The following is a 72,089-nucleotide window of genomic DNA, read 5'->3' as shown; positions in this document are numbered from 1 at the left end:
AATCTAGTATGAACACGAGTTCATACGAGAGTATATGATACATTTAAATTATTATTCAAAATCCTAACAAATTAATGAGAAAATTTATTTACGTAAGCTATAGAATTCTCTAAAAATATCTTTCAAGTTCACCAGCATATAGAACTTTAAACACATCACGTGTTTCAGATTCAATTTTAGCAAACTTTTTTTTTTTTAATCCGAGGGCAGCACCTCATATTGAGATGAATCTCACGGACCAAAACAGACAAAAAATGCTAATATACAGTAAAGCACCGGTTATACGTTTCTCTTTTATATACGTTTTAATTAATTATACGTTTTGAAATTGGTCCCTGCAGAGACTAATACACATTAACGTAAACGTATTATACGTTCTTTCATTTATACGCTTTCTTTATACACTCCCTTCAAAAAAAGTGTAAACGGTGCTCCACTGTATTTGAATTTTTTCATCTGTATGACATGGAAAACACAAGAAAGGAAGGAAAATTAGAAATCAGGAATTATAGTCATCATTACCAGATGATTATTATAGCAGTAAGAAGTTTCCATCTATATTCAAGGCACCAATTTCTGAACATTTGGCTCCAAATTAGCAACATTCTTTCTTAAAAATATTCGATGGTTGATTGGATGTTTTGGAAATTCCAACACATAGCTTTCGATTCGAAACATTAAGCAAAACAACGGCCCTCATGGATCAAGTACACGGACCACACATGGCTCGCTTGCCGTAGGTTGGGAAGCTCTGCCATAAGACCTTCAAAATCATTTTACTGGAATAGAAGCTAAATTTAAATTTAAAACAAAGTTTTGGGCAACTATAAACAATTGAGGCAGTCAGAAGAAAAGGATTAAAAGTGCCAAAATTAAACAAACTTGGAGATATCAACTACCATTAGTTAGAGAGTCTCTCCTTTGTTTTGGAGCAACACGGAGTATTAGTAGCAGTTCTGTTGTTGCTAAACAATGTTTGGTGCAACTCAGTATGGTTTTTTTTTGTTGGGGGGGGGGGGGGAAGACTCACCAAAAGAAAAGGCGTTTTTAAATAAATTACATACATTTTCGCTATTTTTACGATAAAAAAAGCAAGTATTTCGGTGAACGGCGTACCCTCCCCCCCCCCCTCCGAACAACAGCACTGAGTAGTAGTACTGGTATATCGCATCGAAAGCTTGATTTAGAAAAACTTATACTTAATGCTTTCCTAGGGTTTGAACTTTAAACGCGTTCAACTCAAAACTTTTTAACGCCCACTTGGTTTGAACTTTAAACGCGTTCAACTTAAAACTTTTTAACACCCACTTATATCCTTTTGCTTTACTGTGCTTATTTTTTGAGCACTCTTAAAACCATTATGTCGTCATTTTTTAATGAAAACAAATTGCAGAAGAATGGGTGCAAAATACTTTTTTAAAGAATATTACTGCATTTTAAAGTTAACTTTTTTTTAAATAGCCTTAGCCGCACCACATTAATGGAAACAAATGAGGGAGTACAATGCAGTTGGAGAAAATTACTTTCTTCTAATCGAAAAATATGTTATTTTGAAATTGCTTTTTTCGCTTCAAATCATCAATTAAGATGAATCTATTTAATGATGACAGATGATTGGCAAAAGAAATTTAAAAATATCGCAAAAATGTACAAATACATCATGAGTTATAGTACATTAAAACAGGGCTCGTTTATTTTAATAAACTTTAACACATTTGTTATCTTTTCAATAATTCGAATTTTAAGTTACAATGGATATATCTTTTACGAAATTCTTTATTATTTAATTGTATTTAATTATTTAACGACATTATACTCAAGATGATTGCAAGGAGTATAAGAAAAATACCAAACTAGAATGTACGGATTTTAAAAGTTAATATTTTCGAAACTATTTATAAATTACTTCACAAAATTAAAAGAAAATACACTTTTTTTTTCAGTTACAAATGACCAATGTGTGAGCCTTTGGTCGCACAGCAATACTGCCGTGCTAAGCACAGATGTGGTATCTGCAGTAGAGCTCAAAATGAGAAATTGACGATTAAAGTTTTACAACTCGTTTCTTTGATTTATGACTTAATTAAATGCTCAACTTGCAGTAGTTGTTTCGTAAATAACTTATCTAAAAACCGTAAGAGCGTATTTTTGTAAAAATCTTAATTTAAAATTGATAAATGTAGTTACGACACATTTTCTTTTCAAAACCTTTTCATATACTAAGCTATTTTCACCGTAACTGACAATTACTAAGCATTTTTAGGGGTATCTGCACAGATACGACAAAAATAGCTTAGTCAAACGTGCTCAATGTATCATTAAATAATACTGAAAACATCTGTTTTCTTTACACTTAACTTTTTCGCTTTATTTTGTTAATATAAATCTAACAAAATCTACCTTCTGAAAGATACCATTTTCAAAACTCTGGACACTGTAATCCATAACAATTTTCTGTTTTTTATATTCAAAGAATGTGTTTTTTATAATGTTTTATTTTCTAGATTCATTTTTACCGAGCATGAAAATAATTTTGACAGCAGACGATACTTAAATAAAAATATTACTGGCCGTAGAATGAAATGCGTTTTTTTTTTTTTTTTTTTTTTTTTTGCATGAAAGAATTAGATATGAATATTTTACATGCATTTCCTTTTTAGAATTCGCATTTTAAATAAACATTTAAATAGAAAAAGCTGAATATTTACTTTAACAGTTATGCAAAGTTGTATTAGTTTTTATTATCAACCTGTATCAACTATTCAACGGCAAACTAAATTTAATATTCTGTACTACAATAAACTGCTACATTATTAAATATGCTGCTTTACTAAGGTATAAAAGTCGTGTCTACAAAAATACTAAGGGAAAAAGTGGTAACTGCGCAGATACCACTTTAAAGGCTTAGTATTTGTCACTTACGTTCAAATTGCCTTAGCAAACTCCGCAAACTGTGCAGTTACGACTTTTTTCATAAAGCTTTTTTTAATGTTTCGCGTTCACAAATCGTCAAAAAACTTGACATTTAGGTTAATTAAATTACTAACGACTACCTGGTGACAATAACTCAATTTTGATAAAATGTGCAGATACCACATCTGTGCTTAGCACGGCAGAATAGCGGTACTGCGGTGCTATGCGCAGACTTCGTCTCTGTTTTTTCTATCAAAATTGGGTTATTTAACATATTTTACCTAAATACAATTTTTTACAGCTGTTAAAGAATGGGAAATATTTTTAAAGAAATAATGAATCAAATGTATCGAGGCGTAAAACTTTAAAAAGCTATTTCTCATTTTGAGCTCTACTGCAGATAGGGTAGACCGGGGAACGTTTAAGCAGTGCCCTTTTTTCAAAACTAATTAAAACTGGAGAGCTAACAGTCATAACATATTGATGCTGCTCCTTGCAAATATCTTCACAAGTTTTTGAGCATCAGTCGAGCTTTGGTCTAGCATGCAGAAAGACTAATTTGTTTTCTACCAGGTCGAGTAAATTTTGAGTTGAACGTTCTGAAGCTCATTGTGAATAAATAATACTTAGTCAAAGAAAAAAATATGTATAAAAATTAGCAGAATTTTGTCCTTTTCTGAGAAATGTCTTTATACGAACTGAAATGTTATTAAATATTTTTGAACAATAAAAATAAATCCAAACTTGGCAATGGGGCAAGTTTACGCGTTGACGTCTGAGCACCTTTACGCACGTTCTTACTGTGTCCTGCTTCTAAACGTGCCCTGACGCCTTTTTCGTTCCGAACTGTCTCAAAACCTTTTTAGTATTTTCAGGCCATTTAGTTTTGAAAAGCACCATTTAATTTTTAATTGAATTTGCACATTCGTATCTTATAGCTTACAATCATGCAGTGCCGTCTTCACGTCCGTTCAGCTTTTACTTTATACACTATTCAGTCTGTAATGAATGTGCTTTATTTTAACGATTGTGAGACATTATGTTCCAAACACTAACAGAACCACGTAAGGTGTCAAAATAAATATGCGTAAACGTGTCCCGTGTCCGGTGCAAGTTTACGCAACCGACTTGGACACAAAAATAATTTTTTTAACTGTTAAAAAACACAAACTGAGCAACAACTGAATATAGCAATTTCGACTCCATTAACTGCTTCATAAAACCGCAATGTTTAAAATGTCTTAAGTTAAAACATAAAAATTTAGAAAATTCATTGCAAAAAAGCCGCGTAAACGTGCCCCAGTCCACCCTACTACTTTAATACTTATCACGACACACAATTTGTAGTATCACACTGAAAAAAAAACCTTTCAGTATTTTTCTTTAATTCTGCATCACACATATTTAAATACGTTTAATATTAGTTTCTAAAACTCTAATTTCAAAAATTTGGTTTTATTTTGTTCTAAACCTACCAATTAAAATAGATATTATAATAGACCATATGTTGCTCGTGATATATATAAATTACTCGTGAAATGTAATTACTGTCCCTTATCCTAAACACATTTCTCAGCGTCATAAAACGTTTACTACACAGGGCCATTACACGGAAACGGTTTGTGTCACAAGTGACGCCTTATATTTTTCATTGAAAATAATAATTTAAAAGGGTAATGATAAAAATTTTATTGCTTAACAAATTACAAACGAATGTGTCATTCCTTAAGCAAAATATTTCGCCATTACTTTAAGTAATTAGGGTAGGTGGGGGTAAAGCCCCGCGTGGGGTAAAAACCCGTACCGAGTTTTTTGACTGACCTCAATCGAGTAAAAAGTTGACCATCGGGTGATAGTTTTGTCTCATTGAAACTAATTGTTCCATGAAAGTTTGACCCGGTGAGTCACTCTCGAGGTGAGAAAATGAGGAAAGTCAGTTTTCTACTACTTACATGTAACTTTTCTGAGACATTATTTAAGCAGTAAAAAACTGCTGGATTTGAGGAAAAGAATTAGCGAATTCCTTGATGGTACTGCTGAATGTAAGCTTTATTTTCGGGTTAAAATAATTTCTTAGGCGGGCTTTTTAAAACAACATGGCGCGTTTTTCCAGAAAGTGGCTAAATGGGGTAAATCACCGCAGGAGTTTTGGGGTAAATCCCCGCAGCTCCAAAAGTGCGGGGATTTGCCCTACTTGACCCAAAATTGACAGTTTTCACTATTTCATTATTATTATTATTATTTTAGAATGTGTTTGAGCAATTGTTTTTATTTTTAAAAAATATTCGGTTGTTTGCATTTGCTCACAAATTTGAATTTGAGTAAGATTATATGGGTATTTTTTTATTTTAAAAGAAATTTCACGCTCATTTCAGTTAAAACATATTTTTAATTTTTGCAATTTACTCCAGGACGTACAAAATAAAAAGAAGATTTGAGAGCAATAACGGAGCTTTAACTCAATGAAGCGCTTAGATTAATAGAAGAATGCTCATCAATTTGCATGGCAGCCGTTAAAATTGGTTTAAAATCTGGGGATCGACAAAAGAAACGGGGAGGTGAGAAACTTTGAAGATTTATATCAACCTTTACTTTACCTTTTAGAACAAGAAAAAAAGATTTGGTAATTTTTTTGTATTCTTCTCCATCCGAGATTTTTTGGTCTTACTCTAAAATCTCTAAGGTTTCTTCTTCATAAATATGCATAGGAAAACAAAATAAAATCATCAATTTTGTGTTCAATCCCAACTTGCTGGTAGGGATTTTGCAAGTGAGTTCATGAAGAGAAATAGGCTGTCTCTGCGAGTTCAAAGCAAAACCAGCGTAGTTAGAGCCATGGGTTTCAAATAGAGCTTAGCTCTCACAATATTTTGACAGCTTGGAATCCGCGTTAAAAAAAGTATAAGTTGAGCTCCAACCAAATGTTTAACATGGACGAAATTGGTGTTCAGACGGACACCAAACAAACTTTCTCTACACGTTGCTCCTAAAGGAAAAGAGAAATATTTCCGAAACTGTTGCAACTGAGTACTGCTGCGTATGCTATGAATCCACTTGAGCACTACATCCCACCGTAATTTATTTATGCAAGAAAAAGAAAGAATCGCCAAATTCTTCGAGGCGGTCCAGTAGGTTGAATAGAAAAGTCATGGAAAAAGAACAGCTTGCTATGGGAAAGGAGAGGAAAGCCGTGCGAAAAACAGAAAAGAGCATGATATGGAGTCAAAACGACATAAGTTAACTTTTTCACAATACCAATGTCAAAAAAAAAAAAAAAAAGAAGAAGAAGAAAAGAAAACAGACCAAAAAGCCAATAAATTCAAAAATAGAAAAAAAGAAAAGAAAAAAAGAATGAGACTTTTCACTTCATTCGATAACTTAAATACAGGTACGGAATTACAACTAAAAAAATCCAAACCAGTAAATAATGTTATAAAGAGTTATTATCAGGTGTTTTTTTATACAGTCATCCTTTTTTATCCAGTATTATCTTGACTGGGGTAAGGATCCGCATTGCGGTTCTTTACCCCTACAATGCGGGACTTTACCCCATTTTGTGGGGTAAAACACCGCAATTATTTTTTTCGGTTCATTTGTAAATTTCTCCGTAATTAATGATCAGACTGAGCTGGAATTAGGAGAGGCAATAGCTAATAAACCATTCTACGGTTTTAATTTGAAATAGTGAGAAATTCTTCTCTTTATTAACCACAATGTTACATAAACTAAAAACTGCGGGGCTTTACCCTCACCTACCCTACTGTTGAATGAAATACATAAACCGACACGTGCGAGGGACAAAGTGATTTCCTTTTTATGGAACGACCCAATACATAGTATTTTTTAATGGTTTAAACTATTGTTTCACAACAATGAGATATGTTTCCTTTACATTAGAATATTTGCTCTCAAAATTTACGATTTATATTAAAATTAATATATTAATAGAGCAAAAATATATTAACTAGTTTTTAAGCAAGTTACAAGAGGTTGATTTTGAATGTACCGCATGAGACGCCTGCAAATACATTAAATTTTAAATAACAAAATTGTTATACTTCTTTCTGTGTCTGAAATAGTAAATAGCATAGCGCTTTGTAAATAATAGTACATTTTATGTTTATTTATTATCCTACATACAAAGGATGCACAAATTCAAATACAATTGACATTGATGTCGATTGAAACAACTTATAGCAAATAAAGTACATCTCTCTCGATGTTATAGCAAGATTAAATTGCTGAATCATTTCTCCTATTGTCTGCGGAAATAATTTCATCTTGAAAACTCTGTGCGTGATTTCATTAAATGTAATTTTATCTCCCTAATGATCTTTCGAGATATTGCAGGTTAACCAAATCGTTTCGGTTTTTACTAATGAACATAAATAACCAAAGATAATTAATAAAAGTTTTAAAAACGTGCTACGCTACGGTTATTTTGTAATTACTCTCACTCGTATGCTTCCAAAGTTCCTAAATTAACCAATTTTTCTGAGGAATATCATTCAACTGTTGCTTTATGTTTCTGATGTTGCTCTTCTTATTTTGATCAGTTTTGAAAAGTGTAAAGCAACTCATGAGTATTAAACGTACATTCAAGCCAAGAGGGACAAGATTTTTTCAAAACAAATCTTTTTCAATTTAAATAGTTTAAAACATTTTTATCTTCAAGGAAAGTAACATTGTCGATAAAATTAGTGACTTTGTTTTTAAGTAATATATTAAAGGATACATCTTTGCTGTTTTTCAACGTTAAAATATTTATAATGGTTAAAAATTAAAAGAAAATTTGCCGAAAAAATATTTTTAAATGTACTTGGGTAATATTGGCCCATCTTGCAAACATATAAAATGCGGAATGAGCCAACTAGCCCCATACTGCCACTTTCCTCTTCAGAAATATGCAAAACTATTCTGAAAACATTTTAATAAGAAAACAGATCCGAAAAATAACTAGGGAAAGTTATATTTATGAATATTATTATTCAAAATAGATAAGGCTATTTTTGTATAAATAAAAAAAAAATTAAAAGAAAATAAAATTTACTCACCCAAGCTAAAATTCAAAAATTCTAGTTAATCATTTAATAAACGTTGCTTTTTCAATGATTTTTATGTGAAAAAAAGAGGTGTAACCACGCACGTTTGGTTAAACGGACAGCACAATTTAATGGATAAATCTCAAAATATTGCTACAAGGCCAACTTGCTCAGTAGTATTTAATTACGGTGATATACACGCAATCTACCCTATTAACATTGCACTGCTGCTCAAAAAAGAGAAATCTAGTATTCCATTTTATAAGTTGACTGTGACTAACATTTGAAAAGATTCTTTTTGGAAATGGAATGCTCTACAAACTACTCACAGAAAACGCTTCACTAAAAACGTGGGGAGGGAGGGGAGAGAGAGTAGATCACCCAGTTTCAATTAGAATAAGCACTGTGCAGTGAACTATTTTTGCAAAATAATCGTAGAAAACGATTGTCACACTTCAAAGTAACTTTTATTACAGTTGAAGAAAAATGCAGTGAAGGTTTCTAGTATTCCGTTTTATAAGTTGACTGTGACTAGCATTTGAAAAGAAATTTTTAGAAATGGAATGCTCTACAAACTACTCACAGGAAACGCTTCACTGAAAACGTGGGAAGGAGGGGAGAGGGAAAAGATCACCCAGTTTCAATTAGAATAAGCACTGTGCAGTGAATTCCAAGATTACTTTTTAAATTTATTATTAGTATTTCCACAATTTAAAACTGTTTGCAATAGTAGGTTGATTTTTGCAAAATAATCGTAGAAAGCAACTATCGCACTTTGAATTAACTTTTATTACAGTTTAATAAAAATGCAGTGAAGGTTTCTAGTATTCCATTTTATGAGTTGACTGTGACTAACATTTGAAAAGTTTTTTTTAGAAATGGAATTCTCTACAAACTCTTCACAGAAAACGCTTCACTGAAAACGCGGGGAGGGAGGGGAGAGGGAGTAGATTACCCAGTTTCAATTAGAAAAAGCACTGTGCAGTGAATTATTTTTGCAAAATAATCGTAGAAAACTGCTATTGCACTTCAAAGTAACTTTTATTACAGTTCAAGAAAAATGTAGTGAAGGTTTTTCAAGCTTAGATTTTTACCTTAAATTTCTATTGAGTAAGGTTGTAATCATATAAAAGGAGATGCTTCTCTTCGGACTTACTTTCAGTCTTAGATGAATCAATAAGTTTTTCTAATCAAAAAAGTTTCATCTTTGAAATGGAAAATTTTCACCGACCGATTTATTTTGAAGCTGCGCTTAGAGGAAGATTATTTCATTTTTCAAACAGAAAGCCAGGAATCCATCATTTTTAAATAAATAAAAAATGATATTCAAGAAATGAAATTTTCTGCTTCTGATAGCTGGTTTTTTTTCTCAGGCCAAGATAAATTGCAATTTAAGTATGAATGTTCTTGCAAAAACTGCCAGCAAAACGCATAGAAAAAATGATTTGTTTTGCACATAAAATAGTAACATTGGCTTTTATATATATATCTATACACACACACACACACACACACATATATATATGTATATGTATATATATATATATATATATATATATATATATATATATATATATATATATATTATATATATATATTGAGGTGAGGATAGTATAGAATAGAAGGTTTAAACCAGTGAAAAACTTTGAAAGTTCAGTTACTTTTTTCATACAGATATCGTTTTATTAGCAGGAAGATGAGTTTTGCTATCTTTATTTGACTTCTTTTTTAGTATACACTGTATGCATACTGTAAATATACTTTTTTTCAACAAAGCAAACTTCCACATATTTCTCAAATCTTTTGATCTTCAGAGGGTTTAAAGCTTGTTTTAACCACCAGTCAATAGAATCCCTCAAGACTACTACTATAATATTTGTAGAAATAGTGTTACAAAAATTACTGATTGGCATCGTGGATGCCTTTACACAGAATGGACTGAGACAATCGTCTTTCAAATGGCATCCATTTCTAGGCAGCTGATTATGCCATCACCACGTCTATGTTGCCAGTAACTATTACCGTAAAAATCAAATGTTACTGTAAAATTTTGCGGTTTCCTCGGTAGGCCACAGCAACCAATTGGACCTGGGATCGCTTATTTTTCCGGTATAAATTACCGTAAAAATCAGTAATGCTGTAAGTCCGCCATTTTACAGTAACAATTACCAGAAAATGTTCCTGAATTTTTAACAGTGCAGTTTTCTACGAAAGGTGACAGTGTGAGTAGTCAAAAAATGATCTCAAATGCAGTATCAAAAGGGTATACATATATGAGTGTCTTTAAAATGTTTTTGGTAGTATATTATTCAAAAAAGTATGCTTCAAAGTGTTTAAAAAAGTTTACTAGTGTTAGTCCTCAAAAAGTGTTTTAGGATTTGCTGTGTAATTTTTCTGTTCTAGATACCAAGTCAAACACTCATACATATATATTGCACACTAATCTTACTAAAATGTACATTATATTTATTATAATATGTTATGGGAAAAAATAATTTTGAAAACAAATAGAACCGACTTCAAAATTGCTCTAAAAAGGGAAAAATAATTTTATTCTTTGAGCACCATCAATAATACTTTTAAATGTAGTTTTTGACGTTGGCGCAAAAACAAAAAGTAAAATTATGTGTAACCATAATTCGTTCATAGTTTTTAAGAAAATCATCTTAAATTAGGAGCGAAACATGTAGACTGTTCCTCACCAATGTTGTCACCAATGCATAATGTATGCAGTGGTATTAAAGAAACTGGGCCCGATAAAATTTATAGTTCTACTAGTTGTTATAGTTGAATTATGGCTACTAATAATTTTATCTATAGTTTTGCGCCAACTTCAAAAATTACGTTTAAAAGCATTATCGTAATGTTCAAAGAATAAAATTATTTTTTACTTTTTAAGCAATTTTGTAGTAAGTTCTTTTTTTTTTCAAGATTATTTTATTTCACTCTTTTTAGTGCAAATGTATCTCAGAAATAGTACGAAGTTACTATCCCGAAACTTCACATTGCTTTTTTTATAAAAATGCTCCATATACAAAAAAAAAAAAACTATAAACACGCCTTAAACTTTACGCGATTGGCACTAAAAATTTGCCCTTGTTCCTCTCTGTTATTCATTTGTATGATAATTCAATTATAACCATTTAAATATAAGCCGCTTCCCAAACTAATTTATATTTCATACCATACAAGTCGCCTGTGATGCGATCCCATTTCTCCTTACTTATCCTCAACATCTATTATTGGCATAGGTGATTCTCCTCCAGGTCAAGTTTGCCCCCACCATAGAGCAATGACGGGGAATAAACTTATTGCATGTTTCAGAGAAGCCTTCCACTCAACATTCTCATAACAACCACTATTAATATAACTGTTATATGGTAACAAAATTTTGCAACAATGGGTTTTTATTATGGAGGGGAGGGGGGGGCGGATCTACGAAGCGGAAATTAGAAGAACGTTCCCTTTCCAAAATCCTAGATGATTCTGAGGGTTTTGTCTCAGATGACTGTGTAATTGATGTCACAACTAAACCACCCTATCAAAGACGGTTCAGTAAATGAACAAAGAATGTGAATTATCACTGCCGAGGAAATCTTAACACAAAAATACTCCAAAATACCTTGAGTCTGACCACTGCTGCGTCTGGAGTAAACCAGGCAAGGACCCTTGCTTCGAGTGGCAAATTAAAGTGTATCGATAGAGCCCAAGCGAGGTACCAAGAGGGTGTCATGATCTCTTTAAGAGACCAAAGAAAGCCTGAAGCTTCACTTTTTGTTCTTTTGCTCTGCAAAATTTCTGAGAGAAAACCCCGATTCCCACCCCCTTTCCTAATATCACCACGAATAACTTTAAAAATGCATTGTTGCAGAGAATACATTTCCAAAAGAGAGTCACTTTTCCCCCTGCATTCTTTCTACCAACTTAGCCCTCGACTCCATAACGTCACCAGTGACTTCCATTTTCAAAAAAATTTCAACAGAAAATCACTGCTCCCTGTCTTCCATTACGCTACCAAAAAAACACTAGGCCTAAATTGCGATTCTTGACGGAAGTTTTGGAGTTTTCTCAAGGAATGTCTTTTCTTCAGACCACCGTATTTATTGTAAAATCTGTACAAGAGTTTTTCATTTAACGAAAGAAAAAAGCGAACATTTGTCGTATTATAGCTATGTTATTGCTAGCGTAATTTAAAATTGTATTAATGTAACGACAAAAATGTTTTTTAAGAAAATTTGATCCGGACGAACAAGGGCCGGATAAACGAGATTCAACTGTAATTTCAAAAACATAATACATTTCAAATACCCTCGATGAACATAATTTCTAAAAAGGTTTCCTTCCCAAATCCATAGTCTGGTTCCGAATAGAGAAATTAAATGAAATTGACTGTTTTTTACCCATAACTTTTTTCTAACTAACAAATATCGTCAAACAAAGTAATGGGACCTAAGTTGAACCATCCCCTATCCATTGAAAAAAGAATCATCAAAATCGGTTTTTTAGGTAAGACGCTGTGAGTAGACAAACAAAATAAACCAAAAAAAAAAAAAAAAAAGAAACTGCTTGAAATTGACTGTTTTTTACCCATAACTTTTTTTTAATGAACAAATATCGTCAAAGTAATGGGACCTAAATTGAACCATCCCCTATCCCTTAAAAAAAGAATCATCACAATCGGTTCACTAGGTGAGACGCAGTGAGTGGGAAAAAAAAACATATTCATACGGTATGAACTGATAACCGCCTCCTTTTTGAAGTCGGTCAATAAAAGAAGGCAACAAAGAGAAAAATATATACTATTTCTTTGCTGCTAAATCTATGGTGCCCAAGTCCACGGATCCGTGAAATCATTCGTTAAACAAGCCCACCATAATCATCTTCACGATGAATTTAATTGAAAAAAATACTATTAAACTCATTTCAAGATATGTATGCTTGTTCGTCTCTCAATCGACATACGTCATACTAGTACATACACAGCAAATTCCCAGTACACAGTAAAAACTCGTTTGGAACACTTTATGCGGAAAAAGTGTCCCATGTGCTCGTTGGTATTCTAAAATATGTTGAGAATGTGCTTCATAAAAAAAAGGTACTGAATTGTGCGCCGAATCTGTCCCGTTCAGGATATCTGTTAAATTAAAGAATGGGAACACATTTGAAAACTGATTGAGGACTTGCTTTAGGACAGATTAGGAACTCATTTGGGTACACTAGTGAAACAATCGATTTGTTTCTTACTAATGTAGTTTCAACAGCTTTCATTAAGTATCTATCAAATTTCTCAAGAGGATCATAATAGAATTCTTTTTTACAATGAATTACCATCAGTTGGTGTGTCAAATGCTGTCGATGGCCTTTCTTGGTCGAAGATTGTACATTGTCCGGCAGCGATTAACAGCTGCGACGAGAGATTATTATAATATTAACGAGAAGTACTGGTAAATCAAATTAGTGTACAACGTGTCCAAAACAGTGTGTTACAGAGAGTTCTAAAAGAATAGACGTGTGTCGGTGTTCAAAAAAAAGTTCTCAAATGTGTTGCCAAATGTGTTAAAGAATCGTGCTGAACCAATTAAGTGTTCTGAAGAGTGTTGTCAGAAGTGTTTTAAACACTGTTTCAAAAAGTGCTTCGAATGGTTCTAAAAAAATAGACCAGTTTCTGGTTCAAAAAGAGTGAAAAATGCAGGTCTTTTGTTTCCCACACATCGGCTTACTTCTTTATCCATAAACTATATCCAACAATACTTTTCTACTTGTTAACTTTCACTATGGTCATAAACCTACATTTACGTAAAAATTAGCTGTTAATTTGTTTAATGCTGTGATACTAATACATATGCTTAAAGCATAAACATTTTGTTTTGTAATAAAAATAACACAAGCAACAGTTTCAGTAGGATATTCCAACGCATGCTTTTCAGCAATCAACTAAAAATTTCCTTCATAATGGATATGTGAAAAAAGGTCTAATTACATGTCCATGCACAAACATTAGTGTAATAAACAACACTTTGCTGTTATCGACTTTCACCGTGACGCAGTTTACAAAATAAACATAGGTATCGTTAAAAACTCTTATGCTTCGAGTCAGGTTTAATTACTTCGCTCTACGAAGCTTAATTAATGAGATTTTAATGCTTCATCAAATTTTAAGAGTGATTTCTAATCTTCGGATAAAACGAGACTACCGCCAGCATTCTAACAAACGAAAAATTAAGTCACTAACTTCCGTTTAAACACATGAAACAACTTGCTTTGAAGGTACTTAGATTACATGCTTGATGTAAAAATTTTTAATTAATCTCGTGAGTATTTTAAGGTTATACATTATTTTGTTTCCCTAGAATTTATTTGTTAATAAAATTTATTTGTTATCAACTTTATATGAAATCGTGCCTGAATCATGCCGAAACATAAAATTCTGCATGTAAATTTTGTCAAAAGCATAGCTGCTTGTTTAACACGCATCCACACACAAAAGCTTTTGAACAAAAGGCTTTAGCTTAAATATTTTGATAGAAACAAATGTTATTGAAACTGCTTTTACGGGAGAAAAGGAAAATATTTTGAATTTAACACTAGGGATAACAAATGTTCATAAGCTTCTTTTAACATGTAATGCGCAAGCGTTGTGTCCATTTGAACTTAAGGAATATGTAACAAAAAGCCGTATAAACTTCAGGACCTGGGTTTAAAACCGGAACTGAAGTGAATATCGGGAAAGACTCCTATTTTGATCGGAACGAAAACCGGAACTGTACCGAAAACGAATGGCTTATTTCTTCGTTTGGTTTCATATATAATAATCAGTCATTTCGTTACTGTAACCAATTTCTCAATATTTTCGAATTTAACTTAACCAAGTGCATTGCTGCATTTTTGATAGAGTTACTTACGTATTCCTTCATTAATTAATTACTTTAAATTTCTTCCTCTATTTTTTCATCTCCTAATTCACTAATTTTCTTATTCATTCGCTATTTCATTAACTCATTTATGTTTGGTTTTCATATATTAATTAATTTGCTTATTTTTTCATTCCTGAATGAAAGAATAATTTCATTATTTTTTTATTTAATCATTTTTTCATTTATTTGTTCATTCATCTACAGAAAAATATTTTTTTCTAAGCAAATAGAATTTTTTTCTTTAGTTATTTGTTAACTTATTTTAACAAAATTTTAAAACTTACTGTCAAAAATATAAAATAATGTATAGTGAAAGATATAAAAAATACATAGTTAATACATATCAATTTTAAACGCGTAGAATATTAATTGCTTCACTTTGTTTCACAATCCTTTACATGTATGTAACACATTAATATACTGGGAGTACCAATCCCAGCTTTCATGTATATACGTGTACTGCTGTAAACCAAGGGTTCTGGATGGGTTTAACCTCTCGTTGCACGTTCGGCGTATGTTAGTGCGCTCATTTGTATTGGGATAACTTTTCATTACTACGGAGTTCATGGCTTTTAAAAACTGGATCACTTATATCTAGATTTGATTTTCAAATTTGGTGCGTAAATGTCTTAATCCAAACGTAAGAATATATCATTTTGATAATCTATGACGTGATTTAAAACTTTTGAAAATCGAATTCTTGTTCTAAAATTTTTATCAGTTTGAAAAAAAAATCACCTATTTTATTTTGAAGTCTGTTTTTATTTAGTATAACATATTGCAAAATATTTTTATTTCTTTAATATTATATAGTTATAATTTTTGCACCTCACAGCCAGACTGATGTAAGTCCGAAAATTGCGATTTTTCGTTTATTAATGCATTATTAGAAGCCTATTCCGCATCGAGCCATGTGAACGTAATACTTAAAAAAAAAAAAAAGCTTTTCAATTTTTTACCAGGGTTAAAAGATCGCGTCCCATCCTTTGCATGTGTCAAAAAAAAAAAAAAAAAAAAAAAGTTTTTCCCCTCGCCGGTAAAATTATTATAATGTGACTTATGTCCTTCTGGCTCTAAGGTACAGATTTTTTATCCTTTGCATTGCTGCAAATAAAAGTGAGAAACCATTATACAAGGCATTTCAAAATGAATAGCGGGGTTTTAACATGTTATAATATTTATTACACCAAACTTACAGCCACAAGTGATATATCAAATGAAAGAGAAACTCAAACAATTTTGTTTGTTGGCATCAGTGCGCATGCGCGTGGAATGTTTCTACTGCAATCCGCTAGAAAGCGCTTGTAGCAAAGATGGCGACTAAAGAACAGAAAGCGTTTTGTGTTTTACAGAAAACTTCATCTTTCAGCAAGATGGTGCGCCGCCTCACTAGCATAATGAGGTACGCGATTGGCTTAACCTAACTGTACCCGACAGCTGGATTGGCCGTAAGGGGCCTAATGACAGGGCTTGTTTCCCATGGCTTCCATGGTCACCCGACCTAACGCCGTGTGATTTCTATCTTTGGGGGCTTATTAAGGACCGTGTGTATGTGCCTCCACTGCCAGCGACCTTCCCGAATTAAGGAACAGGATTGAAACAGCTGTTGCAGCAATTACTAATGAGACACTCATCAAAGTTTGGGAAGAACTCGCATATCGTCTTGACGTGTGCCGAGTGACGAATGGTGCTCACATTGAACACTTCTAGGCTATTACGTAAAACTGTTTGAGTTTCTCTTTCATTTGATATATCACTTGTGGCTGTAAGTTTGGTGCAATAAATATTATAACATGTTAAAACCCCGCTATTCATTTTGAAACACCCTGTATTTTAAGTCATTGCTCATGAAGCTACTGAAAAATAGGTTGGCGACCCTAGCTATCTTATGCTGCCGTGGGCAAGTAAACGGCAGTATCTGCAGAAATGAGTTTTCGTGATATTTGAAGAAAGGTGTGTTGGATTCAATCATAACAATAGGGAATATTGGAATTAGACGTTTTTTGGCGCCTTTTTTTCTGCGGAAACCAAATAAGCAAGCTTGTACAATAAAGATAACGTACAATAGATGACAAAAATGCAAAAAAAAATAAAAAAAAAAAATTGCAGTTACTGCCCCTTACCTGCCCACGGCAGTATGCTTCTATAAACTTTTTACTAGGACTCTTCCAGTTGTAGCTTCGCTATTATTCCTTTATGGTAAGCATTGTAAAATTTTGTGAATGGTGATAGTTTGTTTCGAAAACTCTCTGCATAAATTATATTTACGTAAAACATATTTACACTTCTAAAGTAGAAATTATTCCACTTTTGCTGTTCATATCACATGTCATTGTTTTTCAAGTATTCTGCTGAAAAATCGTTTGTATTAAACCTCCGGGGCAACACCTAACATACTCAGGCTGGTCTATGGAGTTTAAAATAGAATTATCGAAGTCTTTCCGACAAGATGATTAAGTATGCGTTTTATGTCGGGTAATATAAAGGTATGCAAAATCGAAGGTGAAGAAGATATACTCAGGTATACTTCTTGTGACCAATACCAAAAGCTAAATTTAGTTAAATAGTAGGGTATCATCATTTTTCGCTTTCCAATTCCACATCACAAATAATATTAAAATTCAAAAAACTGAAGAAGCACAAAACTAGGTTCACGTTTGCTCAACCACTTAATGTATTTTCCCGTGCCTGACACGGGCGTTCCCGCATCTAGTGGAATTTTCCTTTTAATGCCAGTCTGAGTTCCGTCCTTAAGAAAATAGATAAGCTAGATTATTATTTAATTTATTTATTATAGATGACACAATTATGCAGCATTTTTCTATAGTAAACCCGTTTTCTTCTGTAAAGTGGTTCTTTGATGTGGAAAAGGTAAAATACAGGGAATCACCGTTTATACGTTTTTGAAGGGAGTGAAAAAAACGTGTAAATGAAAAAAAAAAAACGTATGATAGGTATACGTTAATAAGTATTAGACGTATAATCGATAAAAACGTATGAAAGAGAAACGCATAAACGTTGCTTCACTGCATATCCAGTTTTATTGCCAAACTGAATTCTTAGCATTTCTTATGCTCGTAAGTTTGACAATTTGATTTTCATATTTTGAAATTCCAAAATTGCAAATAAATATGTGCTAATATATATGCAAATAAATATGCAAAGAAATCGTTTACATTTTGAAAAGTTATTATTATATAACTTTCACCTCCCCCCATTCTCTACTTATCCCCCTCCCGCAATTGAAATTGTAAAAAAAGAAGAAGTATCTATAATATTCATTTTCTGATGTCAAACAAATTGATCATTTTTCGTAAAGTCTTTCATAAAAACACTCATGCTGTAAGGGCTTAAAGCATTTGTTGAAAAGTTTTACTAAGTAGAGAAAAAGCAATTGAGAAATTACTTTTTAAAATAATGTGTAAAAAGTAAGTAATGTATCGTTAAGCGTAGGGGTAGGTCTGCAATGACTCAAACGTTACAACATGAAAAATGACCCTCGGGATATTCTTTTGGGAATATTCTACAGTAAATGTTGAATTGTAACTTGTCTGAGTCCATTGTGCACTTTCTACTTTTACACGTTAGACCTTTTATCTGAATTAACTTCTGATTTGCAGCCATTTAACTAATTTCTTTTAACTAAAATTGAGAATATGTTAGCAAATAGAGTTTATTACAATAATCAAACTCGGAACACTGAATGAATGAGTCATGAAGAAATAAGCTTTCACTTTATTCTTGAAGTTCGTTCAATGTTTAAATTATGTAATGCTGATAGAGATTGCAGACTGAAATAAAAAATGAGCGTTGATTTTTTTTTTTCCTCTTCAAAGATTCCGTCAACCTTCTTGATTTTTTTTATTTTTCTGCTGTTAATAACATAAGAAATGTTTCCTTTGTGGATAGTTTTGCTACCCCTTGTAGATACTTCTTTTTGTTATGAGAGATATTATTTTGTAATGATTTATTTTTGATGTATATCTAGCAAATGTAGATTGAAGCATTTTCCTCTTTGTTTCATTTATTTACTTAATAAAAATTGAGTTATTTGCGTACATGTGCTTTCAACTTTTTTTTTCTACAGTTTATAAAAAATCTGTAAGACTGCCATTTTACCATTTTAGCTTCATTAATCACGTTTCGATACAAGCTGCTTACTCTGCATAATCGTTATTTACAAAAAAAAGTTATTTCATTTCACATTTTGGATAGTAAAATTGATTTCTTTTCTTTAATTGTCATTGATTGGCTGATAATTTCTAAAGTATGAATTATACACAACGTTTATTAACGGTTGTTTGAAAGATAACTCATTTAACCATGGTTATTTTTCGGATAGTATATTTTACTGATGAAATAATTGTAAACTGTGAAGAAAACCAGCTAACATTGCCCCGAACAACGGAAATAATTAAACGTCATCTCTTGTCCACTAACAGCTGCGCCGTAGTTTAAAATGAATAACCTTTGACTATTAGGAGTAATGTTGTGTTTTTATGGCAAAAAACAAAGTACTAAACGCTGAATCTGTCTTTATGATGTGGTCATAGTCTAAAACTTTCTCATCGTACGTATAATGTTGTTAGAGCAATTTAGGAAAAGCATAAAAAGGTATGCACCAAATTTCTTTAAAAGTGACAATGAAATGTATTAGAAACTAAAAATGAATTTCAATGGATAGAATAAACAATGCTTTTTGCATACTTTTGAATTATAAGATGTTCATGTATACTAATCTATTGAAATTGCTGTTTTCAAGCTTAATATCATACTAGCGTCCATTGTCCAGAATGATATGCACCAAATTTCTTTAAAAGTGACAATGAAATGTATTAGAAACTAAAAATGAATTTCAATGGATAGAATAAACAATACTTTTTGCATACTTTTGAATTATAAGATGTTCATGTATACTAATCTATTGAAATTGCTATTTTCAAGCTTAATATCATACTTGCGTTCATTGTCCAGAATGATATGCACCAAATTTCTTTAAAAGTGACAATGAAATGTATTAGAAACTAAAAATGAATTTCAATGGATAGAATAAACAATGCTTTTGCATACTTTTGAATTATAAGATGTTCATGTATACTAATCTATTGAAATTGCTGTTTTCAAGCTTAATATCATACTAGTGTCCATTGTCCAGAATGCCAAATATGGATTTTAACGCGATACATATATTCACTAGTTTCATTTACTTTTCTGATATTCAATAATTCGGTTAACCAATATTTTGGTTTCTCGGATAAACGATGACCTACTATACTACTTTTCGTTTAAGGACAAGAAAAGACTGAAAATTGGACGTGTGCTAAAAAACCAAGAAGATACAGTAGTTAGATCTGCAGTTATTTAACACTAAAAGTACTTTGAATTTTACACCTTAGTACACTTCTGTATTCTTACGCCAGATACAAGTTCAAAACTATTATTCATTCCTTGACTTTCAAATGGTAGAAACATATTTGGTTTTAAATTTATTATTAGGACGATCGTAGAAAATGTTTCCCAGTATCTGTCAATAACTCTTCAAATTAAAAATGATCTATTATTTAACTTATTCTTCGAAAAAAAAAAACAGCGTGATGTGTTTTAAATACATTTAAAAAACTCGTTTTTTTTTTCTCTTCAACATACAGCGGCCGCCGTTTATGTGAATCACGTTTGTTCGAAACAGTTTTGATTCCATGAAGCGGCTGATTCAATAAAGTGGCTAATTCAATAAAGCTGGATTTTGTTCTGCTTTTGACAATTTCATTCATTAAAGCGGTTGGGTCAATTAACCACTGATTCAATTAACCGGAGTCCACTGTAATGCCTTAAAATTTTGCTTAGCTTACACCACAGGAAATCTACATTTTTGAATGTATGGAATAATTTCAATAAGATTCTTATTTTTTTTTGTTTTCAAAAACTTTTCACGAGAATTAATAGCGATTTGTAGAGCATTTTTCACTTGAAGACGCATGAAGTTGTCACTTTAACTAATTGAAAAATTTTTAGGTATCAGTAATAACCAATTATCCCACGGGCCCAATTTTCATGTCATACTAGTTTCAATTGAGTACATTTAAACTTTTCTTTCAATGCTTCATTTTCTTCGAAAGTATAATATTTATTGTTGCTTAAGAACAGTTGATATAACTTTGAGACAGTATCTGCTTCATTTACGTGGGTTGTAAACAAAGAAAAATTGATTTTTACTTCCTTTTACAAAAAAGGAAGCATTGTATTCGCGAAAAAATTTTCACTCAAAAATCAGCCTTAATTTCTATTTTTCTCACCCCCGAATGAATGCTGAGTTTTTTTTCGACTCGATCACTCGTGGGTATATGTCTAGGAACATACAGACACACGAAATATCCATTTTAAAGACCCCTGAGTAAATTACAACGAATTTTCTCGTGACGTCCGTATGTACGTATGTATGTGTGTATGTATCTTGCCTAGCTCAAAAACGGTATGTCCTAGAAAGTTTTGTCTCTAACTTGGCGACTTTTTTTTAAAAATCTGGTTTCAATTTGGCCACTGTTGGTGATATTTAGAGAGTAAACAATTGAATCACATTAAAATTGCCTTAAATGGGGAAATGACATTAAATCGGAGTAAAAGGAAGTCATGTGATGTACACATCAGGTCGTTCAACTTGAAAAATCAACATATGAGGCCGTGAGAAGCAAAGGAATGTAAGTGAATATTTTCAAGTTTTGAGTAAAACGCGCTTAAATATAACGTCATAGGTAGGCTTTCATTGAAAAGTTTTTTAAATCATGCTGTATAACAGCACCTACCACGGCTACTAGCACTATCTCTTGCGCCAAGACAGATGAGAGTTTCACCTACCATGTGTACTGGTTATCTCCAAGTTTTTAATTTTGCTACGTACTTCCCTTCGCTTCTCACTGCCTCATATGTGCCAGCTGTTATCTGAATTTATTTCAGAAAAAAATATTGAAAACAAATTGATGTCTATGAAATAGATTAATTACTTCAGTTATTGTTTCACATCATTATTACAAGTTCCGCAAAGTTGAAGTTTTACAAATGGAGAATACGAAATGGGTTTGTGGAAAAATGTATAGGGGAAAAGGGGGCATATGTGAACATAGTATGTTTTACTAGGATAGCGTCAAGCAAGAAATCTTGAAAAATTCTCAAGTAATGGCAGTACCAGTCCTATTTCTTGACCAAACTGTTAGAGCAATGTGTCAATTTATGTTCCTGTGGCGACAACTTCTTTGTTTTAGCAGATGTTGATGTAATTTTATCACTGTCTTCTTCACGTAAAAACACATTTTAAACTAACTAAAAAGCTAAACTTAAATATTGCAAACCATCATACGTACATTCAAGTAAATTTATGACAATGTTTAAATTTTAAAACTAAATAAAGAATTCTTCGTTTTTGAAAATTAGTTCTATGGTATTTGACGGGGCATTTGTAAACACAACAAGTTGGGGCACATGTGAACAGTTCCCAAATCCTTTCCGTAATATAAATATTAGTGTAGGGTTATTATAAGTGTTAAAAAGGTGTAAAGATTCATAATTTCTATTTTGCTACAATCTGTTAGCAAATTTTAATTTGAAATCTTATTAAACATTATTATTAACTAATTACACTGCTCGACATTGAAAATGCAACACCAAGAAGAAGTTTGCAGAAATTTATGCAAATTTTAGAGTAGACGTACATCACTGAATTATGTTAATGATGTGAAATGCGCAGCTCTCCGACGCACGCGAAGTAAGATATAAGGGAAGGAGCTTGCAGAATGGGCAATATTCGTGTCGTTATTTCTGACTGGAGAATTATCGAAGAAATTTTGTTTTTTTCTTGGAGGATACGTGTAATACGAGAGAATGCCAGGCCACCTTCAACGAAGGCACTTCCAGCAGATTTTACGAGGGTTATTGTAATTGGACTGAGAAGGAGAGGTTGGTCCGTAAGTCAAATCGCAGCTGATACCCACATGGATGCGAGCACGGTGCATCGACTGTGCTGAAGATGGTTGGAACAATGAAATGTGGTAAGATACAGGGGTGCAGGGACAGCCAGAGTGACGCCAGAACGCGTGGATCCACGCATCCACCGACAAGCTGTAGCAGACCCACAAATCACTTGTTCCTCGATTCTGCAGCAGGTGCAAAATACCCTGAATGTTCCCGTGTCAACTAGAACCATTTCCCGTCGTTCGGTCGCACGTGGTCTGCAATCACGGCTTCCGATAAGAAGACTGCCATTGACCCCACAACATAAACAGCAACGTTTAGTATGGTGCCGGACTAGAGCAACGTGGATGACAGAATGGCGAAATGTCGTGTTCTCAGATGAATCCCACTTCTGTTTATCCAGTGATAGCCGCATACGTGTATGGCGTCGACGTGGAGACAGATCTAATCCGGCAGTAACTGTGGAACGTCTCACCACACGACAACGTGGCATAATGATTTGGGACGCAATTGCGTACAATTCCATATCACTTCTAGTTCGTATTCAGGGCACTATGACGGCCCAACGATTCTTGGATAATCTGCTGCGGCCGGTGGCAATCTCTTATCTTCAGGGGCTACCTAATGCAGTTTTTCAGCAGGATAACGCTCGACCACACAGTGCTTGCATCTGCGAACATGCTTTCCAAGGCACACAGATGCTTTCCTGGCCACCGTACTCTCCTGACCTGTCACCAACTGAACATGTGTGGGATGTGATTGGACGCCGTTTGCAGACTCTGTCCCTGCCTCGTTCAGAAGACGAACTGTGGCAAATGGTTGAAAGGGAATGGACAGCGATCCCTCTGGACACCATCCGTACCCTTATTGACTCTATGCCTAGACGTGTTTCTTCGTGTATCGCTGTCCGCGGTGGTCCTACATCCTACTCAGCCGACGCCGTTCTCGCTCTGTATTCTGCCTATCATTTTGAAGCTAAGATAATTTATTATTCCTTGCTGTATCTGTCTTTTTTCCAAATTTCATCACTTTTTGACGATTACTTCTTGGTGTTGCATTTTCAGTGTCGAGCAGTGTATTTATTATTTTAATTATTTTTTACTTTTAAAATTATTTTGCTATTAAATAGCGGACCAACAATTTAGTGTTGCATAATATTTACAAGAAAAAGAGAGACAAAAAGTATTTTCTTGTAACTAAAAACTTAAGTTTAAAATAATTTTAAAATTCATCATCATATATGTATGAAATTTAAACGCACTATATATCAAGAATAAACTTATTACTTAATAAAATATTCTTAGTAAATTTTAGTCTTATAAATTTTCTTCTTGTCGATCCAGTAATTGAGACATGCTACGTAACTTTAAAATTTGACATTTTGAACAATGTTACGCAGTTTGAAAAAATATTTTCTAATTGAGTTACTGTACAGTTTAAACTGACATAGTATAGGTTACATACCCTTCAAAGTATTTGGTACATAATCATATGTTTTATATTAAAGGGTTTTTTATTGAAATATGATGCATGTCCTGCATTTTTCAATCGTGTTCATATGTGCCTCAGGCTTGTTCACATGTACCGCCCTATAAGGGCACATGCGAACAATGGAAGACATTTTTAAAAAAGTTCATAACGTTAAGAAATAATTTTTTGAAAAATCTGTCCAAAATCTATTGAATCATGGAGACACATTTTCCTCGAAAAATTGATAATAATTTCTGAGAAATTAAGAAAATAAAAAAAAGTTTACATGTGCCCCGTTTTCCCCTACATTGTCTTTTGTTATATTTTGGACGTCAAAGGAATTTACACTTTAACTTGAAAATAAGTTCTCCAAATTTGGATAATTATGCTTAACAGTAAAGTAATAGTTTCTTATATAATTTTAAAAGTTTGCAATCGTAGTACAAAATTGATTTGGCTTTCATACACACATATACTATCACATTTCAACGAGAAGAATTTTTCTTAAAATCACCCTAATACTATCCTTCTAGGTTTACAAGGTTATGGTTGAACTTTGATTCCCCCCCCTCCTTTTTTCGCCCAGGTGGATCCAGTTTAGTAGTCATTTCCTAAGTCTTTCATTTATTTAATAGAAAATTAAAGCCATGGTCAACATCATTTTCTAAGTTAACCCGTAGGAGAAATCTATTTGATTATAACGTCATCTTAAAAATTTAAATCACCTGGATAAATTGTAATTCATAGAAAAAAGCTATATTTCTAAAATGAGCTAAAACTACTGAACGACAAACATTCTCCTTTCTTAGCTTATTTGAAATCCTGTAAAATCTTTAGCAGTGAAAGTTCTTCAAGTTTCAATTTTAAATAAATACCGTGGGGGGGGGGGGGGGAGAGGATTAGGGTGGTTCAAAAAACCTTTTTTTCAGCTAGAGATAAGGACACCCCCTATTTTTTTACACTTACTAACAGTATTATGTTGTAAAAGATTCAGCTTCTTACTCAAATTTTAGGAGCGTGCTCAATGACCTCTTAGTTTAACATTAGATATAGCTTAGAAAATGCCAAAAATTTAGAAAAATTTTGATTTCACCAGCTGTTATTTTGTAAATGATTATTTTATTCCAATGTATATGCACATTATTAGTGTATATTATAATATGTAGCATTTTTTTTCAGTTCAATGTATTTTTTTAACCTCCCTCCCCATACGTGGGAGGTTTGGGGGAGGGGGTTGAGTACCCTCTTTCACTTGAAATAGGAAGCTAAAATTCTTCCAGTATATTACTATCCACAAGTGTAAAAATATTGAGGGGTGTCCTGGTATCTAGGAGAAACTTTTTTTTTTACATGTATTTTTGAACCATCCTAGGGAGCATATTGCTGGATCAGGGGTTTCTCTGTTTCTACCTAAGATTAAGCTGTTTTCAAGGCCCTAACCAACCGGTATACCACCTCTTGAAAAAAACCTCTGTAGTAGGCACGAGTTACCAGATGGCGTCAAGTTTATTTGTGTCCACATCCTGAATAAATTCTTTTTGAGAAAGACGTCACATTTTGTTGCTGCAAGAATCAACAGACTAGTGTTCTGTCGACACAACACTGAATGTCAGTATTAGAGCATGTTTTTTTTATGTTATCTAGATTAGAATTATATATACAAGTTTGAAGTTGTGTCACTATAAGTGTTACAAAATCTGTAAAAACTTGAAACTTTGAGATCAGATTGAAGTGGCGATCAAGTTACTTAAAAAACTATAGCCATTGAGGAAGAAAAGTAAGAAAATATCCAGAGCTATGTTGTTTGTAGATACAAGAATAGATGAAAGTAAATAAATGGTGTTTGTGTAAGATGGCACAAATGAAAAAAGGCATCACTACAAAAGGAATTTATTAACATAATGGTACTGCATTACAGTATGGTCCACTTGTTACATTTCCATAAAATTCATCAGATCATTAAAAAATTGAAAAGCACACAATGAGTATTAAGTATAAGTAAACATAATAAGTAAACATAACTAAAAATGAATACGAGACATAATTGAAATCAAATAAAACTAAAAAATATCAAACTGACGAATAATCAGTGAAAATAATGACACGTTGATATAAATAGTTACACATTCGTGAAAATATCACAATATACAGACAAAACACAGTTCTGTCTTCGGTGGTGTTACATATAGTTGATCACAAAAAGGACAAATGCCACATATGGGCTTCACAGACCTTTACAAATGTTTCATGACTGATGTTCAATAATTGCAAAAAGAAAATCACCGACACAAAAACGATGAAATTTAGGAGAAATCAATGACTTATTTACAATTCTTTGATCTTTTATTCCAACTGGAATCGCAAGAACATCCCTTACTTATGAATGCTTTGTGCTCTTTTGATTGTACATATTAGTCTGCTGCCAAGATTTTTCAAACTCCTCAGCAATTTTCTTGAAATTAAGTTTTAAAAACTCAATTTTAAGCTATCTTTAAAGTGTTTAGGTGAAGGGGGATGGATTTAGGAATCTTTCGGAGTAACTTTTCGGTCCTACAAAAGCATTTTAGGTTATTTTTGATGATGTGAGTAGAAAGGTCAGGGTTCGGAAGCTGACCCCAAAATATTTTTTGAAAATGAAACTTAGAAACCGAAATATTTTGCGTTATATGTTGAGAAATTAAGAGAGGGGTTGGGTGCTTTTCTAGTTCTCCTGCTATTATGTCTAAAAATGCATCTTTAAGCAATGTTTGCTGACATTAAAGGGAGATGGAAGGTGTCTGGACTCTCATACCTGGAAATAATTTATCATAAGCCAGATTTAAAGCCACGTTTATATTTGGCTGCAAGCTGATACCAAACTTTTTTGTACTTTGAAAATCATTACGACAGATATTTGGAGAAATGCATTTCATTTATCGAAAAAATAACTTTTTTATCATAAAGTATGCTTAGTACTTCATTCTTCTAATTTATCAACTGCAGGATAAAAAAATAGTTTACGCAGTAATTAATTAACAGCATGTAGCAATATATAAAGCACTTGTGTTTTCACTTTTCTTTGTACTTAAAAATTGCATGTGTTCAGCTAACTGTCCGTAAAATGTATTAGTTATTTATCGATTTTTTTACATATCTTTTTTTGGTTTATAAGTCTTATAGTTTATGAGACTTATGATGAAGTCTGATTGCGCAAAATATATGATAAATAATTTTCACAATAGAAAATTACTAATTATGTTTAAAATTCTTGAAGCCTTACTGGTAATTACGATTTTAAAATATGAAACATAAAAGATGTTTAATTTTCATTTAACTAAAAAACAGAAAAGAAAAACGCAATTCTATAACCACAGTGCTGTAATGATGAAAACAAACCACTTTCTTAACCATGAATTGGATTGTTGAAATGAATACAACGACGGATATCTTGGACTGAATTGACTGCAGCATCAAATAGCATCACATTTGCAATAAAACAGTCCAAGTATATAATACTTGATTATAGTACAAGACAGGTAGGACTCGAGTCTGAGGTTTAACAGCTTAACAACGAGAAACAAAAAAAAAAAAAAAAAAAAAAAAAAAACACATTTAAAACACATTATTTCTATAGAAATAAAATATTTCCTTAGCATTCCTTCATCCCCCCCCCCTTTTTTTTGTAATTTATAGTCAATTTCATGCGCTGTATTTTTGTCTGTGCCGGTGATAACTGCACAGTACAAGTATCTATTTTGCATTTTTTTTTTAGCGAGGAAACTATGTTATTCTCGTTATCTCGTGATGAAACAATGCGGGTGACTCGATAGATTTCTTTCTTGTTCCCTATGTGCAAAATCCTTGCGTTAAAATGTGAATATTTTCATACACGATAACCTTTTTTTAATACCAAAATAAGTGCCTTTTAGGGCTTTTATGTTATTGCATCACGTCCCATGGCTAATAATAGAATATATGACATTTATATAAAATATTATCCAGACATTTGGATACACTTTTTACACCTTAAACTAACATTTCATATAAAATTAATAGTACGAAATACCTGTCAACCTCACGGCTCATCAGTAGTGACTTTAATGTTTGCTTGAAGTTGAAATGACTGCTATACAAGTATGACAATAGAATCGACAAAACGTGCAATTATGTAGTTGGTGAAGTTGTAATTGCATGTTAAATAAAAGCAAGAATAGCTTACTTTAATTTTTAGTTCTCTTTTAGTTCAGGAATGTGCAACGCTTGACTGAAAATATTCTAACTTCTAAAAATATAATGTAATCTAACATTATATGAAAAGTTTATGAAATTGGTTAACCCTTTTCGACGTTAAAATTGTAGCATAATACAATAAATAAAATTAACAAAGCTTTTGTGACTTGCATAATTTTTAACTTTGTACAAAGGAATTATATCATATCGATAAAATTATTTTGAAAATTCACCTGAATATAAGTCATGTTCGTTTTTAGGTGATTTTTTTTAAATATCAACTATGTGTTTTATTAAGTAATTACAATCAGTTTTTCAGGGTGTCCTAAAAATGAGAGATGGATTTTAAAAATCAATGAAGCAAAAACGGAACGCGATTGAGCTGCATCATTTGAGGCCTTTGACTTGTAAAAGATAAGAATTTTATCCCACCAATTTACAAATTTAGTTACCGTTTTCCACAACAGCTAGAGCTGCAGGTATACAAGAACTAAAGACAAATTAACTTCACTACACCTTCCTTTCGATATTCTACTCCGCAATCTTTCACAAGTTACCACAAACAAATTGCGTAGCAAAATTAGCAAAATGCGTACCGGTTGAAGATGTCGCGCATTGATTGTAGATGTCAGAACTCCCTTTCCATTTGACACATTCATCAGTCATTTTTGCTACACCTCGTTTATACACAATTGTCCAAATGTAACTCTCCTAACATATGCAACCATAACAGCCCATATGCTGAATCAATCGAATCAAATTTTCAGATATGATAATTCAAAGGTGTGCGCTTGAGATGGATGATTTCAAACTATGCAGTGCTCATGATTGGTAAGCGAATTTTCAAATGTTTAAATGACAACAGCTATTTTTTATTGCGTAAATTGATCAGTGTATTGAAAAACTTAAAATTGCTTTGGAACGATTTGATTTGCGACGAAAATTGCTGGCATTTATTTATTGCTGCCATGAAGCAAATGAGAGCATTATAGAGGAATAATGGCCACACGAGAGAGGAGCAGCTTTGTCTAACTTTGCATATTTCATAGGATGGCCAGGGTTTCTCAACGAGACCACATGGCCTCCTTGGGGGCCACATAGCTAAACATAGAGGCCACAGGGGAAAATATGAAAATAGGGTAACCATGAGTTTTGCAAAGGCTTATGTATAAGAAAAGTTACTATTAGTTCACTCCGTATACAAATACATCTGCTTATACAACAACTGTATGACAACATTTTTTCCGTTCAATGCTATTTCTTTTTCCTATTAAAAAGAAATTCATCTCAGACACTTAATGTCTACATCAAAATTAGCAAATGGGAACTTATAAATATCTGAAAATACAATGCAACTTTTTAATAATAGTAGAAATAAAATAACGGTAAAGAAAATTAGTTTTAAGTATTGAGGGTTGATACTTTGGAACCAAATTGTTTCATTTAACTTATCAATTCATAAAATCAAAATTGATTTAAAACATTTGTGAAAACATTCAGTTGAATCTTGAAAATGTTACTCATCCATGGCATATTATTGTATACAGATTTTTTCAACTGCATAAACATTGCATATACTTAGTTTGTTAATTCACTATTATCTTATAATTTGTAACGTCAAGTTCTTCGATTTGAATTGTGTACGAAAAGCGCTAGAAGTTTAATTAGAAAGTTGGACAATCCTGATCAGATACATTTCATTATTAAATCTAAAAATACTTCTATTTTAAAAATATGCTCATCTGAAATAATCAGTAATTGTTTCTGATAAAAATATGTTTGCCATCTAAAATGGATTGCTTCAGTTTATAAGAGATGATGTTTTTGAAATATTTTTTTTTCCAGTCGTCCATATTTTTCTGTGTTGTTTATGGTCACCACAGCTTCTCCTTCACTATTATCTGCTCAGCATAAATGACTGATATTGCAAGTTTTATCAATGCTGTTGCCCAGCTTGTTGTCAAGCTTGTAACTGTTTCTTGTGCCATTATTTCTTGTAAAAACCCATAACCCTTCATCCATTGTAAAAAAATTTTAGTGTCTTCTTGACTTAAGCAAACAAGTCACAACAATAAGTCCGATCACATTGATACATAAGTAAAGTATTAATGCCATTTTTCAGGAAGTCACAAAACCCAAATCAACATTTGATTTGGCAGGTAAACTTATAAGTCTTGCTAATGGTCTACGAGGCCATGTTTGATATTTCTTCAACTTCAAGCCATGTTTCCAAATTTCATTCATTTTCTTCACATATGGATATATGTTTAGCTCAATCCATTCACTGACTGTATCGTCATCATAAACCTCTCTGAGAGCTCTTACAGCTGCTTCTTGAAGCATTTGTAGCGATGAGTTGTAGTAACTGAAGTCTCGTAGCATTTCATTGACTCTTAAAGGACTTGAAAAGTTATGATTAACATTATATTCTGTCATCCATCCTTTGTGAACAGTTATGTCATAGATATATTTGTCAAGAGATTTAGTAACGTCATAGTGTCTCAGAGTGATTCTGAAAACTGATGAACCAGGAAAAAAGCAAACACCCAACGCCTTCCACATGCTGGGATCATGATCTAAGTCCAGGTGATAATGCATCCTTGATGAGCACTCTAAAAGTTCTTGCATTTTCGGAAATACTTCATAATCAAATCGGCCTTTTGATACCGTCAGAAGATTTAGTATCAACGATGGTATAGCAGCTGGTAAAAGCTCACATAATGAAGCAAAGTGGTCATATCTTTGCCAACCAGTCAAGGCAATTCCTCGAAATCCTTTAAAAGTGCTATTTTGTTCTCTCATAACGGTTAACCAGGCTTTATTGTTTTCTAGGTGACGTTTTGCATCAGGAACAGTTAATGTTTCCCCAAATGCTCCTTTGAAAGCACTTGCCGTCCACATATAAGGAAATACTTCGCCATATTTCTCCCAAAGGCTGGATGGTAAAAATAAATACACATCTTCAACATAGGACCAAGCCATAGGTTCAACTAATTTCCCCATTTCATACTTCTTCAATTCTGCTACAGTAGTATGTCTCAGCATATCATCCCAAATTATAGGCGTTACGTTATGCTTTTCTCGTACGTATTTTGCCACTTTCTTTACATATGCTAAAAATAAACTATTGCGTTCATATCTGGAACATCTTGAGCAATGTCCTAATTGATAAACTTCATCACTTCCTATATGCAACCATTGAGAGTCTGGATGCAGTGACATTATCTGATCAATCATATTTTTCACTAATTTTAGACTACCGTTATTTGTAGGGCACAGAGATTGAGGAATGTCTTCTACCTCTCGTAAGTGCTTAAATTCTTCAAGCTTGAGAACGAACTCCAAATGGCCAAACGTCTGGACTAGAGGTATAACTTTCAATTTATTGTTCTTCGCCAACTCTAAAATATATCTCAGCTCATTCTTCTTGTAAGAAGTACTTGTTGCTATATTTGACAAGTTACCCCAGAACGGAAAAGTATCTTCATATTCCATCAGTATCCCATTTGCACCAGCTTGCCTTATCAGTGGAAAGATGGATTTGAAAAATGATATTTTTGGTGGTGCACCTTTCAGGTCGAAATGAACTAACCTTAGCGGTGGAACGAAAGCTGGAAATTTTGGTGGAATAGTTAATGTCACATTGACTGGTGCACTAACAAATTTAGGTCTAGATCTCACTACGAAAGAAGTTGGCTTTATTCCTTGCTCTACATATTTCTCTCTGATAGATTTCTTCCTTTTGTCTACCACTTCAGCATCTGTATTGGCACGAGTTTTAAAAAATTTAGAAAACTGTAGGATTGGCCACGGTTCTATCAATGCTGGACTCATTGTAAACTCTTTGTTTGAAGGTGTAGGAGACTCTGTAGTTGGTGGTTTCATACGTTTAGAGCTTAACTTGGCTAAGAACTGATTCGAGTGCGATGAATGAATGTTGACCGGATATTTGACGTTGAGACCATCAGACCCTTGTTCATCTCCTGAGTCAACAGAGTAGTGGATGTAAAGGTAGAAGAAGATCCAGACAACACAGCCAGTGGCTATAAAGTACTTTCGACGCCAACAGTTGATCCACATCATATACATTAAGTTTTGAGTAGTCACTACCATCTTACCTGCAAGAGAAAGAAAAATTATTTCATTAAATAAATGTCTGCAAGTTGTGTTATCTTGTTTGAAAAGATAAACATAAGTTATTTGGAGTAAGGTAAACAAACCGATAGTGGCCAATTGGGAAACCTGAAATCCTATTTTTTCGAATATAAATCTTGAAGTGACCACAACTGAAGCACTATTAAGCACTGGCTACTTACCTGGTGTGTTTACCTTAATCTATTAAGCTGAGTTTTCACCGAAGTTTGGAATAGGCATTATTAAAAATCTGGTATTTGATTCCAAATGTTTATCCTTTTTTTTAATGTTTACATGATGATAAAAATTTAAAAAAAATATTGAAAATTTTTTCAGTACTTTTTAAAATTTCAAAACATAAGAATAACTACATAATAAACTTGGAAAATTATTGAAACCATATGATGCAAAATTGCATTTTTTAAAGAAAATTCACTTAACAAAGAATCCCATGATTAAAGCGCATTGATTTAAAATAATAATAATAATTAAGTCGTACTTATCCAAAAAAAAAAAAAAAAGCGTTCCATTTTTTAGTCGCATCGGTCCAAAAAATAAAAGTATTCCATCTCTAATTCGAATAACTCCAATAAAGAAATCCACAGTCATAAAGTACAACACAAAACAGCAAGTATCTTGTTTGGAAGTCTCATTCTCGTTTTTTTTACGCAATGATTGCAGAAATCAATTTTCTAAAAATGGCACACGATAATGAAATCTAAGCCGAAGCTCATGTAACAGGTAATTCATTTTTATGAAACAAGATTGGAATCATTATTTATGCAAAATATTGAAATCTATGCTTTTAGTGAGTTTGTTTACTCAAATATTTCCCAGCTCTGGTGTACACTGTACATATTGATGGAAGTCTTTTCCGAAAAAGATCCTATGCAAAGAACATTCATCATTGAGTCTTGTCCTTTAATATAGAATTTTTCTTTCTTTTTAGGTAAGAAAACGTACTTAAAAACTTATTTCACGAAATTATGCACACATTCCCAGCTAAAACTATAAGTACAGCTGTGAAAACTAGTCACCATAGGAATAAGGGACAAAGGTAAATGGTGAAATATTTACTCTTTCTTTTAGCGCCACCTATCTGATAATATTTTAACTATGTAGTAACACATGTGGTTTTTCCAGTCGGGAAAAAGTTATCTCTGAAGATGAAAGCATATATGAAAGTACAAGAAATTTTCAAAAATTGACACTTATATTGTATTTATTTATTAATTTAGGTTATTATTACTGTTATTATTTTTTTTCCAGCAATCACGATTGCTTATTGTTCTCACTTGACTATTTTTGGTGTCCTATCATTTTATTTTCCCACCAGCACCCTCTGCCAGCACCACCGTCGACCGGCCTCACGATGCTGCTCCTCTAGCGAAAACCGTTTCCAGGTTGCGTCACTTACTTGCCTACACTTAAAGATACACCTGGGTCATTCCATAGAAATGTCAACCACATCCTCAGAATTTTTTTTTCCCACAAAGCCTTAATTATGACCTATCATTTCATTCAGCATACTTTCTAGTACATAAATCCAGTAGCAGTTTGCAAACATTTCATTCGGTGTATTTCTTCTGGCTCTAAACGTGCGAGGTTGTAGAAAGGGCTTAGTATGTGCAAAAAACGTGCGTCTACATTTTCTTGTCTAATGTAAAAAAGTTTGCAAATTTTTAAAAGAACTATGTTTATTCTAAATAATTAGATGTGGGCCCAATAAAATTGACTGTTCTTTTTGCATACATTATAAGATAAGTATTTTAATTAATTTGGTTATTTCACTGAAAATATTTACGTTACGTTAGTCACGAGAATGTACTATTTTCTGCTTAAAAACTAAACCAGATGATTGAACCAAACAGCACTTTTTATTTTCTTATATCTGTGTCATATCTACTTAAAAAGTGCAAAATATTTATTTTAGTATCAGTAGATATAAAATAATTAGTGTGACTAAAGTAACCTTTGAGCTGTGACTAACGTAACAGTTTGCATGTGACTAACGTAACATTTTAAAAATGACTGCTAATATTTAAAACTTATTTAATTTAATGTACATTTTCATGAACAATTTTGAATATGTAGGCATTCTGTATTGATTAAAAATATAAAGGGTGAAAAATACTAGTAATATTACATTGTAGACTTTCTGTTTACTTAAAAAAATCCTTTTCTAATGGTCTTTATAAATATACTTCCAATTTAAAGAATTATTAAAGAAGAAAAAAAGGTGAGTAAAGCAAAATGAGTACTCTGCTGAATGTGCATTCAACACAAGAATCCAAGCTTAAGAATTAAGATAATAGAAATCCTTATATATTATTTCTGTAGCCTGTTTTTGGTTTCTACGCGAGATTTTCCTCAATTCTTGATCGATTTCTTTGATTTACACCTTATTTTAAAGCTTATCGTGCAGGCTACTGACGAAAAATAGACCCACGGTCTAAAAATTGTATTTTCGGGCAAAAAAAACCTGTTTTAAAGAACCAGAATGAGGTTTTCGGTTACATTTATAACTTTAACTTGCACAATTACCGACAGAGCTGAATAGCTTGATCGGCAGAGCGTTCGACTGGTAACCAGGAGAATGCGTGTTCGGGCCCACCTCCGGACAATCTGCATCAAAAAATTAGAAAAATATCGCGCATTACATGAACAATTAATAACAAATATGAGGGAATACATGAGGTAGAAACGCTCCTAGCTGTTATGAAAACTTGGTGCAACACGGAGCTAAATTGATACTCAATTGTAAGGTTTTTTTTTTTTTTTTAAGCTTTAGTTCCGGGAAAAAATTAAAGCATAATGTAAGCGAAAATATAAGTATCAGGTTTAAGTTTTCAGACTACATTGGAATTGTTTTTTGTTCGGTAAAATATAATAAATCTAATGTTGAAATATAGATTCTTCTAATGAGTTTTTGATTCTTTGTACAAATAAAAAAAATACTACATCAATTTAAAGGGTAATATATATATTTTTCTTCTTTTTGCAAAAAAAAAAAAAAATAGCGTATCATATTTTTACTACATTTGAAAAGCTACGCTTAAAAAAGAACTTAGTTCAAATTTTTTTGTATTTTAACCGTGCTGTTAAATGATGAACACGTGCTGCCATCTAAGTTATAACGGTTCAAACAGCCTGCGATAACGAATTGTAAAAATTTCCAAAAGTAAAGACACTTCTCGGAAAGAAAAAAAATTTAAAATTATCTGTGGGTTTTTTTTTTTTTTGGTAGAGCGTTCGGCTATAAACTGTCTGAACTTTGGGTCAGTTCGGGCTGTCCGACATAATAGCAAATTTACAGTAATATTACGCATTACATGTACTCATAACATACAACAGATAACACACGTAATAAAATAAATGCAGTGGGAATGCTATTTGGTGTTTCGACTCCTTTATGCAGGATACAGTTATCATTCAGATAAGTTGACTGCTAATCGAAGGGTGTTCTTCCCTTTTTTTTAAAGCTTTGACTCCGTCCAGACCACTGAGCATAATGTAAGCATGAAAAAAAGTATTAGATATACCTCAAGGGAATCCTTTTTGTGCAGAAAAACATTTTCATTGTATGCTGAGATGTAGATTTTTCTAATAGCAGTGTTCAACTTTTTTTACAAATTAAAAAAAAAAAAAAAATACGCCGGCCAAATTGAAATTACGAGTTTCACCCAGTAAACCTTTAATTTTTTATTCGCGCGAATGCGATATAAAACATTAAAATTATTATCACCGTCATTCGAAAGAAATCATTTTCTACTCCTCTGCTTTCTGCTGAACAAAAAATACATTTTGTCTACGTTCGAAAAATTACACTTAAAAAACGGATTCAGGTTAACTGGTTTTGGTTTTGAATTTTAAGTGTTCGATTAAAAGAGAAACATGTGCGGGAATTTAAGCCGTAACGGTTAAAGAAGTCTGCTATGGGAAATTGTTGAATATTCAAAAATAAAAACACTTATTTTTTCAACCGAATTTATTACTTCTCCAGAATGTTTGTTTCAATCGCTACGTGAGATCTTCCTCATTCTTTAATCAAATTCCATGTTTTACGAATAATTTTAATCATATCATGCTGGCTAATGACAAAACATAGACGCATGATCTTATTATATTTTTTTCGGCGAAAAACTTTTTTACTGTGTTTTATTGCGCATTCCTTCAATGAATAGCATTCGAAAAGGAAGGCACAGTTGCTAGGTTTGTTGGAGCGTCGTACTGTTAATCAGAATGGCGCCAGTTCGAATCCGTGCCACTAAATATCTCTTTAATGTTTCTTTTTTTTCCGTCAGATGCTCACATGGGCAGGACTGTATTTGCCACAACCTGTTTTTTCGCATGCAAAATTACTGATTTTTCACGTGTCACTCAGCCACACTTTTAATGATATTTATATTTGCATTGAAACTACGTACAACCAAAAGGGGAGCGATAATCAAATTATCACAACGTTGTATTTAACGAGGTTTTGTTACTGAAGTCTTCAAATTACATGCCTTCTCTTGTGCGCTTACTTTTTTCCGTTTACTTTTTTTGGTTTTTCTTCATAATATTCTTTCTTTGAAATTTTTAAAGAGCGAAATGCTTTATGAAACGATTCGAAGTACAGTGCGGAGTTCCGCACGGGTCGACTAGTATAATGTTAACAAAGGATAACTTCTCTATTTTTTAGAAAATACATCTCCACCAATTATTAAAATGAAGTAATGGCTGCTCGTTGGAAAACATTTGAAGATGTTACATCATGATACAGTGACAAAAAGCGCTGCGGCCATATATTTCAGAAAATGCAAGAATGATCATTTAGAAATTCAAACATTTGCGGTGATATCTGGAATTTAAATGCATTCTCCAAAAACGTTCGAATATTTTTTTTTTTCAATATTACATTTTAATTCAAAAGCATGCGCAACACTATTCGTTCGATGAATCAGTAAACCTCAAAAAATAATATGCCATTGAAAAGTACTACGGAGTTTCTTATAACGATAACTAGTATATCGGCAGAATACTAGAATTCGGTGAAACTATCAACTTGCATAAAGTTAATTTTTTAAAAGAGATATTTAGGATTTAATAACCCACAAGAATGATGTCATTCAGTTTGTAAAAGCAGTTTTTTTTTATTTGTTTATTTTTTTTTCGTACATTCAAATTGAGCTTATTAAACTGAATCCTTCCATTTAATTTCTTACACTAATATAGAAAAAAAAGTAAAGAAAGAACCATAGTGCAAAACAAAGAAGGTTCCTAAAAAGTGTAAAAGTAATATCAGAGCAAGATATTAATTATATAAAGTGTTTTTATATGCATTCATTGCTTGTTATTCGATGGCTACGTTAGTCACGTTACGTTAGTCACACACAGTTTTTCGTAAAAGTACCATTAAGGGCCAAAAAAGATTCATCTGTAACAAATCTGTAGTACATTTAAAAAAAAAAAGATTGTTTACCTCTTACAAATATATCGGCCAATTTTAAATGCCTGCGTAAGTTTCAGAAAAATTTGCCTCGTAACATAAGCATTGTTTCTCAGGGTTGCAAAAATGTTACGTTAGTCACGATGCCTTTTTTGGTGAAAAAACACCTGTCAGCGCTTATTTTGCTTCAAATTCTTGGTAGAAATGGAAAAATAGTGACCTTGTACATTTTAAATCTGCATATTAAACCAAAACACATTTATTTTTACTCCCGGTGTAAGTAAAAAGAGTTTGAAAATCAGCTGCGAATGTTACGTTAGTCACTATGGAATGACCCACCTACACACACAAACACATACACACACACGCATACATCCAGACACCTACACATACCCCCTCCCACACACACAAACACACATACACACAACTACCCACACACATACCCCACATACACCTACGCACACAAACACATACACACATGCATACATACAGACACCTACACATGCATACATACAGACACCTACACACACAAACACATACACATACACGCAACTACCCACACATACACATCCCCCCCACACACAAACACACACTCGTGATTGCGAAAAACATAATTTAAATTCAAGATGTCAAAGTTCAAATTATTATTATTATTATTATTTGCAATTCCACAATTATTTTTGTTCTTATAAAATGATTGATATTTTTATTAGCAGTTTAAATATTAATTGTTTTTCTGCTCAGTGCAGTATTTATTTGTGCAGTATTTTAAATGTTTTGTACAATAATTCAAGTGCATGTGGGGCAAAATGAATGGGGAAAAGTGAAATAGTTCATTTCATGTACTAATTCTATCACTTACTAATTCATTTACGTTTTCACGAAGTAACTCCTTTGACACTTCTTTATTTCTAGTTAAATTTTTAATTCTAGTTGTTTTTTTTTTTTTTTCTTATTCATTCACCATTTTATTCCCTCACTTATTTCTTCTCATAGACCAGTTTTTTTAATTATTCATTTTTTATTCCTTCACACTATCTATTTATTTATTAAAGCATTCTTGTATTTACTCCTTCATTTCATGAAAATATTTTTAATAATCAAACAAAAACTATTTCTCTACAACAATATTTTATTTTTCACTTGCCCAATGAAAAAAAGGGAAAAAATATCAACTTTTTTACTTACAAATTTACTACCAAAAATATAAAATAATGCCTTGATGTAAGTTTTATTTTAAAAAATACATTGTTCTTTCTCTATGTAGGGGAGACCGGGTCCAGTTGATACAGAGTTTAGTTGCTGAAGGGCTTTAATTCTCGAGTGACAAAGATACTTGATTTTTACAGGAAATTGATGAAAACCTGTAAAACCCCGAAGCGTTCCATGGATATTACCAGTAATGTTTAAGATTTGTTACAGTGTATTGGCGTTGTTTGGTTCAAGTAAATTCGTGTAACAAGTTTAACTCCCAAATTTTATAGCGTTTTTCTTTTTTCCAAAACAGTTAAGAAATGAATAAAATAACTTACGGGAAAGAAATTTCTTTTGACATGATTGAAAAAGCGTATTTCGGAGGAGATCGGCTTGTATTAGCTGTAAATCAGAATTACGATTATCATCTAACTTAGAATAATTCTTCAACCATTTTAAGAGACTCTTCCATAAAAACAAATCTATGAAATTTTATTTCCTTGCTTATTACATAAGCACAGTAGTTTATTCATTTGAGTATCAGCTTAGCTCGCGTTGGATCAAGTTGATGCATTTCGAAAAAGAGCTTTAAAATGTTTTTTGTTAGAAAAGATTATGTCAAAAAAGGTTTTGAAAACATTTGATAGGAATATAGTAATAGTATTGCAAAACAATTTGTCTGGGTACATGACAGTAATAATAAAAATTATAAAATACAAAATGCAACAAGTGTGTTCCCTCTATACGCCGGTTTCTTCTTCTATAATTTTTAAATCAAAACTCTAATTGGATTATTAAAAAAAATAAGGTATCTAAAGTGTTTGACTTTGCTCCACAATCCCCTACATGTTAAAAGTAATCAAAAGTTAAAAATGTTTAGTGAAATTTTAGAAACACTGATTACATTAAAATAAAATTTAAAAGTTGTACGTCATTCATCTATAAACGACGTTATGTTACTCATGAGTCTAGTAACATAAAGGTATGCTCATAACTATTTTAAAAGGAAAATATTGTGTAATGCCGTCCGAATTATTTGAAAAATGTTGTTTTAAATATACAGTTATCCAACAAGTTAAAATTGTAATTATCATAAACTAGAAAATTGCCCGTCAAGATATGACGGGTGAAAATTACTTCTACATTTGAACGAAGCAATTGCCTGGTTAGTGATATTTTAATAGTTTAAATTTAACCCTAACTCCAGTGGATTAACTCTAAACTCCAGTAGATACCGCTCATTGTTGACCACTTTTTCGTTTCCTCATTCCCATGAAATGACAGTCTTACCAGTAAAACAGTTAAGTTACTTTTTCCAGTTCAGCGTTCCCACAATAAAGCCTTTCACTGCTTTTAAACATTACCAAAACATATTAGGGTTGGTTGGGGTAAGTGGGTCACTTCCCCCCCCCCCTAAAGCTGAAATATGGATCAAGTTTTCAAATATTTTTGCACTGATCATGTTAAATTTCATCACAGTGATTGGTTCTGCACAGATTTGGAATTCGTGGAATTTTTTTCTAGGTCATAGTACTTAGTCAAAAGAAATTCCAAAAAAAAAAAAAAAAATTTTTTTTGCGAGTTCAAGCAACATTTTTCAAAGAAGTGTTTCCAGATTAGTTATTTTTTTTATGATAATTTGTTTTCGACGTATAGTTTAACTTCATACAGCAACAATAAGTTTTGTATAAAATATTATTAATAAGTGTTTAACAGGAGGGGTCCCACTTACCCCGTACATTTTTGCTATACGGGGTAAGTAGATCACCTCGCTATGGTGTAAGTGTGTCTCCCTATAATAATGGGGATTTCAAAATCAAAAGCAACTCTGATTTAATATTTGTATTAGTGAAATACAAAACAACTATGATGACATAGTATGAATTGTTAGTTCAGCTACAAAAACTGCTAAAGCTGGTGATTATGTATTTGTGAAACATACATGAAAGAAAATCATTCAGATTTAAGTAGGTCTAATGCTGGCAGTTGATGATACAAATTAAAAATACTGTTGAATTTGTGAGAACGAATAGAAGTAGTGACACTTTTTATTGGCATAGTGCAGATGATGTTGGAATAATTACTGAGGATGAAGCGATAATGGTTCTTCCTTAGCCAACTTTACACAGACGTAATCATTTAGTATTTCGAATTTCTTTTTCAACTTACAGTTTTGGCAAATTTACTCAAATTGATCTTAATCAACTGTATTACGTTTATTAAACACACCTTCATATGTAAAAGTAAAATATATAACTATAGGTTTTCAATAAATTTCACAAATGAAATTGTTTTGATTTTCATTTTAAAATTTTCCGTGATACAGATTTAAAAGACAGTAAATATCTCATAAATGAATGCATTTACAAAAAAATAATTCACACTAAAAATTTACATACTTTATCATGTAAGACCCCCTTACCCCCATTTTAGATATGCTTCATTTAAATTAATAAAAGGTGGGTGACCCACTTACCCCTTACTATGGAGTAAGTGGGACACCCATCCGATTTTTAAAAAAATATAATTGTTAAGAATATTTAAAGCATTATTTTAGAAAATAATAATGAACTTTTGTTTATTAATAATGTCCAAGATAAAATAAGACAATAAGTTTCAATTGTTTTCAAAACTTTTGTATAAAGTTTCAAAAACGAACTATTCCCAAAAGGGGTCCCACACCACAACCAACCCTATTAAATTATCATGCCGTGGCGCGAGTGTCATTGTTGATGACAAAAGGAGCGTTACTCGATCATTGGCTACAATAAATATGAGGGTGAGTCATTTATGTTGCATTAATGGATTCAGGTTTACACTTGGAACGATGCTGAACACTTAAAATTGATGCTGCAAAAATAATCACGAAAATTTGCTTTTGATCAGTAATAGCTATAAATATATTATGCTACTTTAACAAATGAATTAACAAAAAAAAAATGCACCCATAAGTTGACACTTTTGTACTAGATCATGAAAAACACTTTGATTGCATTAAAATGGCTTGAGAAGACTTTCAAAAGGAGAGTATTCATTTATAAATAACCTGTGCGAGTATACGGCCCTATTACATTAAAGGGCGTGAGGCCAAATTTTACACGCAACAACTCAAATGTTTTTTAATTATAAGGGCAGACAATAAAAACGTTTACGGGCCAAAAATTTCGCTTTTTATTCGTTTTAAAGCTCTCCACTGTATCGAATTTTCCGCACAAAGCCAGCGTTAGAAATAAGAAAGCCATTTTATACCTGACTGAAAATAAGATGCGCATTTTGTACTTAAACCTTCGTTTATGTCTCAAAGTTTATTGAAGGCGAAATGTAAATTTTTAATTTTCCCTCTCTTTCACATCATGTTAATTTCAGAGCATAAACTGTATCTTATAAAAATGTCTTTTATGATTAAGTAGAACACATACTATATATATATATATATATATATATATATATATATATATATATGCAACAAACTACATCTGCCTTAAATATTTAAAAACTATGTAAAAACTATGTTACAAAATGTAGTTCTTGCTGATGAGACTACTTTAAAAATTATAGTAAGGGATTGGTTAATTTAAGTGCGTAACAAACATACTGTAAGGATTTCAACCATGTAAAATATTTCTTGACTGTTATGTTAGTTCAGTTTTCTTAAAGGAGGAAATTAGGTATTTAATTTTCTAAGCTCAATAGAAGCAGATTCAAGGAAGACCGAGACTCTCGAATAATGGTGTAATAGATCAATAGTTGCTGAAGCTATGACCAGTACTCAGACCTGACCACGATGAAAAGTTTTCCTTAAAAAAAAGAATTAAGAGAATTTAGGTAAATTGTTTAACTCGATCTATCGACAATGTGTCGATTAAATGAGTGACCGATTTTGAACGTAAATAAGAGCAGCACGGTTTTAAATAAAATTTTATTGTTTGCAGTACTTTCATTTGCAGACCAATTAACGTTTAAAAATGCATTGCGTGCAAATAGTTCACAGTATCACCACAAGAGGACTCTGGCAGCCAAAAAAAAAAAAAAAAATAATAATGCTCTCAATATAGCCGCAGTATGTAACTTTAAATAGCTGTCACGATCCCTCTATTATAGGATATGTGAATAGAAAAGAACATAAAATTCTGTTATACCGACTCTTCTTCGAATAATTTCAGATAGTTTGCAAGTGCAGAATGAAACATGGTAGTTTATCCAATATTCCATCAACGCTAACACTGCTTATGAATGCTTAATAAATGCATACCAAGAGACCACGGATCTGCGATGCTTATTTAAATGCAATCACACGACACTACGTGAGATTTCATGAGAAGGGTACTTCCCATAAACGGAGAAGTAAAGTTTCTAAATACTAAACTATAACTTAGAAACCTAAGGCTAGACGCAAATCACAAGAAAGAATATTTAGTTCATTGTAATAAATTACCGCCCTAAGCCAGGGCTAAGGCAGAAATACTTAAAATACACCACCAGCTCAGTTATTCCATCCGAGGACTGCAGTTTCGTGCTTTTTAGCACTCAGCAGCCCGGAATAGGAATCACATGAGCTGGAGGCGAAAAACCTCTTAAGGGAGCCACGAGAGCCAAACAAACTGGTAGCTTATGCAGAATTAGCAAACCAGATGAGCGACCGCAGCAATGGTGCGGTTAAGCACGAAACTGCAGTCCTCTGATGGAATAACTGAGCTGGTGGTGTATTTTAAGTATTTCTGTCATAGCCCTGGCTTCGGGCGGTAACTTACTACAATGTACCATGCTTTGCCATCAATCTTTGAGTTGAACCGCACCATTGCTGCGCTCGCTCATCTGGTTTGCTAATTCTGCATTAGCTACCAGTTTGTTTGGCTCTCGTGACTCCCTTAAGAGGTTTTTCGCCTCCAGCTCATGTGATTCCTATTCCGGGCTGATGAGTGCTAAAAATCACGAAACTGCAGTCCTTGGATGGAATAACTGAGCTGGTGGTGTATTTTAAATATATTTAGTTTATTTTATATTTCTGCAATAAGATATGGATATAATTGGTTTGTGAGTACAACAACAAGCATTCCTATCTTGAAGGCATTGCTTCTCTCTGACAAAAATTTCAAGAAGTACTTGGGAGTGCGACTTGAAGAAAATTGTAAAGATATTCTGTTTAGATAATATTTTAATGACAATTTCAAAATATGTCTATAGAGATTGTGGTTTCTGTAAGCAGTGCGCTTTCTTTGGTAAATGTGTAAAACTTTCGGAGTCAATTATAGCATTTATTAGTTAAATACGTAATATTATATTGTTTTCTTATTAAAATTTCTTTTTTCCTTTCATAGCACTGAAAAAGTGGTATTAAAAGGATAAGTCCGTCGAACAAAACGGACGTCGCTTTTCCGCTTTTAAGCAAGTTAAAAAAATAAATAATAATAAATAAAAATAAAGAAAAGAAACTGTTACAGATTTGACTAAAATCTATTTAGCCCCTAAGGGGGCAATTTCGTGGTAAAGTACATCTTAACTAATGCTTTTTATGCTGTATTACATTATAAGTCCCATGTTTTTATTTATGTATTTTTTAATTACGTCAAACACGTGTTTCCAACATTAAAAACTTAACTTTTAAGATTTTTTTGCTTGTTATTATTATTAGTAGTGTTAGTATTATTTTGTTTTGCCATAAGCAGAATTTGGGCATACGAAGACAAATAAAAATGTAGTTGAAATAACCTATGGTTTTAAGAAGAATTTGAGAATTTTATTGTTTTAGAATGCCAAAAATAATTAAATAAATAATAATAGTTGACGCCTAAGTCGTGCTCAATTTTAAGGGGAATTTAGTTTTCCCCAAAGCAGTAACAGAACGACGTTCTGGCATAAATTCCCCCCGGGTACATACATAACAGATTATTGTAGCAAACTGATTTTCTGAAAAGTATGCAAATGTGTGTTATTGCTAAATGCTTTTTAAGTTCAACTGCACTCCAGACTTATTTGACACCTTCACGGGTAGTAATGAGTTTAAGTGTCTATTTTGTAACGTTTTGCAAAATAGAAAATTACTACTTATTTCACGAGAAATAGGTTTATTCCTGTTAAAAGCAAAATGTGTATGGTCTAAATGTTTTTGATTGACCTCATTAAATAATTTTACTGATATCGCTTTTTTTCATCACTAAATTTTTGTTTTTATGCCTCAATGTCCGAGTTAATTATTCGTATAAATAGCACAGAAAATTATTTGGACTGGTCCTGTTGAGTTCTAAAATGGTATACGGTCAACTTAGCATCGTATTATACATGTAAAAAATAATTTTGTCTACTTAAGGAGACATATTAGTATTTTCTTGTTTGTATGTATAATACTATGTGTACTTTTATGCTTAAGGATGGGTAACTTTAGCTCACACGATCCCTCCTTTTTTGAATATAGGAATAGAAAAGAGCATATGATTCTGCAATACTGGCTCTTCTTAGAGCAATTACAGATAATTTGTAAGTTTAGAACGAAACATGAGAGCTCATCTTATGTTCCATCAACACTGCTTATGAATGCTTATTCAGTGAATACCAAGAAAACATTGATCTATGCACTATTATACTTAAAAATTAATATACTATTGTAGAATATTCGTCATTTTCAATTTTGGTGCCAAAATAAAATGTTTGATTTTCGCTAAAGTATTTTGACTGAATATAAATGTGTTATTAATATTTAAACACCAAAAATGCATGAATTCCAGTTGTGATTACATACATTGTGTCGTGAATAAACTAGCAATTAACAATGTATAGCAACCAATTTTGCCTGCATGCTGTTTTTTTTTTTTTTTTTTCGTTGTACATGATATTACTTGCTGTAAAAATATTTTGATACTGAAGTCATTATTTTGCTTGAGGATTTTCTAAAACAAGATTCTTAGTACAAAAAAAAAAAAAAAAAAATGTCATCGTGACAAAAGAAAAAAGTCTTTGTTTTCTTCTTTTTAGATATCAAAAAAGAAATTTTTTTCTGAGATGGCACTCATATCGATAAAAGCTACTAAATGAAAGCCTTTGCCTAAAGAAATAAAACTACATTTTACTGCATAATGCGAATGCTGATGCATTATACATGATTTCAGAAAATATATAAAGCTCTTTTCAACACAGAGGCCAATTATGTTGGAGTATTATGTGTAAATAGCTAGGAGGTTTCTATCTCTTTTTGTGGAAATAATATTCTTAAATATCTAAGAATTTCAGTTTAGTAAAATTAAACAAAGGAAAGTATTGAAAACATATAGAATGTGGATTTTAGATTGTTTATAGTTTACTTATTTCTCAAATAATTCATAATATGAGTCTCTAAAAGATTTATAAAAATGTCCCAAAGTGGTTTTGAATGTAATATGATGTGAACTGCGACACTATTTAAAGGTAATGCAAAAATTGTTTTTTGTAGAAATTGTGACACTCTTAAAAAATAACAGTTTTGATTTTTCTTCATTCTAAGGTAGTGCACAATTATTAACTGAAACCACCAAAACTGTAGAAAATAGCAAGTTAAACACGAATTATTTTTAGCAATAATTTCTGAAGGTTTTTTTTTTTTTTTTGAAATTTTATACAAATAATTTTAATGTATTTACTATTCACGTAGATACTTTATATTTATTGCATCAGTATTTAAATTTTTTAGAGAAACGATTTGTCTAACAAGGAGAGGTTACGGTCTCGGAAATTCAGATCGGGATGAGATTTGGTAGATTAGTAGTATCCTTTAAGGGTACTCTCAGGGTAAAGTAATAAAGCGCACTATCCATAAAATTCCGAGAAAACAGCCTTTAAAGATTTGCGCGCAACTTATAAACTAGTAGAGATTGTTCGTAAACAAGCGCCTGGTGGTCATGTGGGCAGCGCTCTGGGGTCCATGCGTCCGATCCGAGTTCAAATCCACTGCAAGTTTCTTTTTTGTTCATTTATAAAGTGACTGTTACAGCTTTGTGCAATTTGAATTGAAGATAATGCGAAATTTTTGAACACGTAAAGCACTTTAATAGAGAAAATGGAGATAAATTAAATCGATACAAGTTAAAATTTGAATTACAACGGCTACAAAATCACTGTAGAGCTTAATTTATAGATGATTTTTAACAATATAGTTGTTTTTTATATACATACACCAGAATTATATTTATCATGAAAACATGGAAAACAAAAACTGTTTTGACATCTCGCACAATTTATAAAGGAAGATTGCTTACAGGAACAACTTATTTGTAAAAGAGTCGTTGGAACATACTTCATTTACATTCAGGAAAATTTCTCTTTTGTCAGAAAGTTTAGAAGTATACCAGGCATCGAATCATTTTATCAAAAATTGGTGATGACAGTTGATGATGGACAATTGATTGTATTTTATGCAGTCTTCACGGGTATTCATTTCTCTATTATTTTCAACGAGATACGCGCAATTTTGTATACGTTTTATTAAATTCTTTACCTGTCTATAAAAATGGAAGCGAGAAATTGAACTTGATATGATTCTGATGCAATCAAATGATTTTCAGTAAGCAAGCTCTCGTAATAAACGACAGCATCTTTTAATCTCTGCTTCAACATTTCACTGTGCAATGAATTTTTATCCATTTTGTTAACAGATTTTATTCGTTTCAGGGTTACTTCAATAACCGACCATTTCGATTCACAATATTTAAAAAACTCAAATCTTTTTTCACGGTATAGAATTTTCCAGTCTAATATACAGCACAGACGATAAATAAATTTAATGATGAAAACAAACATGAACATTGCAGACGATAATTAGATGGAAAATAAAGAGTTCAATATTCAATGTAAAATACAGCAGACGACAAATTTACAAATAACAGAATCAAGGAGCAAAACCATTGCTCGATAAGTGTGGTTAGGGTTTTTAAAATTTGACTACCTGCTTATATGCAATAAAACAACATTCTTCTTACTCATCCACAAAGAAACTGATTATGCATTTATTGCAAAAATCATTTACTTCGTCAAAGTTTATAATATCTAAAAATGTGTAATCACTTGTTTGTGAGAATAGTAAATAGAAATTTAATGTACTATCACACATTAAAAATACATCATATTTTTTAAATTAAGTATTACCTTTAATTCAAACTGCAAAAAGCGGTAATAGTCACTTCATAAAATGAACAAAAAAGAAACTTGCAGTGGATTTGAACTCGGAACGGCCGCATGGAACCCCAGAGCGCTGCCCACATGACCACCGGGCGCTTGTTTACGAACAATCTCTACTAGTTTATAAGTTGCGCGTAAATCTTTAAAGGCTGTTTTCTCGGAATTTTATGGATAGTGCGCTTTATTACTTTACCCTGAGAGTACCCTTAAAGGATACTACTAATCTACCAAATCTCATCCCGATCTGAATTTCCGAGACCGTAACCTCTCCTTGTAAGTGAAAGAAAACTGCAGAAAAACAGTTGAATTTTGCAACACTATCAAATACTGCAAATATTGCCCAATTGCTCTAGAACTCCTTTTTCATTTTTGGAAAAGGTTGTACTAGTATTAACTTTATCAATATTCAGAAGAAATATGTTTTTTTTCCCCAAGGTGGTGGAATATATAGAAGAAACAGCTTTTATATACGTCCAGATAAATCACAACAGGGAGTTAATTCTGTATACTAAATATCAGCGGAAGATTTTAATCCTTCGAGTCTCTTCTGAGTATTGCAGACAAATTTTTTTGTCTTCAATAGAGGGATGTCTGCAGGACAGAGGTTTAATAATGTTATTTGCCTTGGAATCTGGGAAATAAAAATTGTCCGCATAAGAAGGATGTCCTTCATTTGGAGGGGGTGTCCGTTAGGATGGGTTTTACTGTATACGAAAATCATTTAAGTACGTGAGGAAAAATGTTGAGTAAAGCAACTGCTCAGCGGGCATTAGATAAGTCAAATTTTTATTAATGTACGCGTTGTGTCGCTGGGTATTTATAAACATTTTTGTTTTTACATATTTGTTTTCTTTTATTTTTATGAAAATACATCCGATGCGGGAGAAAAAATGTGGATAATAGTCTGAAAACTAAAACAAAATAGTACGCAATGGAAAAAAATATGAGAACTAAACTGGTCAAATTGACGTTTAAGTCTGTTTCTTTTAAAACAAACCAGAAAGCTATGTATGCCGTATACCATCCAATGCGGCACTGCAAGTAAGTATCCTTATATATGCATGTTTGGTCATAGAGAAACGTATTTAGCAATTTCTTGTAAACATATTGTAATTTTCACTTCCAGATGAACCAGCCATTAATACGTTAATGGGAAAATCGACACAATAACGGAAGCTTAATTAGATTTTACACTCGATTCATTCTGCGATTCATGTTGTCGCTCGGAAAAATAATCATTTCCCTTTTTTAGCCTCAACCAGTGAAGCTCGACCAGCTAAAAATGGTAGCTATTAGCAAATCACTATTCACTGCTCATTAATGCGTAATCAATGAATTAACTTTTAATGGCACGTCATTATTCGTGTTTCCGCCTGCTGCTACTGCATCCATTAAAGACAAGTATGATTTAGTTCTTAATCATCCATAAAGAAACAAATTTTAATTTCTGATTTTTTTAGATACTTTCTGCTTTCTGTAAATTATTTTTCTTTTATAGGTTTAGTGTTTAAGGATATTTAAATGATTAAAATTGTTCATAGCACATTCGTATTTGATTGAAGTTATACTTTTTTGACGAGTTTGAGCGCAGTTTCAATATGTAACTCCGGACGATGGAGCCAAAGGCTAATAGCTAAGTGGTCGGGTGTGTGCGAAGAAAAGTTTCAATATGTAACGGGAATCATGCAACATAAGTACTGGACAGAGTAACCGCATTAATGCCTGTGAGCTGAATTTGTGGCTATGTGCACATGTGCTCAAAAACTCACTGTTGGGATTTGAACCTCAGCCATTCAACTTGATTAAATATTTAAATTATGCTATAAAATTCATTTTTTTTTTTTTTTTGATGAAATGACAGCAATGACTGTACCAAACAATTTAAAAAAAAAAAAAAAAAAAAAAAGAAAAATAAGAAGAAATTCATTTGTTTCTTGGTGAAAAGTGTTCTTTCACTGGGTTGTTGCACTTTTTAAAGTTTCAATTTCATAAAACAGAGAAACTCAAACAAAATCATAAAAATGAATTTCTGAAAGTGAAGTTGCGCTTACGTGTTCATTCACTGCAAACTAAATTTGTGGCTATTTATAAATGTACACAAAAACTCATTGGTAGGACTTGAACCTCAGTCATTCAACTTGATTAAAACTTTAAATTATGCTATAAAATTGAAAATTTTTTATTAGATGAATTGACAGTGATAACTATACCAACCAATTTAAAAAAAGAATTAAATAATGCCTTTGTTTCCTTGTAAAAAGTGTTAATTCACTGCGTTATTGCCTTTTTTAAATTTCAAAAATTTTTAATTAAAATATAGAAACTTAAATAAAACCATAAAAGGTATCTCAGTTTTTTCTACTTTTCAGTTACTTATATCTTTAAAATGTTTTTTTTTCTTTTTCTTTTTTGTCTTATACTGCAGTTTTTAAAGATATGAATTTCTGAAAGAGAAATTGTGCTTGTGTGTTCATTCATTGGTCGATTATCCTACTATATAAAACACATTTTGTGCAAAAAAATCTCACATTTTGTACCATTCGTCATTCGGTTTCTATAAACGGCTTACTATAGTTCGGTTTTCTATAGTCGGCTTTCTATAGTATAGTTTGATTTTTATAGTGCATGTTTGACGTAGCTGGCGGAAAATGTACTTTCATAAGTTGCATACGGAAATATATTTTATCTTTACAAGATGAGCAAGTAGTGTTTTTTTTTTGCCTATTATCGAAACTTGTTCTTAAAATATGTAACTTATATTGGATTTATTTATATTTTAGCATTAATAATAATTACTGTTTATTTTATCAAGACACCTTTTGTGAAACTTTTCAAGAGTTATAGTTTCGAACATTTATCAATTATTTATAGAAATTTTTATAGAAAATTCTTTTTACTTTAGATGTTTCGTTATTTTTCTTTTATTTTACGCTGTCTTCATACATAATTTATGTGGAAAGTTTTAATGTTTCCCTTTTCACCCAGTCGAAGAGTTAATACGCCTTAAGACGGATAACAATAACAGACGTTTTGTGACTTATAGGAAATTGATTTTTCTTTTTCATTATTTTGTCTTGCCCATGACACTTTGATACTTAAGTTGGAGCATTTGTCTCTCTTTTTTTATCACTCATATTTTATATATATATATTTTTTTATCATTTCCTAGCAAATTAAATTTTTTTATAATACTTCAGAACTTCACCATAATCGTAAATTCAAAGGCAGTAGTGTCTCGTCTTACATGCACGTTAAGAATGGCTCTTCTAGATACAAACATTGTTCATTCGATTATTTTAATTAAAAATTCATAAATTTATCTTGATCTTGCTGAATAGTCTCTGTAAAGAATCTTCTTGGATGCTACTGCTTTTACTCAGATGAAGCTAAAAGCTTGCGAATGAACTTAAACATTTGCATGTAATATATTAATCAACTGATGTCTGCTTTACAAAGAACAAGTGATGCTTACTATGTTGACCTTTAAAAAGCTAAATATTTTTTTTATAACTTTTTTGAAATTTTTGGTTGTTCAGAAAACGTGGCGTCCTTTTCTCTTTTAAAACGGATCCTTTAGTATTTATGTTAGTAATTATTCATTTTTGCCAGCTTGTTATTGCGCAATGAAATCACGAATAAATAGGGAGTGACAACAAGCCTTTTTATAACAATATACATTTGAAAACTAGTACAAAAAAGGGAGGGGGAGGAGGGGATAAGGGGAAGTGAGACACTTGTGACAACTAGGGGAAGGGATCAAATTTGTTTAAAATGTGTGTCGTCATTAATGGAAAGCCCCTATACCCACTCTTTACCGCTTAAAGAAAAAACTCAGATCTGAAACTATAACTACGGTGAATGTGCAACTCAGAAGTATCATCTATGATTAATGTAAAGGGGGGTTTAGGTAATACAAGGTAAAAACAAAAGGTCTTCAAGTACAAAGGTGTGAACTGAACGACATAAACATTTACGTTTAGATGTTGGGAAATAATAGTTTTCGTTTCAACCTAAATGATAAATATAAATTATCTCAACTATTACAGTATATTTGTTTGAAAACGAACTGATAGTAAGAGCTTTCAATTTAATAACTATGAAAGAAGAACAATATAATTCACACTAGTAAAACTGAATAGCAATTAAAATAATCTACCATTATCTTCAACGCATGAAATGCTACAACTAATTTTTGAATGTGGGGAAAGTGAAATAGAAAAGATAACGTACTTTTTTCAAAATGACCGAATTAGATATCTGTATATCTGTTCTGAAAATTACGGTACATAAAGAAAGAACAATATATTTTACAATAAAACTTGCATTGAAACATTTTTTAAAAAAAAATTTGGCAGTAAATTTGTACCTCAAAAAAAAAAAAAAAAAAATGTTTCACCACCCAAAAGTGAAAAATAAAATATATCTCTAATGAAATAGTTTTTATTCGATCATTAAAGATATTTTTCATCAAATAAATGGGTAAATAAAAAAATGAATGAAGAAAGGAAAGGAAATGAAATAATAAACGAAAAAAATTAAAGGGTGAATAAAATAGTGTATTAATGAGAAAATAAGGGAATGAATTAATAAATATGGGAATTATTTAGTGAAGGAATTTAAATGCACTAATTACTAAATGGATATGCAATTTTTTTGATAAAAGACTGATTAAGTAAGTGAAATGAGCTATTTCACTTTGCCCCGTTTGGACTTGTTTAATTGTACAAAGCATTTAAAACACAAATAAGCTTAATATTAAGCAAATAACTATTGCACTGAAGATTAGTAGGTCTCAATTAATATTTCAAATGTTAATAACAAGAACTTTGTTATTTGATAATATCAAACGTAATCTTTTACTTGCGGCAAAATATTTCAATGTGAATAACAATTTTTGAAAAAATGCCTGTATTATCATATTCTTTGACTTTTCAGTAGTATTTTTTTCACACTGGAATACACTGCATGTGCTAAAATATTGTTAAAATGTTACCAGCTAGGTGGTGCTAAAAGCAGAGTAAATATTTCACCATTTCACTTTGCTCCGCTATTTCACTTTGCCCCACATTCTCCTATTTAAAATTAGAAAAAGGAAATACAGAAATCTAAAATGTACTGCATTATACTTGTTTTTTTATTCTTAATAAATGTCTCCCCGCAATAAAAGTAATACATGTCTAGTTTGAAAAGATTTCATATTCTACTACGTAGTTCTTCGATGTTTCAAAACTTAATAAATTGTGAGACGAGAATCCCACATAAAGTTCTTTTTTTCCTCTCTCAAATTTACATAGCGACTGCAGGAGAAATTATGACACATTTTTGAGTCTCAATATGTTTGAAACTTTTTATCTTCTCGTGTTACGTTCAAAATATTTTCTTGTATTCTTTTCACTTCATTTCCAGTTTATTTTCTCCAAAACTCACTTCGACAAAAATATTTTACTGTTCAGAATCTCCTTGTCGTAGCTTGCACATGCACCGCATTTTTATTGCTATCTCCCGCATCAGAGATTCAAAAACTCTTGGTTATTGCAAAACCCTAGTAGAAAAAGAATATTTGGGCCCAAATATATTTTTTTTCTCTCTCGTGGTAGTGTATATATTCGTAAAGAAATATAGTAAGAATGGACATTTTTTTTAAAGTTTTTTTTTTTTTTTTTCTGCGAGTAGGTTATTGAATTCTTGAAAATACATTAGTTGAAACTTTTCAAAAGTGTAATTATTACGCAATCCTATAGTTATCAGAAGTCCGTATAAAATACAAATATGTATGAAATATTTGTTTCAAGCTTTGTATTTACAGAACTATTGTAATCCAAAGCTTGTATGCCAACGCTACTTTGAGAGTGTTGAGCTATTCTTAAATTGTAGCTATTTGATTATTTCCAGTTAATACCGAAAATACCGGTATTTTACCTCAGCAAATACAGATATTACGAAATTGCAAAGTTGCTCAAAATACCGGTATTTGGTATACCGGTATTGCAATCACTAATTTTAATGTATTAGTTTCAAAAAACAGGATAGCATAGTGACGGGACAAAGACTGTTCTAATTAGGTAACGAGTGATCATTTAATGTCATTGAATCATCTGAAAGATATAAGCTCTAACAAAAAAGAAAAATAATTGTTTCCCGTCTTTCTTATATATATATATATATATATATATATATATATATATATATATATATATATATATATATATATATATATATATATATATATATATATATGTATTTATATTTTTCATTGCTATTCAAGAATAAATGCAAATGTTATGCCATGATACGCAAAAACACACTACAAAACTTCGAATAATTTGAAAAATCTCACTCTGTGCACACATATAATTTTAAACACTTGTTAACCACTAGATTTTCACCCAAAAGGTGTTATTGACGGCGAGTGAAAAGTGGTGTAAGTCACAAAACGCGGCGTTTCATATCTCGATAAATATTGGTCGTACTAATTTCAAACGTTTTGTGACGCTAATATTTTTCAATGGAGATTAATTCCCTAAATATAAGTTAGGAGACCTGGGGCCCGTATAAAAAGGTAAATTTTGTGTTTTTTGACACATTTTTATATTCACTTCAAACTCTCAATATCTTAACCCTGCATCTGATTTTGAATATTTTTACTACTGGAAGTATACATCTAGGATTAACGGTTGCGAAAATAAAGGTCTTGCAGGTTAAAAATGAAACACCCTGTATATACGTTACGTTTTATAGGCGGCTTAAGAATAAAAAAAAAAGATGTATCGTGCTTTGTATGATTCTAGTCATTTTGCCATTCGCATTCTCCTACAAAATAAGCTATTTCTAGAGCTCTCTGCAGAATCTCAAAAGAAACTTACACAAGTAGATTTCACTTCATGCTGATCCATTAACTTACTTTGCTCCTTCCTTACTGCCTTTTCTTACGCTTCTACAGAAGAAGCGTATTCGGGATAAATATAAATCAGCCGAATACGGCTTATGGAAATGTGTTTGCTTCGCATTTGGAGGGACGGGCGTTTGCATCTATCTAGTGACCTTTTATGGGAACGTAAGTAAACATATTTATGCTTACTTTAATATTTACCGAAGAAGCTATAGCTAGGGACAGGTGGGGTGGAATGGGTATAAAAAAAAATATTTTCGAAATGATTATTAAACCATTCAAATTTGATATCCAACAATTAAAAAATCTTAACTGAGTTTTTACATTTCAACAATACACTTCACATATCCATAACTATTATTACTGAAATAATTTTATTATTTAGTGAAAAAGCTATTATTTCCAAGTCTGTTTTTATACCCATTCCACCCCATGGGGTGGGGTGAAATGGGTAGTATTGTTTTAAATTAAATTTCAGAGTGAAAAAATTAATTTTTTTTAAAATTATTTTTTCACAAAAATATATTAATATAAGGGTAAAAATCTATTAGTCTGTAATTTCACTGCACTTAAAGGTATAATGTCCACGATTATTAAGGATTGGGTGACTTAGGTTTTGATGATGTGTTCTTCTTTAATCTCCATTTTCACTTTATTGGGGAAGGTGAAACAATTTCCCATCAAAGACTTCTTAAGAATTTTTACAACACAAGCACAAGTGTATAAAAGTTCTAGAACCTGAGCAATAAAATATTTCTTAAATTTCTTAACACTGTATTCAACTAGCACCCAATCTCCTGTAGATATTGTACTTCAACATAAGCTTAGTGGAAGGGGAGTTTGATCAGATTAGTTTTCAATTTATTTAGTCAGTTATGGCTTTGTCTACTGGTTGCATGGTGGTAGCTAAATGATAATTTCATTATCGATATCATGTTTTACAGTTTCACTGGCCAGCTGGCTTGCATGTCTTTTCAGATGCCTTGCGAAAAGTTTGAACCATTCTTTAAAGATTGTGTTTTCCATCTAACGAGATTTAGAGCAACCATAACCAACTCCATAACATACGGATTTCAGAATATAAAACTTTTGATAAAATGAACAACTTACTTCAGAGAATAACATTTTAATAAGAAAAAAAATGTTAATTTCACAGCCTATGTCAATAAACCAAATATTATACCCATTCCACCCCACTTAAAATGTTTTAACATATTTCTTAAAATGTATGGATTTTTTCTTTTCTGATTTTTTTCAGTTGACAAAGGAGACTTCTTTTAATGAAAATAACAGCAATAGAATGCTGTCTAAATACAAACAAGATCATGAAAACAAAGTTTTAACGATATTAGTTAGTTTTGATTTTTACAATATAACTTACAAGAATGTTGCCACGAAACTGACTGTTTCCATTCAGTTTTTTCTTGAACCAAAATAAAGTCAAACTATTGTAAATAACCTGAGTGTTTTTATTTAAAAAAAATTCTTTTTTCTTATCCGTAACTCGAAAGATTAATAAACTACCCATTCCACCCCACCTGACCCTATGAGAGTTTTTGGTTTGGTTTACTTTTGTACTTACCAATGCATCGTATCATTTAGAGCATTAACAAAATATTCGCCTTTACTGCAAAAAATTTAGAAATATGGAACATAAAACTTGTACAATGCTTCTCAATGAAAAAATGGAACGATGTATAAACCTTTTTATTTATTTTTTGTTCTTTTTATGTAGTGGAACATCAGTTTCTTTCTCTTCCTAGAGGAAGAAGCTCTCCTCGCAAGGCCAAACCAATTAATTTGGTGAAGTACATACCTATCTTAATATCCTGAGTATATGCATATACATAGAATGTATGTGTTTTGTGAACATTATACTCCATTTTAGAATTCAAACAGTTTCCATTATTTTAATTGTTGTACATACCCAAGATCGTTGCAGCACTGTTCTTTACAGTACTAGTCTCCATTCTAAGTGAGCTGCCCAAATTAACAAACTATTCTTGAGAAAACTTTATTTTACTGAAAGAAAAAATAAATTCTAAAAAAAAAAATTCTAGAAACTGAAACAAAAAACAAATAATCAAACAAAATCATACAACCAAATAAAAATTGTTAAAAAAACAGAAATGAATTGGCTTACCTGAAGAATGTTATTATTTACTTTTTTTTTTTTTTTTTTGCATTTACATGCATGAACAAACCTTTCAGCTAATTTATATTGTTTTCCCGTTACATGACTCCTGACTAAAAATATTGCTTTCTACGAAGTATTTTGTAATTTTTTAAGATAGTGAAAACAGAACTAGAGAAGTAGCGATAAGGAACATTAAATGCATGTTCAAGATGCAAATTAGAATATACCTGGATAACAACAAAATCTCGAATGCTGAACAACATAGTGCTTTCTGCATGAAGAGTTTTACAGCGTGAATGCTTATTTCATACTGGTGTAATATAAAAAATATGATTTTCTTTTTAATTAAGCGATTTTTTTTTAGGTCTAAAGATATTTCTTGTGAAATTATTCTTTATAGCAAACTATGGATGACGTTAATTTTTAATATTTAGTATGTGTAATGAAATATCGTGCCAAATCTAAAAAAATATAAACCACACAAGAAAATAAAGTAGTAAAATTCTCTTAAACTAGACATATTAAGCTTGTATGTTAGTACAAATCGAAATCTCTACTATTTAAAGCTCTGTAAAAGCACTAAAAATTTTGAAAATAAAATCATTGAATGTAAGAAACAACCAACTCATGAATTTTAATATTCGGATAGTAATGTCTTGATTAAGAAGAATCGATTATTTTAGAGGTTCTCATGGGGGGGGGGGGGAGTTATGGTGCAAGTTGCGCCATCCCATATTTGAGGGGGGGATTTTTATTTATTTCAATTTATTTATTGCTTTATTTTTAATGTATATTATTTATTTTATTTTATTCTGTTTATATGTTTTATTTCGTTTATTTATTTATTTAGTTTGTATGTGTGTGTATGTGGTATGTGGCGTAACATAGGACTTTTCTCATAAAGTAATAACAATAATAATATTTAAAAGTAAATAAATATGTAAATAGAAATATTTAAAAAAAAATGAATAGAATAAAAAACTAGCTAAAAATAAAAAATAAAAAAGGGAAAGAGGGTCGAAATTTAGGGGGGGATTTGCTCCATTGAACTTGGGGGGGGGGAGGGAATGGGCACCCAGAATTATTTTTTGTTTCGAACTTTATATTATTATTCCATAAATCTTCTCCTTTCACCAATGCAGTTGGTTCAAAAAAGAAACCACATCCACTCCGATCAAGCACCATAAGTGAAAAAGTAAGTGCTTTTAATCTTTGAAAAACACTCCAAAAATAAGGTTGTTGCTAATGTGTCATTCAAGCTGCAAGTCTCGTTGAGCACAAGTCAAGACATCACTTAACCTTTTATGAAATGAATAGTAACAATTCCAAAAAGCTTGATGCTTCTCTCTCTTAATAACTCCTACACGTATGTTTTTACACTAACTGCTCAGTTTTTCCAGCAATTCTGATTAATTTTTCTTTCAACGAAACTATAAGTTTATATTTCAATAGGAGTAAGTTAAGGGTTAACAAGTAAAGAACAGCACTTTTAAAAAATGTCTGCTTTAAAGTTATGTTAGAAATGATAAAACTAAATGTTTTTCGCACCTATAAATTATAGAGTGCCTAAATAAAGCATATATTAAATTTAAAGAAGAACAATGTTAAAAAAACAATCATTTCATCCGTACCTACCATCAAGAATATGTTAACCAAGCATACCTTGAGTCTAAGAAATCTAACAGTTTAACTTACCATTCGGTGAAGCCATTTTTCACCAAACATACGTCTCAAGACACGAATCTATTGAACAGTACAGCTAAATCAAGCGACCATTTTGACAAAATATGTTTTTTTTTTTTTTTAATACATCGCTGCAACAGAACCCTTTGTTGACCAAATATACATCTCGTTGGAATAATCTACCAATTAAACGATCGACGACTGATTTGTCGAAGAAATTTGCATCCGGACCAAGTGATTCGTCGGCAAAATATACAGCTCTAAGAGAGCGATCTGCAGACGAAATGTACATCTCTTCAAAGTAATTTGTCTAAACAACATGTATCCTGACAAAAATATACGTCGACTACACCTACCTGTCAGTAAAACTCTCGACTAATAAATTTGCGAGCAAATTGCAGTTGCATCTCGAAGCATGCGAAGATCTATTATGAAGTTTCATAGAAAATTGTTCCATAAAATAGTTCTTACGGTAGTAAAATAAACAAAATAACATTTAGTTACTACGCCATCAACTACGCCCGGGTTCGAACCTGCTACATAGTTCATTAGAGGCCCAAAGCCTAACCACTACATAACCCCGGCATAATAACATAATTTGCTTATGTAAAAACTGAGAAACGGAACAGTCACAATCACGAATTATTGTAACATTTTTCTTCTAGTGGAAATTTATAATTTTATTCCTAAGCCAATTGTAGCAGTTAGCTCAAGATTTTTTTTTTCCATTTTATGAGTAATGAAAATTTAAAAATCAAGGAGAAAATTTTGCTAAAAATGAAAACATATTTCTTGGAAAAATAACGGCAATAAACAGGGTATTGTTAAAAATGAGAAAGTTTCAACTGCTCATTTAAGTTGATGAAAATTCCCTGACTAATAAATACATTGTCTCTTACACTTTCTAAATCAACTATAAAAATTCACTTTTCAAAAAAACATTTCAAAAAGTACCAGTAGCAGAGTAGTCTGAAGATATTTCATTTCATTGACATTTTCCGGAAAGCTTATACACCGCTTCGTATTCGTTAAGATTTTCTGAGGGCATATTTTAATGCCTCAAAATTGTGTTGGAGTATGCTCCATCTCTTCCTACTCCACACAAAACTCCACACACACACACAAAAAAAAATCGGCACTTTTACGTACACGAAGATTTTCTGGTAATTGTTACTGTAAAATGGCGGACTTACAGCATCGCTGATTTTTACGGTAATTTATACCGGAGAAATAGGCGATCCCAGCTCCAATTGGTTGCTGTGACCTACCGAGGAAACCGTAAAATTTTACAGTAACATTTGATTTTTACGGTAATAGTTACTGGCAACATGGATGCCAGTAACAATTAGCGTAAATTTTCCGGAAAATTTTTAACATTGTATGTACAACTCTGCTTACCGGAGAGTTATATACTTCATTTTCCTTTTAAGCATTTTCCAATGAAGCATTATAAGTTTTATAATATAATTTTCTCTATGACCTAATAATTTAACTTGAATAAAAATCATGCTTTAAATTGTATTCAAATTCAGCTTAGAAAAGCATTTGTAAACAATATATTCGTATTATATTATTCTGAAAACCTCGTAATACTTATAAAGGTAAAAATTTATAACTAGACATACTCCGCTTCGCATACGTAATATCTCCTGCAGTTAAATGTCCATCACTACTCTTTTAATACAACATCATACTGCATTATTAATCATACTGTTTATATATTATTTCAGAATATTACAAAAATTCAACTTCAAAGCTGTAAATAAAATAATAAAACTATTAAGAATTTCAAGTGATAAATAGTTTAAAATCTTCCCGCTTCCCAAATCTTTTCCTTTTATAATATTTCTGCTCTAAAAAAATGTGCGGCGAAAACAAAATACTTGTGTTTTTCTCTCTTTAGAAAAAGCTAAGCAAAAGCATCATTCCATCACAGCTTTTCCTCAATCATATTTTCGTATCTTGAAATCAAGAGATATCGATAGAAAAAAAAAAAAAAAGAAAAAAAAACTTCGAAATAGCTGTAGAAAACTTCCTCTCTTCTGCCAGTCAACAAGGAACATCCAACAAAACCCATTAAAGTTCCCATCAAGTAACCCAAAAGGCCACGTAAAAGTGGTGTTCGGCGGTGGTCAAACATTTTCGAGCTTACGGAGCTGTTGGAATGACTAGAGGAACATCCCAAAGAACATCAAATCGTGTTCGTTTTCGTGACATTTGGCTCGTAGTCAAAGGAAATGAAGATCGTATATCGAAAGACAGAAAATATTTTTATTGGATTAAATTTTGAGAAAACGTGTTTTCTGACTTCTTATTTACTTTTAATATTACCTTCTTTTAGACATAGATTACAAGGACAGTATTTTTGTTTCATTACATTTCCTACTTTTCTACTCTAAAATAAGGGTCAAACTTGTTCTGCGAGGATAGGAATTATATATATATATATATATATATATATATATATATATATATATATATATATATATATATATATATATATATATATATATACATATATATATATATTTATATATATATATATATATATATATATATATATATATATATAGAGAGAGAGAGAGAGAGAGAAGGGGAGAGATAAAGACTTTAAAAAAAAAACATGTTTAAAGAAGAAACTTTCCTAAAATGTTTGTAACTGCATTATATTAATTTACTAAAAATGAGCACGCTTATACAAATTTTCACTTTGCTTTTACTATAATTTTAAAAATCTGAGAGATTTCTCAAGAAAAGGTAATGGTAGCAAATGTAAAAAATTGTGCCTATTCTGCTTGGAGACTGTCAAAAGGCAAAGAAGTAGAACTAAAGAATTTGATCACTGAAATAAAATCTAACAAATATAAATAGAAGAAAAAGGGGCATAAAAGCCTTAAAAATATATTTGATATACGAGTAAATGCCTTCAGCACCAGTATTTTCTACTCTATACTGGGTCCAAATCAATCTCGAACCAATTTTGTTCAATTGAAGCGAGTAATCTCGTTAAAATTGAACTGATGTAGAACAGCAGATACTCAAAATTCACCTGAACTTACTGGACATTGTATTTTTGCCCAAACTACTCGAGACGTGTATACTAAAAGGCATTTCAGGGGGCAAAAAGGATATTGCACCCTGAAAGTGATACACATGAGGCAGTGAGAAACATAACAATATAAGTGAACATTTTTAAATTTTGAGTAAAACGCGTTTCAAGATCAGGTCCTAGGTTGGCTTTCATTGAAAAGTTTTTCTAAATCATGCTGTTTAACAGAAGCTACTTGGGCTACTAGTAATATCTTCTGCCCCAAGACAGAGGAGATGTTCACCTACCATTAGTGCTGGTTATATCCAATTTTTTAATTTTGTCATTTACATCTCTCTGCTTTTTCACTGCCTCATATGTTCTATTTATACAGTCCATGTCACGAAAAAATTCACTATCAAGATTGGACTAGTCAGAAACGTTTTTAGGAATAAACTGAATGTTTAACCATAGCTCAAATAAAAATGGTCGATGAAAATGAGTTGTTGCAATAAATGTTTTATATTTCAATATTATGCGTTGATATGTTATTAATTAATATGTGCGTTACTGTTTTACAATAAATCTTTAATTACTTCACTTACCACTTAAAAAGATATGTGATAATTAGTTTTTATTTCGCTAGTTTAATTTTTTTTAATGTGAGCAATAATATTCCAATACGTTTAAGAACATTTTTTGGTTATATTGATTAAAGATAAAAGACCTATCAATAATTTTTCAGCAAAAACTGGATCAGCATGGCTTGAAAGCAATTTCTGATCGGTATCGGAATCTCATGAAAAAGATTTCAATCTTGCAGAGTGTTTTGAAACCCAAAGGAATCGGAAAAGGTTATTTTGGCTCAAACCACTATCAAATTTTAAGTGCAGTTACTAAGTTACGCATCTAGATTTATTTTCTGAAAAATATATCTACGTCCATCAAACCTTTTCGGAAGTCATCTTTTGTATTTCCGAACATAACACGACTACAATAGATCTAAGAGGAAATACGCAATTTTTCATGAACTCTACGCCGAAAGATTTTTTTTTCCATTTTCCCTCGCACATTCAAATGTTTCATCGATTTCCTTTACTGAATTTGGCCGTAGGATGATCTGAAGCTTTACCGTTGAATGATGGAGATCGAAATGAATTAAATAACTTTCCGTGTCATTAAAGTCATCAGATCGATGATTGTGGAAGAAGATTACAGATGAAAAATTATGTAGATTTTTTTCCTATACCACCTAAAAACTTGGAAAATTTTTAGAACTAGTCTATCAGTAGAAAGGTATTGATAACATTGGACCAAATGGAACAAGTTTTTGCTTGAGCAGTAGGAAGTCTCTAATTCAAACATTTCCAAAACTCAAACGTTTTTATTTGATTTTTGATTTTGTTTGAAAACAAAAGATTAAATTGCATTTTTTCATAAAAAAAACTTATAAAAGTCAGCATAATCTACAAGGAAATTTGTAATTCTGCCGGAATCTTCAGACTGTCCGCCATTTTAACAATTTCAAAACCAGCACACGTTGCTGAAACGGCATACATTTTAAGTGGCGTACGTAATGGGTACTAAGTGCCGAGTTTTACGGAAACTCTAGTGTATTTTGCAATGATAAAGAGGTTCCTTGTTACATAAAGACGTGTCTCCAGTTTTGTTTATATTTTTGAGTTAATTAAATGGGTTTTTATACGTTATAGTCAAAGAAAATTTCAAAAGAATGTTTACCTTTCTCAGAACTGTTACCGGCATTGCTCTTTCTTCTGAAGTCGAAATTTCAATGTTAGGCTAATATCCTGAAAAGAAAAGAAGAAATTTTAATAGTTTTACACAATATCTTTGCTGTATAAACACAATTTAATTGACTTAGAATGGTGTTCTATTGCTGATTTTATAATTGAAAGAATTCGCACTAAACTATTTACCACATTTGAAAACATTTTTTGGATTTATTACAGATCATTAGCGCATGTGCAATATGCATTATCATTAAAGCACTTGCAATGTGCATTATGAGCAACACATGTGTTTGAAGGAATATTGTTCTATGAGAAATTTTTGATTCAAACCTCAATAATTTATAATGTGGAGACTTGTATTTTTTGCACAATTTTTAAATAAATTCACAAAACGCTTCGAAAATTACAGAGTTTTGTTTTTCGCAACAACAACTCAACCACACATTAAATAATTGTGGTAAGCATAAAGATTTGAAGATTGTTTCAACTAATGAGTACTCACAGTAATTTTTGAATTGTGTACTAACTTAAAGTTACATAAAAGGTTTTAAGTGAAGTTACAATAAAAACGATTTAGGTGTGTACATTATAGCTCAAAACAATAGATTTTAAATCAATAATTTATAGTCCAAGAAATGTTTTTAAAATATTGTAGTAAACGAAAACATAAAATTAAAAAAACTAAAACTATATGCAACACATGTTAAAAAACTACCAAATTAAAAAAAGCAACGAAAATTAAGTTTTTATTTTTTGTTATTTTTCTATGTCTTTTTTTTTTAAATATTCTTAAACATTATAAAAGGGTAAGCATTGATTACAACAAGGATTCATAAATAAAGTTCCCAATTTCAAGGTACACGAGAATTTTTCTATGATGAAAATGCAAGGATTATTCCACTAAACAAATTTTTTATACCGAAAACGCAGTTTTGAAAAAAAAAGACGCCTTTCTATTTATTTATCTATTATCTATCCATCTACATAAACACACACACACACACACACACACACACACACATATATATATATATATATATATATATATATATAGATAGATAGATAGATAGATATATCGTACACACGCGCGTCTCCACATCACGTCACATGAAATTAATTCTTTTGCGCTGTTTTGTAAACAGTCGTTTTCATTTTTCTCTCACGAGTATAATTATTATATTAGCAGGATTTATTTTCGAAATACCTATTTTCAAAATAAGTTTATACTGCTAACAATTCAAATTTCCATTTATGTGAGAAAACCCTTTGAAATTGCATCAGTGCCGTTACTTAATTAGAAAGCACTGTGACGCAAAGTTGATTTATTTTGGGAGAATTTCTCTAATAAATTTCATGTAAGCATTAAAAATTCAGCACTTCCTTAATGTTTGGAGCTGTATTGATTCATTGATATCGATTCCGCAAATTTATCCGATAAATATAGTACAGAATAACTTTCCTTGGGGGAACTTCTTTGCAAGCAAATGCCTTTACAATTGTGACTTTAAAGATCTTAAATTCAATCTCAAATACACTGGTTAAGAAAGACGCGGCTTTTGTGTAGTTTTAATCTAAAAACGACGAATCAAATGACGTTAACAGTATAAATGTGTTGATTAATAAGAGAAACATTATTACTTTAATATTGAAACTGAATGTAGTTTCAATGTGAAGTTGAGCTAAGTTTTTAAAGAATAAATAAAAGAAAAAATCGTAATTTATCACAATGTAACGTTAAATCCAATTTAAGAATCATTATCACCGTAACTTACTTCCCAGCTAACTTCCTGAGATAACTTCCTGAATAAAACCATCCTACTTCCCCTTGATGGAGGAGTGAATTTTGCTAAAATGCAATTTGTGATGTACGTGCTTACTACCTTAATTTTGTTATTGATGTTTTTTTTCTTTTTTCTTTTTTCATTTTACTTAAAAAATGCTTTGGCAAACATTGTATGCCATATTTAATGTTTATAAACTTCACCTTTACTCCGATATGTTGGCAACATTTAAAGAAAAATATTATTTTGTTATGTGTTTAATCAAAAATTACAGCAAACTACGTCGAAACCATAGTTTGCCTAACATTTTGTGCTGCATACCTCCACATTATAAATAAATACACTTATGTGCATTTTTCGTTACAAATTGCTCTTGAATATAGTTAAGAGTTCAGTTAGTATATAAGTAAATATTGTCACTAACTTGAATTTAGCAAAAAAAAAAAAAAAATCATACATTGATCGGCTATTTTTCATTTTTAACGAGCGTTAGGATGTCTACAGTTTTCTTTCTATTTTCGGAAATGAGCTAGATGGCGGGACTCATCAAGCGGTCGTCTTCGAAGGCTACAATTGAGTGGGAATAATCTGAAACCAATGCTCTCTTACGGCTCATTATATTCGATTAATGTGGACTACATTTTAAATAAACGAGAGATAGTGGGGGCAGGTAGAGACTTCCGGAGAATTTGCAATTCCTTAGTGATATCTCGCTAAATTTGGCCCCAAGTAGCGTTATTCCGGATGGCGATATACACAGAGAGACAAGTAGAGAAATTAATCTCTTCCCTATCTGTGAAAATCTGCTCTCTAGTACCTCATCTCTTCAAAAATAACTATTGAATGTTGAATCAGTTACTGAAAAATTCGTTACTTTTTCGAGAAGAACGCATAACCCGGTCTCATTTTTGTATGACTTAAGGTAGTAAAAATGCTAGTTAAAACATCAATCCTCAGCGATTTTTTCACCCGCACCGAAAACGCTGAAATTGTTGACCGATTGTCAATAATTCTACGGTTCGAGCGAAAGTGGATTAAGTAAGACGTGCATTTGATGTGAGGCAGAACTTTTTTCATTAAACAAAACTGAAGAAAAAACTTTCAATTGCAGTTCGTTGCAGCTATTGCGATTAAACAAGTAGATATATAATGCCGTTAGAGCTAAAACGTAATTGAAAAAAAAATTCCCAAGGACAGCATAAAAGATTTCATAACATACAATGCATTCAGTGTATAGATATTCTGTATAAAAATCAATAGTAATAAGTGTAATAAACGCTTTAAAGCTTCAAATTTGTTTTTCAACATTCATCATTGTTAATACTGTATTAAAGCACTTGATACGCAATTATAAGTATTGAAAGCAATGAACAAATAATTAAACATTAGTTGAAAAGGTGTGTATTTTGCATAGATGCACAAGTAAGGATGCATCAATCGAGACCATTTGATTCCTTATTTTACACGTGTATTACATTTTTTTTAAAATTTTTTAGTAGATGGGAGTAAAGGCTATACAATAGCCTGACTAGCTCCCTCCACTCAGAAAAGAGCTTAATTTAGAGCCAGTTTATAACATAAGATAAAATTAACAAAAAATAAATGCATAATCTTACAAAGAACACATAAACACAACACAAGTAATGCAATTAAGTACGTCTAATTTTATAACGGAACCGAGGTATACTATTACGAATATGCTACTTTATCCTAAATTGACTGAAGTAGAATTGAGTTTAAATTTTTTTAGCCTATTCTTAAACAAATTTCGATTATTAATGGTTAAATGCATTTTCGTTGAATGCATTAGAGAAATGCACATTTTCTTTAATGTGCACAGCTGGAAAGGAGGAAAACAATTCCTTTGTATACTCAAGAGGAAAACTGATTCAAAGTAAAGCAGGTTTTCCTTTTCGTTTTAATGGGATTCAAAACAGTTGACACATGTTTCCCTTTTGTCAAAACTATTCATGTAGATCTTAACTAAATATTCCTAGCCGCTAGTCCGGTGGATAAAATTCAACCAGTCTCTGAAATTTTCACATTTCCGCTTTCAAAAGGTCTCCCTATTCAATAATAATTATAATTAACATTGTAATACGAATTTTTTGCGTAACTTTTATGATTTTTTTTCATAACTTTCTGAGAATTTCCTAAATGTTATTTTTTTATGAATAATAATTAAAACTCAACAACTTACCTTCACATTTTAATGATATTGTAACTAAATCGCAACAAAAAATTTACAGTACTTTAAAACGTATTTTCGCAAATTATGTATTAAAAAACAACTCTCCGAAACCATTTCAAATTTTAACCAGACCTCGGCTCTATGGAGATTGAGAAACTCTGATCAAAACGATATTTTCTGAATGAAAACGTTGCACTATTTATTCCTTAATAACTAGTGGCGTCGCTCGGCTTTGCCCGGTCCACTTCGGAAATAAAAGTTAGGTCAAGGGATCAAGTGACGCGTGTTCAACAAAGGCTTAGACAAAAAAAAAACTGAAATTTCCCGACAGATCGCAGAAAAATAACCAAAAATTAAAAGTTTTAAATTCCTCGATTACAGGAAAAGCCTCAAAACAAAAGCAAGAATTTTATTTGTTCACAGTCGAGAAAAAAATGACAAACAGATCTTTTTTCCCAAGGTTTTCATTAACGCTAATACGTGAATTAACCATGAACTCAGGCAGACGATAAACTTTCGTTTCAATATATTGATGTTCCTTCACTTAAAAATGCTTATAACTATTCACCTCGTGACTTTGCAGCCTTGGTGGTTTTGAAATGTGAAAGTTTATCTACTTCAGGGGTATATTTTGCGGGCTTGATTGGGAATGAGACTGAAATCAAACCAATCCGATGATTTATTTCGTGTAGAAAGAGCCATTTAATGCCATTTTCGGGTCCTAAAACTGAAATTCGACAACTTCGGTTCTTTTCTGGCGTTCGAAAAACCCTCTACGTTCCTTCTCGGGTGCCTAATTACATCACTGCCAAATTTGATCGAGATCCGACGTAAACTGTGGATTTGTAGAGGGAACATACATATATGCATATATACACATATAGTCTTTGCTTTATTTTTATAGATTGATAGCATAAAAATGTGATAAAAATTTTCAAAAAGCGATTAATTTTTTTAAAAAGAAAAAGCAATAAAGGTTTAAATGGTTAAAATTTGTTTTAGTTCCTCTATAAGGCATATTATGAAATTTAAATGTACTTATTTAATGTGATTGCAACGAAAAGTTTATTTGAATAAAAATACATTGCTAAAAGTACATGGGTGTCAATTATCAGAAGTCAAACACATGACGCACCCCCAAATTTCAGTAGCTCTTGTGCAATATGCACTGTTATTTTTCCTAATGCATAAAAAGCATCCAAGGATACAATTGAATGCTCTAATACGAAATTTGTTATAACGACGCCACGACTAAGGAATGTATTTAAATATTCGTTTCCTTCAAGTGATATTCCAAAACAATACCTCAAATGAGTCTGGCTCTGGTAAGTTGACTTATTATTGGCGTTTTGCCAATCTAAAAACTTCTCCTCTTTATACTCTAGCATAAATGAGTTCATTCCAGGACAGGCATCAAATTACTAAAGCCAAACCATAAACAAAATCAATAGCATTTAATGTCTGATTTTGCATTTAAAGCATAAATAAAACATTCGTAGTCGTGATTTTGCTGTTTACAACTCTAACAGAATAAATATTAATAAGAAGATTTTGGAACCAAATAGCTTTTATTTCAAGAAATACATTATAAGAGAAGCAAAGAAATTCCAACACGAACCAAGATGCCTAAATAAAACGCTTCTAAGAAAAATATTTCTTTAAAAAGAGTAGCACTTTTATGTAGAAAAAGAACAAATTGCAGAAATTTTTCTCTTACGTGAAGGTTAGCCATTTTTACCTAACCCAAGGTAAGAACTGAGATTGAACACGAGAAAGGACAGGAATACCATCGAGAAAAATAGTCGTATTACATTATCTGGCACGGCAGTAGGAAGTGGAAAAGGAAGCCTTTTGGAACATTTTTTATCACCTCGAAATGTAAATAGAAGCATTGAAACCATAGGAAGCTTCGTGCATCCTAGTGAATAACTTTTTCACAATCTCTTTCTGCTCGGCTGTGCCACATAAATTGTAAATTTTTGAAGGAAGTACTATCTTTGAAGCACAAATGGAATAGTTTTTTACAATTTAAGTTAGTTAATATATATATATATATATATGAGGCGTATTCGGAAAATAAGCACCGGTTTGAAAAAAACTAATAATTTTTTTTCAAGCTAATTTTATTTTTACATGAAAGAGCATATTTTAAACTATTTTTCTACAGTTTCCGTCATTGTTCAACCACCAACCGTAGCGGATGGTGCATGAAAATTCTTCTTCTGCTTGAACAGTCTTCTTGAACGTTCTTCACCTTCTTTTTAGAAACTTCCCGCCAATGACGATAACTGCGACTGTAACAGCGTGTTGCAGAAAGCCGTCTGAAAATGCCGTCATTGTGAAAAGTCTATCCTGTAGTATTTTTTCGTTAACTTTTCTAACCAGATCATTGTCGTCCACTACAAGCCTCATCGTTGACATTTGTTCGACCTTCGTTGAACATTCTAACCCACTTTCCCACCATTTAATCTCTCATCGTGTCTTCAACGTAAACCTCTTTGACTATAAATTTTATCCGGTTTCACATTCCTTGCTCTCAAAAATCGAATTACAGCGTGAATCTCACAGTTGGTGGGCTAAGAAGTTGCCTTAACCATTTTAAATGTGTACAGCAAACTGAAAACACAACTTAGTGCAACCAAAATAGTGTCAGTTGAGAGTCAGTGAATAAGGAAGTCTAGTGCGTATGTGCGGAACGTCTTTAGCAACGTTGCGGCAGCGGTAAAATTGAACGGTGTTTACTTTCGTAATATACCTCGTGTGTATTTATAACACAGAAGCTGACTAAATGCGTAAGAGTTAAAGAATCAGAAAAAAATGTAGGCGGCTGACGAATTATTCCCCACAGTTTGCAGTAAAATTAAGCATATCATGACTTCTGCATATTCTTGCACTGAAAAAGCTAGTCACTTAGGTATATTTTTTAGTTGCTCTGTTGATCTGCCAGTCGGAATTTGTCGGACATTGTATATGCAGTTTGCCCACTAAACTCCAATAATTTCTGACCGGGTACAGCTATAGTCATATAAATTCCGTTTGGGTATAATCAAGTTACCGTGTGCTACGCAATGAAACCGATTTCAGCGCCACGTAGTCGCAGAGCTCGGATTTAGCGTTCTTATCTCCAAAACAGTACGATATATGGGAAAAAGTCAGTTACAAAGTTGTTCAGCATCATCATAAAGAAAAAGAAGATATCTCCCGTACAGTAATGAAAAAAAAAAGTAAGTGTAAAATGTATTAAAGACGCAAGTCATCAGGTATTGCGGCTGTGTAAAATGGCTTCCACTTCCAGTTGACCCTAACTCTCTGTACTTAGTCTGTAGGGATACATCAAACAACGAGTTTATGCACCCCACTGACCTACTTTGCAGGAGTTTTGAAACCGCATCACGGATGCTTGTAATAGCGCGTCATTTGTACAATGTATAGCAGGAAGTTCAGTACCGTGTCTATATGTGTAATATGTGTATTTGTACAGATACATATAATTTTTAACATTACAGATCAATAATCCTCACCTCTGGCAAGTTTATTTTCGTTTAGAATGATCAAACATGCATGTGTTTTGCAATTTTCCTTTACGTCATTTTTATAATAAATGAATGATGCTGAACAACTTTGTAATTGATATTTCTCGCGTATCTCATACCGTTTTTGAGATAAGAATATTAATTCAGAATTTTGCCATCAGGTGACGCTGTTCGCATGGCAATTTTACTAAACCTAGATCCCATTTTAATGTGATTGTAACTCTTTCCGTTCAGAAATTACTGGATTGACAACGGACTTTAGCAGGCACACTGTGTAGGGGAATTTAAGGAAGGTAATAAGTAACCATTAATTACCAGATATTACTACTTTTTTACTATATGTACCCTCATATAATTTCTTTATAAAAAGGAAAAAAAATAGTCGAAAGGATAGTAAAAAAATCGTATTCAAAATTACACCTTCAGCGAAGAGCAATAAGCTTTGTAGAAGTTCCCCTAACACTACAACTGAAATCTTTGTTCAAATTTTAGCAAGTGGAAAAATCTTAATAAAAACTTATGGCAATGGAATAAAGCTAAAGTGAGCTTTGTCATGCAAAAGCATAATTGAGCACACAGAACTCACGCATGCTGAATCTGAACGCGGAATACCAATGAAGGACAAAGCGTCTAAGGGTAGGTTAATGGTTTTCTGCTGTCTACTACTAAAAAGCAAATGTCTT

The 72,089-nt window shown here is 31.8% G+C and overlaps 1 protein-coding gene across 1 annotated transcript; it reads right to left on the bottom strand.

Annotated features, from left to right (window-relative positions):
• Positions 1-30,628: 30,628 nt before the first annotated feature.
• Positions 30,629-32,623, bottom strand: LOC129231108 (hexosaminidase D-like). Its single transcript, XM_054865355.1, has one exon. It carries the CDS (start codon positions 32,621-32,623, stop codon positions 30,629-30,631), a length of 1,995 nt encoding a protein of 664 aa, XP_054721330.1.
• Between the last annotated feature and the right edge of the window lie 39,466 nt (positions 32,624-72,089).

Source organism: Uloborus diversus, chromosome 10, assembly GCF_026930045.1.
Source record: "Uloborus diversus isolate 005 chromosome 10, Udiv.v.3.1, whole genome shotgun sequence".
Classification (NCBI taxonomy): Eukaryota; Metazoa; Arthropoda; class Arachnida; order Araneae; family Uloboridae; genus Uloborus; species Uloborus diversus.
The sequence above is the reverse complement of the archived record's forward strand: the minus strand, read 5'-3'. Positions and strand labels throughout refer to the sequence as shown.

What these genes read in the sequence shown, in the direction of transcription:
- LOC129231108 (XM_054865355.1), bottom strand. Translation starts at nt 32,623, where the DNA reads ATGGTAGTGACTACTCAAAACTTAATGTATATGATGTGGATCAACTGT.